The sequence below is a fragment of the Haliotis rubra genome, unplaced genomic scaffold (genome assembly GCF_003918875.1).
Source record: "Haliotis rubra isolate DU_JTF1 unplaced genomic scaffold, ASM391887v1 Scf971, whole genome shotgun sequence".
In the NCBI taxonomy this organism is placed as follows: Eukaryota; Metazoa; Mollusca; class Gastropoda; order Lepetellida; family Haliotidae; genus Haliotis; species Haliotis rubra.
This window is the reverse complement of record NW_025767714.1, coordinates 171,523-243,611: the sequence shown is the minus strand read 5'-3', so window position 1 is coordinate 243,611 and position 72,089 is coordinate 171,523. Positions and strand designations below refer to the sequence as shown.

General features: G+C 41.4%; 2 long non-coding RNA genes across 2 annotated transcripts; both read left to right on the top strand.

The window, feature by feature from the left end:
* The first annotated feature begins 9,411 nt into the window (after positions 1-9,411).
* On the top strand, positions 9,412-12,980 carry LOC124265336. Its single transcript, XR_006895427.1, has 2 exons — positions 9,412-9,582; positions 12,672-12,980. It is a non-coding gene; the product is annotated as an uncharacterized LOC124265336 (long non-coding RNA).
* A 23,012-nt stretch (positions 12,981-35,992) lies between these two features.
* LOC124265333 lies at positions 35,993-56,260 on the top strand. Its single transcript, XR_006895426.1, has 3 exons — positions 35,993-36,066; positions 47,223-47,225; positions 56,250-56,260. It is a non-coding gene; the product is annotated as an uncharacterized LOC124265333 (long non-coding RNA).
* Positions 56,261-72,089: the final 15,829 nt, after the last annotated feature.

Genomic DNA, 72,089 nt, shown 5'->3' with positions numbered 1-72,089 from the left:
CGGACTGACGGCATCTATTTAGTGTCAAGTACTTTTGATGCTTGTAGTATTCCAATTCCTCATCCCACCATGGTGGTTGTTGCGCTCCAGATATAACTTTACGGTGGCAAGGATAACTTTTCCTCATACATAATGCTGCTGATTGATATAGTCTGGTAATTTCGAGAACACACTGTACTACATCATCTGTTACAAATCTGTATAGGGAATCATAAGCTGGTAAAAACATTTCTTGAAAATTTGTCAAAAAGAGTATCGCTTTTTTCTTATTCCATGCATACTTATACCAAGGCTCAACATTACAAGTTTCTGAATATACAACTGCATTGTCTATACTGGTAATTTCATTATTTTCAACATGATTATCCCATGACAGGGTACAGGAAAGAGGAAAATGTGAGGAATCGTCCCGTGCTAAAATTCTAAAATCACTGAAGTACTGGAATAGGTCACTAGAAGCTAGAAAATAGTCTACTAAGCTTAAACCATTGTGTGTTACACATGTCATATTACCTTGGAGGTCACCGAAGAGTCTTCCATTTAAGGTGTACACACCAAACATACAACACAGATTTGCCAATTTGATACCAAAGTTATTATAGTGCTTATTATCTCTTGTATTTCTCGGAATGTCAAAATGGTCAGATGGGTAGTCATCACAATCTTGTAATATATGTGTCAGATTATCATGTGGTATATAGTCCAGAAACTCCCTCATTCTCGCATTGAAGTCCCCTGCTAACAGCACAAGGTGATTATCATAAATCTGCACAATAAGCTCCAGGTAACTAGAGAGTCGAGTGATTCCATCCATGCCCATGTTATCATACACTGGGGAAGACTCAGGGGGAACGTACACAAACATCAGTATCATGTCACGATCAAGTCCCAACTGGGAGGTTTTTACCAATAAAACAACAACATCTTCAAAATTTTCAAACACACGACTAACGTACCCATCTCTAACAAGATATCTTTTTATAAAAGCGGACACACCACCACTATGTCTACCCACCTTTTTTGCTTTCACGCGAACACAGTTATACACATGATAGCTTTCTAGAAAACCCGTGAATTCATCGTTTTGCCGTACAAAAGTTTCACACAAACCTATCACGTCATATAACATACAAAGATCCTTAAAGTCTGAAAATTCATTATTTACGTGTTTCCTTAGTCCTTCCACATTCCAGCATAGAATCGACAGGCCATGGTCCTTGTCTCACTTGTTTGTATCTGCATCACCACGATCGCGATGAGTATCCAGAGTGCTCTCCCTTGCTGGTCTACTTTTCGATGTAAACAAACCCGGCTGTCGATCAGCTGGTTTCTCAGTACCGCTTTTGTTCCTGTTCCTGGACGTGTCAACATTGTCACTCGTTGTCCTTTTATCTGAGACACAGACCACTGATCGACTTGACCTGTCATATTTGTACACTTTGCTGTCCACAATTAGTGAGTCCTGTCTCATCATGGGATTCAAACCTCGTTGTAATGCATACGAGTATGTATCCGCCAGCATCCGACGGTCTTCTCTCACTTGCCTTGTCAGGTCTTCTTTAACACGATAATCGGTCCCCTTGAGTTTTTCTCGGGCTGCTTTCAGAACCCTGGACCGCTCCTCGTTAAGGACGAAACTAGCTATAATTGGTGAATTTGCCTTTCCTCTCAACACACGATGGGCCCTCGCTATAAGGACACCACCAGCGTTTTCAATGCCGAGATTTTCCTCCATGAAGCTTCGCACTTTGTCTTCGGTAGTATCCCATGGTTCATGTTTATCACCGTCAATTCCATGGAATAGGAGATTATTTCTCCGCGACCGCATCTCCGAGTTTTCAAGCTTTTTATTCATTTCTCGAACTTGGTCTTTTAGGTGACTATTTTCCGTTTTCAGATCCACAATCTCCTGTAACATGTGGCTCGCGAAGTTCTCGAACTTAGTGTCTAGGTTCACGACACGCTCATTTGTTGAGTCCACACTCACTTTCATGTCCATAATCACCTTCATCAGGTCTTCGTTGCTGTACTTCTGTGAGGAAATGCCCAACAAACCCTCGTCCTGTGATAGCGTTGACTGTCGCGACGAAGCAGACTGCGTGCATGCGGCTGCCCCTGTCGGTCCGGGGTTGACCTCCACGTCCCCGCACAACACGAGCAAAGTTGAAAACAGCAATAACAAGCGTAAACTCGTAAACAAAGTTCTCCCATGGATGACAATACCATGCAGGCGACTTTTACACTTGTTTGGTTGAAGAAAACATCCTATTTTCGCCCGATATATAGCTAGTTCTACCCCCATATCGGGAGACGATGGGAACACGTGCGACCACCTTGATTACCCAGCATGCATACCTTGACTCGAACCGGTTGACTCGAACCGGACCATCTGCTCTGAATAACTGGAAACAGCTTTCGTCAGTAAAGAGAATTCGTTGCCAATGCTGCCCAGGATGGGCCCATCGGTGTCGGTCACGTCGATGACGAGGGGTCAAGGTGATCCCACGGAAAGGTCGATAAGTACGAAGACCACGATGTCGTAGTCGTCTCGTAACTGTTCTTCGACTAACCACATGATTCTATGATGTTCCTGCTGTTGACGTCACAGTGACGAAACGATTACATAAATGCAATAAACGCATGTTCCGATCTTCATTGTCAGTGGTAACTCGTAGTCTGCCACTCCTTGGCCTGCCAACAGTACGACCTGTCTGCCTCAGTCTTGTGTGAAGCCTTGTTATTGCTGTTCCAGTGCAACCGAAGATCCTTGCCACATGATGATGCCTGGCTCCAAGCTGGAGTATACCAATCGCCCTCTCGCGCTGTTCTGCTGTTAATCTCGGCATGCCACTTGATGTAATCGTTTTCCTTATGGTCTTTGGGATCCTGACTGCAGGGTTTTTATACCCACTAGCACTTCAATCATGTGATGCATGTGCATTACACATTTTATCATTAATACATATTTTCGCGGTAATCAATGCATTTTGAATTCAATTTGATCAGAATGTTCAATTCAATAAATCAAATTTGTGCAAATCAATTCTACTGCACATCGCTTGCCATGACCAGCATATGATAGATTCGGGCCCATGCTAACACCCTTCTGAGTCAAATAAGGGTTGTAGTGGTGTATTGGGCAAAGGAACTTTGTTCCTGGAAACTGTGTCCTCAACCATCAAACCAAGGGGTGCAACCCACGTCATACCGGCTGCCCAATTCGGTCACCTCTTACGACCAGCAATGGGGTCCAGAGGACCTATTCCAACCCGGGCCCACACGGGAGAAGAGCTATTAGCGTTATCCAGCACTCACAACGAGGGCGGTTGCTCTTCAAGAGTGCCTGACGAAAATGAATGGAGGTGAGACAAAGATGTACATTGCATAAAACTGTACAAACGCAAAAAACTGACCCATGTAGCATTGTTGGTTATAGTGACAGAGGCAGTGGTGGTTGTTCTGTTGTTTGTCGCACCATTAGTTGTTATGAGCTGTTGTTATATTTGCTTGAGTATATTTAACCTGACACAGTTTGCTAAAACTAATCTGAGGTTGAGTAATTGTATTCAACGAAGACTGGGGTATGAAATGACTTTTCATTCACATGACCTCGATTTTTGCAGATGTTTTTGTTTTTCCATGATAAGATGTTGAATATACACATCGGCATCGGCATGTGGGTTGTGAGTATTCTCAAAGGTTTTTAATGGTGTAAAACAAACCATATTCGAAATACACAACTGTGCAGAACAACTAGAGAGTTGAATGAGCGCTTCACAGTTCATTTAATCAAGGACGTATCGTCAACTTCTTCCTTTTAATTAACTGTAGATAAAAAAATCACTCTCACATAATGAGTCTGCTGCTTATCAGTATGAATTGGCCATGTAAGTTTGAAAGTATATTTGCACATGTAAATTTCACAAGGAAGTGGAACTAGTGAGATCAATGTATTTGCTCCTGGAGGCTGTTATGAAATGTCTATTTTGGTGGACACAATAAAATATTCTATTTGGTTTCAGGATGGGAGACACTAATATTCCCACCTTTTACTTAAGACCCGAGAAGATCCCATTTAGAATTGGTCTTCAGCAACTAATGACTTCTTCTGATCGGTGGTCAGGCTCGCTGGCTTGGTTGACGAATCTTGTCGTTGACACATCTTGTCTAACCCCAATTGCGTAGATCGAAGCTCATGTTGATCACTTGATTGAATGGTCCAGACAAACTACGGACAGACAGGTGATACGTTCCTCTGAATGGCTTCATTCATATCCAGTATTCCCGTGGAAAACGTATTTCAATTTGGCTAAATCAATGACACATACTGTAAAAAATACTCGACATCATTGAATGGAAGCTGGTTTGTCTTTACTAAGAAATGTCTTTACTTAGCTTGATTATTCTGGTTTTTCTAAATCATTCGACCGACCTCTACCCCAACAACAGCAAAATATGGTAATAGCGCCCACTGCTAACAGAAACAAAGATAAGCGATGTGTAACCTTTTGCACTTACAATTACACTTCCAGTAGATTATCGACGTCTGAAGATACGTTTTACACCTAGTCAAAATGGGCATTTGTGGACGTATTTTTAAGTATTTTATATTGTCTCAATTATTGTGCTTTTTTCCCTAATGTTCGGTTCCCATATTTCGTTTGTCTTGCAACAGATAATCAGGAAGTAGTGATTGCGTGGTGAATCAACACTCTAAGCTGGCATGGGTATGAGCAGTCCAATCAAGGTCCCTTAATCCAATACACTACTCTCGGCACGTCAGATAATCAAGAAGTAGTAGTACTTGTTATGTGAACAATGTTTCGTGCTGACAAAAAGAGTACTTATCTGCCATGAACATCGTTTTAATTTGTTGCAAATTACAAACTAATTACAAAAGATCAAATGTATCATAGAAATATAGAAATCGACTAGTGTAAATGGCAGCCATGTTGGGAAATGATCGTCACTGTCTCATCCGGCACCCTGTCTAAACCGGCATTTTGTTTTCGGTCCCGTGGGGTGCCTGTGTAGACAGGTTTCACGGTGTCTTAATACAGAGTGAAAACTCTTTGCCTGAAACATGGACAACTGTAGTAACTTGCCCATGATCTTCCTCTTTTTCCGACACCTTGTGCGTTATCATGGTTTCTTTGGTCATGGGGATAAATATACTGAATCAAAAAAGAAACTTCACATTCTTTCTCCAGGGCACTATAAAAGAACAAGAGATGGTAAGATGGTTAAATTGTTATTATTTCATTGCTGAGATCTGTGTGATGTACTCGATACACTGACATTGCCATAATCAGTTCCATTAGGCTACACCGCCGTTCCAAAACATGGGTATACAGAATGTCAAGTCACAAGAATAAAAATGCGAAATTGCTCAGTTCAGTATCGTGTATGGCCAAACACCGTCTCCTCATCGACTGCCTGATGCTTGTGAACACGTGGTTGGGGATTCTGCGCCATTGCTCTTGCAAGGCAGAACAAAGTTCCTGCAAATTCTGAGCTCGGTTCCTAAGACCACGAAGCCTTCTCACAAGTGCATCCCAAACGTGCTCTATTGGATTAAGGTCAGGGGACGTCGATGGCCAGTCCATGACGTTGATTCCAGCGTTTTGAAGGAAATTGCGTGTCAACATCGCCGTATGCGGCCGAGAATTATCATGCTGGAACTGTAGACCTGGGCCATGAGCCGCCATGGAAGGAACGAGTTCAGGACCTGGGCCATGAGCCGCCATGGAAGGAACGAGTTCAGGGGTGAGCACCTGGTCGCGGTAAGCAGCAGCTGTGAGGTTTCCACGGATGACCAGAAGTCGGGAACGGTTGTTCCCACAGAAAGCACCCCACACCATGCAACTTCCGCCCCCAAATCTGTCGACTTCCTGTACACAACATTGGGCATACCGTTCACGACGTCGTCTCCAGACTCTATGCAACTTCCGCCCCCGAATCTGTCGACTTCCTGTACACAACATTGGGCATACCGTTCACGACGTCGTCTCCAGACTCTATGCCTGCCGTCCGCGAATCTGAGGGTAAACCTGGATTCATCGCTAAAGACGACGGAGGTGACGTTGGGCCCACAGCAGACGTTGACGTTGATGAAACGGCGTCAATATTGGCCCACGATATGGACGTCGAGAATGGAGATTGGCAGCCTGCAACCGATTTCGAATTGTCTGTAAGGACACTCGACCTCTAAACATCACAGGCCTGGTTCATGTAGCCGGCAGAAATCTGTCACGTAGGTGCCATTGAAATTAGTAGGATGAAGACAAAATGATACCAGTATTTTGCATTTAATATTGTAACAGCACGGACAAGAGGCGAATATTTACGAATGTTGTTCTCATACAGAACTATTTGATACATTTGATATTTGAGATTGTTCTTTTCATTGTACTCAGGATATTTTGCCGTACCTTCTGTTTTTTGTCATGTCTTAAGTTATTAGTAAAATGTCTTCTCACACACACATTTTCATATGCAATTTAGATATTGAAAACAAACATTTCTTAGCTTGAATTTAATATATTCAGTTTGTCGATCAAATTGAAACTTGGGTGTTCATATTTACCTCTTTCAAAGAGCGATATATAATATCAAAAATACATAAGGGATTGTATCTAAATGTGAAACGAATATTCATGCACAACGATGTTTTTACAAGCGGTGTCTGTTCTATTCCGTTACAAACAGCTACGTGCAAATGGCATGTTAGAAGCTGAAGGACAATGGCAGGAGCTCTTCGCATTTCACAGTCAGAAAGTATCAGATTACAATCGCGATATCGACAGACAAAGATCGTCATTGACAGACGTCGGCCTGGGTTAGCAAGGGCGACAACTGGTTCACAAGACCGTTTCATGAGAACCATTTTCAAAGTGCCTTTCACACTACAGATGTGCTTCCAACAGCTCAAGGTTCAGTGTAATCGGGCTCACAAATGGAACCTGCATACCCGGCATTCGACTGTTATCCCGCAATGGTGCCAAGAGCGACAGCGCTGAATCATTTGTCATTGCGCAAACGTAAATGTTACCCAGAACGATCCTTTTGGAGATGGTTCAGTAATGGCATGAATTCACTAGTGGCTTGGGTTCACTCTGACTGGCAGAACACCTTTACGTGTTATTCACAGACGTGTGAGGAAGCTCTGCGGTGACAATATCATGGCAGCATTCATAGATCCAGAATTACACTTGGTTCGTATTGCTTCTGAGAACCTCCAACTGGAGAACACAAGCATCGTAATATGGCCAACACTCAGTCCACATTTGTCATCTATCGAACATATGTTGTATATCCATGTGATCCCTGTACATTACAGTCAATAACTACTGACCACTCAGCTGACACTGGAAGCTTGGTTCGAGTATGTCTCGTCGAATTCGGGATCGTCTTGAGAATAAAGCCACATTCATTCGGTATTAATGTGTGTTTTTCTTGGTACATGACGTGATGGACATTGGGGCGCTTGGCCAACCAAATCCACCCAACAGAATCTCAGGCAAAGCTGGAATAACTGTTTGCTTGTTGTATAACGCCGCACCCAGCAATATTCCAAGTATATGCCGGCAGTCTGTACCTAATAGAGTCAGGTACTCCAGTGAACATCGATCTACGCAACTGGGATACGAAAACATGTGTCAACCAAGACAGCAACCCTGACCATCCGATCCCATTAGTCGCCTTTCAAGAGAAGCATGGGATACTGCTACACTATATTGGGTCATCTGACGTCCATCAACTAATACTAATACAACTCTCATGATCAGTCAGATATCAATGTTATACTATTTTTCTTATAAATGATATAAAGTATACAAACCTTTGATGACTTTATTTTCATAAATATCCCGTACGTCTGACTCGTATATCTAGTGTATCATGTCTAGGTTAATAAAATGTCTTCAGTATATATGCCACGGTGCTCCGATCTTCCTCCAACACTGGATTTAGTGTAAAACATTATTTTCCCTTTCAGGTGTCCTTGGTCAGGACAATCAAACGACAACCCCTTCAACAGCAGCAAAAGGGTAAGCTTTCTGTCTTCACCATTAAATATAAATACCATTTCAATTTCCAAGTAGCATAAGAGACATTATTTTGTTTAACATGCAAATAATCTAAGGGTAAGTTTAAGTTGAAGATGGTTTGTAGAAACCCATTTCACACTATTGATTTCTTCCTCCTGTCTAGTGAAAACGCTCTCAGAACAATGTGAAACTTGCTAAAAACACTCCCCTTCAACAAATGGGAACTAGGTGATGCACCCGTACAATTCCTTCCAACTGATCGTCTGGGCATCAAGACGCAATCTTTTCAAGCAAATATTTATTGCATGAAAGTTACAGGGGAGTTACGTATAAGTAGGTTTTACATAGCAGGCTGGGCGTCTGGCGTTGTGTGCTGGCGATTAAGTGCCTGACTCTGAGGGTGTGGGTTCGAATCCCAGATGGAATTCAACTCAACAAAATTACATGAATCTGTACTTTACTAAGAAAGTATCATACCAAATATAACATATCTTACATTAGACAACAAATATATTGACACTGTTCAAACAAACACACAAACAAACAATATCTTTTAGTTTTCAGCGCCAAAATTCTCCAAAGTCAAACAAATGAGAATTTGATGGTTTATATCGAAAAAATCTAAAGTGGTACCTTTTGCTATTTACAAACTTTTGGCATTTTTATTTTACTGGATATCCATGGAAACAATTTGGACTTCGTCTCGAAAGGGAGGGGTGGGCTTTGTTTCCGAAACACCACTCAAAAACCTTTCAGTATCTTTCAACGAAACTTAGCAGATATATGAGGCAGTTCCCAAAGTGATGCCTATACTATTTGCAGATTTTTGGCATTTATTTGTTTAATGATGTGAACTTTAAGTAACTGTCAGATTAATAGTTCGTTCAAATTTTTGGAGATTTGTCTTCTTCTGATGACTGTTTGTTTTATATATTGTATTGTCTATGGTTTTAGATTCACATGCTGTTTTTGCATCTCAATCAGTTGCTAATGACCTATATCTTATGTTCTTATATTGTATAGTCTTCAAAAGTTAAAATGTGTCAGATTTTTTTGCTATCCTTCATTGACAGATTTTATTTTTTTTTATAATTGAAATTTATGTATGATGAATGTACGACTTAATGGCGTCGTTAGGGTAGATGTAAGAGGTAATCATGGTGATTGTATTCGATTCAAATGAATATAAATACATAAATGAGTGATCCTAAACTTATCTCTGTCAAAGTTATAATTCTCCTGAGTATCTGCTATTAGAATTGTGATGACCTAGCTTCTTCACAATGCATTAGGCTAAGCCTTTCTTTGTGCCGTTGATCCTGTTCTTAAGGGCGTTAAGTGCAAATGTTTATTTCGAAGATATGTTGCATATTTTTCAGAGTTGAGACTGGAGCTATTTTAGGTGGAGTCTTTGGTAGTGCTGGACTGATAGCACTTATTGTGATTTGCTACTTGTGCTTCCGGATCATGAAAAAGATTAGACTATCCAAAGACGGATCTTGTCAACAGATAACTATCAACACAATCTGCTGTAGTAAGTACCAAATTTCACCAAACTATCAAATGTGGTTGAAGCATGATGTTGCTAAACGTAACCACGTGACAACGTATAGTTACATGTATGAAGAAACCAGTTGGGAAAATAATACATTGATCCCTTTGATCACCGTTAAGGGGTTCGCAATCAAAAGGGCAAAATCATAAATGACAAAACAACATTTGGCTTCCAGTCAGGCATCAGATGATCAATTCTGGTCTCTGCTGCCCTGTTTGACATAGGTGGACATTGTCAAACAACAAATCTTTTGGCAAGCAAGGTTTTGGGGACCAATGAGTGAGACACTTCAGACATCGTAACGAGAACAATTTATACTCAGATAAGAAATTTATTTAGACTTTAAAATATCTCCACAACATACAATAAATCTATTGGAGTATCACAGATTTGTGCTTCTTTTTCGTATATTATATTTCAGGACAGTAGGCCAGGAGCTCGAACTTAAAAAAGTTATGATGCGTGACCTTTGACATGCAAGTTTAAGTATCGACCGTGCATGATGTTTAAACGGAGCCACATTCTGTAGAAGCTGAACATATTCTGTTGACATTAGTTTACATAATTTGTCAATTTTTGGACAGGGAGTAGACTTAGGATACAATGGCTCCTTAGATCTTCATACTGTAAACATATGAGTGAGTGAGTGAGTGAGGTTAGTTTTACGCCGCACTCAGCAATATTCCAGCTATATGGCGGCGGTCTGTAAATAATCGAGTCTGGACCAGACAATCCAGTGATCAACAGCATGAGCATCGATCTGCACAATTGGGAACCGATGACATGTGTCAACCAAGTCAGCGAAACTGACCACCCGATCCCGTTAGTCGCCTCTTACGACAAGATAGTCGCCTTTTTATGGCAAGCACATGGGTTGCTGAAGACCTATTCTACCCCGGATCTTCACGGGTCTGTAAACATATGAGAAGAACTGGATATTCTGCAGGACTGGTTTTTAGTAGTATGACATATTTTTATACCTCGCCGCGAGGGGGATATAGGTTTGACATCCGTTCGTACGTTCGAGATGATGGGACAGATTTTCTCAAAAAAACGAAGCCAAACTTGACATGAATGCCTCGGCTGATTCGAAAAAATAAACTGTGTTACAATTTGTTAAAGAGTGATGGCCCTTGTCATGCGTTTTTGACTTGGTGCACGGTATCCCCAGTGGGAACAGAGTTTCTCAGTAACCATTATAGATAGGGAATCCAAATGTGACATGCGTTTTCAGGACACGAATGTTGTGGTGGAGTTAAATTTGTGGCGGGGGATGCTGTTGACCATGTCTTCTTGTTTATTACATTAGATCATAATAACCTCATCGAAACTGTGATAACGATACTCTTAGTTTCCTTACATTTACAAGTGCTTTATACTTTTGACACATGAACTGTTGTTTAAACAGAGCATACGAATATGAACAATTTCAAGTTGGAATATTCCTTGTCCATGTTTGCTAAAAGCAATCCTCGTATGTTTGCTGACCAATGGACAAAAAAGCTGTAACATCCCAAACTCCCTGCCCAATCCATACATATCCAAGACCCAATCGAAACTGTGTAGTTTTAATTAACCTATCCTTGTTATACTAATTTCTAGTGTCACTTGCATTTTTAGCCAAATATCTTACATACTTTCGATGGATAGTGATGAGGTTCAACCAATATGTGCTGTATATTTGGTATCTTCCGTATTCTCCTTGTAAAATATCACTAGTTGTGGACCTGCGGCTAAACAGGAGGTGCCGTGGGCTAGCTGGCTAAGGCGCCAGGCTAGTGATCCAGCGAGATGGTGCCGGGATCGAGCCCACCTGCGACCGGGTGTAAAAGCCTTGGAGTCAACTTCAGTTTCTGTGCAGACTCTTTCAGTGTTGTCACAAACCCTAGTGTACAGTACACAACCCTGTGCACTTAGAAAGAACCCACGAATCCGTTGGTATATAACCAGTTGGTGGCCAAATGAATACGTGCAAACACCTAGTTGCGGGTACAGCAACGTGCAGTAAACGTGTACAAAGTACTGTGATTATGTGTCCCAGTCCACCCAGCTGTGAATGCATACCTCGTAAGGATGGGAAAGCAGCAATAACTCATAATGATCATAAGATGTGCCGTTGAGATTGACATCCAATGATTATGTGCCAGTAAGTACATTATCAAGGGTAGAGTGTCCTGTTCTGGAGCCAGCTTGTTCATCTATAATTTCATCACAGCACGTAGCACAGAATACAAGTCCTTTGCATAAGATATGTGCATATAGTTGGCCAAAACACGTTTTTTGCTTCCTTTTTATAAAATAGCTTTACCAAGCTCTGGAGATCACTTCTTTGATTGGCATTCTAGAAGTTGGGTACATGAAGAATGAGCACTATTTTTATGGATATACAACATCTTTATTCTATATAGGGGACCTTTCGACATAGATTGTAATGTCGTTGTCGTTGCTTTCAACGAGACAACGACATTACAATCTATCTCGAAACGTCGCCTATATAGAATGAAGAAGTTGCATATCCATAAAAATAGTCCTCATTCTTCGTTCCTCTGGAGATCATTTTGTTGAAACATCACCAGTTAGGCTTTTCAGCGTTTGCCAGAACGCTTTGCCGTCTTATAAGCCGATTCGTGTGCATATTTTATTTCTAAAACCGCTGATTGCCTTTGATGACCTGAGTCAAGAGTAGGATGTCCTGGTTTCAACCTTCACGTTGATGAAACGATTGGTTAAAGTGTCGTTATGGCTGAAGATGAAGACACAGCCAATAGTAATAGACCATGAGCGTGGGCTAGTGTTCAACATAAAATACATGTGATGTGCAAGACCTCTTGTTCCGCTAGAGTAGGTTGCACAAACTAAATGTTTGTTTTCATGGTATACCCGCCATTTCAGACTGATTATTCAGGCTTCAATGGCTTACCTGGTCGAACCTGGATCCAGTATTTTCAAATGCATGAAATATAATGGAAAAACTGCTGAGAGGGGCGTTGAACAAGATTCACTGAAAGATTATCACAATCTTGAACAAATCCTTAAGTATTTGAAAGATTATTTTTATTTCTTTGCAGAATGCTGCAATTTCGGCCAGTCACCACAATCTCCAACATCAACACCAAAATCAACATTAGGGCAACCTCCATCATATTCTGAATCATGTGAAGGAAAGCACCCGTCAGGACAGTCAACTTCTGTCACAGTGTCCGTGTCGGACGACGAACTGTAAATGGACAATTATTGGGTTTGTTGACATCATTATTCTATTATTTTGACGATGTCGAACTACTATTCTAAATACTCTCATGAATATATTTTACTACGTGAGGATACTCCATTTGTGCCATTTGAACTATTAAATGAATCTTTTTCAAAAGATTAAATCATGTTTGAATAAAGTTTGACTGATATCAAGAAATGTTGGGGTTGCGTAGGGCGACCTGTCTCAGGCGCCAGGCTAGTGATCAAGCGAGCTGAAGGTGCCAGGATTGAGCACACCTGTGACCGGGCGTAAAAACCTTGGAGTCAACTATGTGTGCAGACTATTTCATTGTCACAACCCCTAGTACACGGAGCCCATAAAATCCGTTGGTAAATGACACGAATACGTGCAAACACGTACCCAGATAACACAGCCTCGTTGGGCCGACGTCGGTATAAGTTAAATCGGCAAAAACCGTTGGGCCGACGTTGGCTTATCGGTTAAACCTGTCACGGCAATCGGTCGGCTGAATGGTGGCACTTGCAGCAGTGGCTCGACGTTGCCACGCCACCGCCTTCAGGGTTTGTCATGCACATGTATGTAAACAGTGCACATGTGACAGATTCTACATCATTTTTTTTAGGAAATGTGCCAGCCAATTCTTTTGCCATGTTTTGTTGATCGTAATAAAGTATGTGCATGCATATTTGCCTAACATATTCTCACTGTAAATGCAAGATTTCCTTACATACGTTTCAATGTACAAACTCTTTAAAATGAAATTGTTTACTAAGTAGTTACAATTAGTTTAATTAGTTTATCCATGGTGGTCCAATAATTAAAACACTTTAGATGAACTAAGTTCATTTCCATTTTTCCATCTAAATCTTTATCAGTCAAAGGTGTAAACAATGTATACATGTGGCCAGTAAATTTCCACTGCCCTGTGGCCTTAAGCATGGAGCACATGCTTGCCAGTGTGTATTGGACCTCCATGCTGACTGTAAGCTGAACTATTTACAGACACATATGTGAGTACTTTACCCTTTCATTGCTAGGTTGTATTATCTCTAAATTACAATTAAATTGCATATATGCCAAAATGTTAATTGGTTAGTACAAAAATTGTTCATATATTTCTCACAATTATTTGTAAATGTGTGGTTGTTAATAAACTGTAATTTCTAAAAAGTCTCTATGTAATAAAACCTGTTGATGCGAGTATCAGTTTTTGTGTTCTTGCATGAACACTTACATATATAATTATATTTAAAAAAATATATACATTTAATTTGATATGCATGCAGGGTTACAGGAGATGAATATTTAAAGTTAAAAAAGTTCTGTGATTTAATTTAATTATACCGCCTAGCTTCAAACTTATATATTTACAACCGGGACGTTTGCCAATAGCGGTCAGCACGATAGTGGTTTATCTCCCCTCACCAGAGGGCGCTGTAAACAGGAACTGACTTTAGGCGAGAGAATTTGAAAGCAAACAATGTGACGGACATGTGAGTATTCACGTCTCCTATTCTTTAGGTATATCCCTATTCTAGCGGAAGTGCCATGCAAACTTCGAACTACAAATCAATATTATTCTAACAAAGATATTTTAATACGGGGAAATTTGAATCATTTGGTGAGTTGTGAAAACCTCTTTTGAAAAAGGGGCCGGTAGATCGGCAACATTATTCAGAGGAGTTAAACAGCAACAATTCATACCACCATACCACTTTGAAACTTTTATTAGATTCCAAATTCGGTATATTTCTTGAAAATATTGTTTAAAAGGTTATTGTGGATTTGTTCTTGTCTGGTGTATCACTGAATACCATACCGCTAAATTAGGGAACTCGATTCCTGTACAAGATGGTGACCCCCATGTTTTTTTTCGGATGATTTTTCCTTTGAAATTCATCACGCTAAATGGAATGAAAACTTAACAGGTTGACAAAGAGTTTACATATTATGATGTTTTAGTTAGGAAACGACCTAGTAATTGATGACACTAGTTTTTCACTAAGTACCGCAAGAATAAGGTCCGACCGATTATGGATATGCACAACTTATATTTTTAGGGTAATATTACCATTTGGAGCAGATTTAGATTTAGAAAACAAGCTTCTCTTCTTGTCACTCAATGAATAAGAAAAGCATGTTCAAGAGAAATATTCACGCTAAAATTGGTACAAATTACTTCATCAACATTTGCCTCGATTTTTAATCGTCAACAAAAGCAAATCCCCATCACTTTTAGTTTACATTTCTTTACCTTGACATGAAGAGTGAAATGATCATTTGAATCAGAGACAAATATAAATCGTTTGTTTTTCTCAAGATTTCGATAGACCTGACCCCATTTCACTCAAAGTGAACAAGATTTTTATAAAGAGGCCGAGGTAGAGTTTAGTGCTCAAAGATTAACATTTTTATTTTGAAGTTATGAAGATGATATTGGATGCTAAATATATTGGATCTATATATTCAAGAAAGTCTTTCATAAGGGTTTCTTGTTGTCTTTTATAATAGTGTCTTGTTTGTTGATATAAGTTTATTTTTTATTCAGATGCATAAAATAAATCCTGTTTCACTGAATCATCGAATGAAATAGTCATTAAAAACTGGCTTAAGTATGCTGCGGACAAAGATCGAGGGCACAAGAAGCGTTCAGATAAGCAAAAAGGTGCATATTTTTCAACTTTTATGTAGCTTTTGCTTCTTTTGCCCTCCATCTTTGTCCGCAGTAAATCGGACTATAAACTTTGTCAAATTAAGTAAATCATCAAATATCATGTTTTAATAGGCATCGTAAAAGAAATCCTTCAAATCAAATTGGGTGTTTAACTTTCCAAAGTTCTACTGCTAACCTGACACTACAGAAATTACTTAATAAACATTCAGGGCCTAGATTTTCGAAGATCTCTTAGCACTAAAATAGTCTTAAGTGCCATACATTAACATTAACTTACGACTATCTTAGCGCTAAGAGAGCTTCGAAAATCTAGGCCTAGGAGTTTACGTTTACATAATCTTATTTTGGATAGTAACTTGTCGCTGTCTTTTAAGAGAAAGAGAGGAAACATGCAGCCAAAAGACGGGCGCTGTCCCAGCTGATGGACAGTTTTTCTCCTGATGATGCTGTTATTTAAATAAATTCATGCGTGTAAGCTTGTTTTACTTTTGTTGTCAAGAACCTGAAGACAAAATGAAATACAGTGGCTGCGGGTGCTGATATTCTGTGCATTTTTTCCATTTTTTTGCTTTGCTACACAATATCTTAGGAAATTCGCATAAGGCTAACTTGTCCAGCGGAAGTTGTAATCTGACCAATCAAAAATATACTTTCAAATTCGTGAAAGAGCTTCGGAACGTTATCCAAGTATCATTACCTGTACAAAGTTCACGCGGACGACCACACCTATACGAGCTTCCTCAGATCTTGTGTAGCGAACCTGGGGAGTGGTCCATCGATTGAATCATTTAAAACATTTGATAAACTGTTGATCTTGATACTAAACAATGTGACAAACAAAATACTGCCTTTTGGAACACCCTTATCCTGATAGTAATGATCAGACAGGGTAGACCCGATGCGGACTTGAAACTGCCTGTTAGCTAAAACGTTCGATATAATTTGAGTCGAACGGCCTCGTAATCCAAGGTCATGAAAATCTTTTAAAATACCATGTTTCCATGTAGTGTCGTATGCTTTTTCTTGATTGCAAAAAATCGACTTTGCATATTGTATATTAGTTATGGCATTTTTTGACAAAATATTCCACATGTACTAAATGATCGATGGTATTTCTGTTTTTAAAAAAATACACATTGTCTATCAATTATTAACCATAGTCTTGCAAAAACAGCTAGTTAGTGAAATTGTCTATAATTAGAGGGATCAGTCCAGGTTTAGGTATGGGAACAATAATAGCATCAGGCCACGAGACAGGAAATTTTCCAGATGTCCAAATGTCATAAAAAAATATATGTAAGAGGGTTTCCAAACAAGATTCAGGTAAGTGCTTCAGGAGTTAATAAGGTATGTTATCAGCCCCTGAAGCAATATCGAGTTCATGTATTGAAAAGGTTTCATTGAAATCTTCCCCATTATCTGAAGTGATTTTTATTCTTGCTGTTTTTGATATTTTTTGAATCGAGGTACATTATCAGATTAGGAATAATTTTTGGCCAACGTCTCACCAAGTTTATTTGCAATATCTGACATATAAGTCAATAATGGATTTCCATCTGAAAACACCTCCGAGCTGTTCAGCAATCCTAAATGAGCAAGAATATCGCTAGAAGCAGTTGTGCATGGTGGAAGGTAATTCTCATACCTGTAAATTGGAATTTTACATTCATTGCGAGAAGCAAATAGATTGTAAATTAATGGTATTTGATTGGTTAGCAAAGCATTTTTTTCGTTTCTGCTACGCCCACCATAAGTCTATTTGCATTCGTCATTTTGCGTGTCAAGCCAATCATGCGCCAAGCCCCCAGTGCTCTAACGCTTAGTCACTCTTCTGAATTTTCATGTGGCTCATATAAAGTTGCATATATTTCAAAATAATACATAAAAATGTAGTTTATTATCTAGACAGTCTGCTTGGTATAGTTGACATTCGACGAAACGTTTTGTTGTCCAAGGGAGATAACTCCATGCTTTCCAATCACCCGATCAAAGAACCACCTCATCTGCACATGTAGTTGGGCTAGTGGTTGTGTAAAGTTTTGTTGTACGTACGAATGTACACAAATAAAGTCTTTAGGCAAGGCATTATTCGAGAGTATCAAGGGTATGAGCGTAACATACAATGCTGGTCTTAAAATATGAGATAGGTGACTTTGCAGTCTCCCCATCTCTTAGACAGATGTTTGAAGGTATAACACTGCCTCATAACTACATTAACATGAAAAGTAATTACTCCTGAAAACGAAACAAAGAACATGTTCCAATATCTGTTTAACTGGGGCAAATAGTTTTGCCCAGCCAATGACCTGCTCCATGGAAAACAAGAATTCAAAGCTGAAAATGGACTTCCCGATCAACGAAACATACAGTAGCATTCCACCGGCAGATATTACAAATACCTTCATAGAACCATAAATGATGACTGTAATCCTCCGTTATCAAGTGTGGCACGAAATGGCAATCCATTTCATCACTTCAGGTGACAGAATTACACTAACATCCCATTCATTCCCCTTAAGAGTGGACACGAATGGTGAATGGTAATACAACTGATCACTGTTTAGATCCTGTCGAAAGGAGGCAACTGCATCACCAAAACTTGGAACCACTTAGTATTCAGACAAACAATATAAAGCATGTAAATCTTTCTGATCCATGTCCTGATGAAAGCAGGTTGTTCAAATACGCTCTCTACACACGTTCTGTGAGCCAAAAGCATTCAAGCTGTAACGCTGCGGCCGTGCGAGCGACTTAAATGAGGTTGTTCTAAACATGGAGACGTCCCTCGGCCCACGCAATAAATTACAAGAACACAGTTTGTTTCAGGAAGTGACTAACACATGTCCGAGGACAATAACTAAGGGATAGGAAAACTAAAAATCAAAACAGCAAGAAACATCTACACACTGTTTAATATACTCAATAACCAAATATCATACAGAGAAACCCCCGAAAATGCGACTATATGTATCACGGAAGAGAATGTTCAATCTCACAAACAGACTTTAACGATACACGTTCCAAACTCACTAACGTGCAAATCTAACAAAGTCAAATAACATACACTACAAATCAACCTTACTCGTGAACAAATATTTCCTACAATACTATAACTTACTAAAGCCTCATAATTACCACAAAGGAAATCTAACCAGATACACCAGGCATAAAGTCCAAACTGCCACTGCCATGTGTGACAACAGCACACCGACACGCCCCAGCAACCCAGACATGATATTCTTTTTACTGTCTCACCTCGAGGCTCTTTCGAAACTCGCTCTGCACATGCAAAATCATGCTTTTTTAGATCACAACACTCTGTTCACCAATGAGCATCGCTGACACATACGAACCGATCACCATCGTTTATGTGACAAAACTGTTACTACTCCACCTGGCAACACTCAAGTCAGGACTGCTCTCATCAATCCTGTAACAATCGTTACAAATCTATGGATGGCTATTGTTTGCAGCTGAAGAATATCAAGTTCTTGAGTGTAAAGTTTCATAAATCACCATTGTCCATCGACTCAACTCACATATTAGCACACATTGAGAAAGTGAGAGAGTAAAGATACTTACTTTATGGATGACAACTCCTTTGTTACCTATGATGGGACGTTTCGGTATATGTTCTTATTCCGTTGTCAGTTCTATCCTCTGTGGTTTCTGGCAGCTAGTTCATCCTTCCATCTCACGCTGCACCTTCAGTTAACCAGGTTTTTGTTCCGTCATGGCAATTAGTATTAATTGTGGCATCTACATGTGTTATATAAGAAAGCTTTGTCTAAAATTCCTACATGAACTATTGTAGATTCAACTTTGCGTCTAGGGCGAACGATCAGTAGAATACTATGAACTAGTATCTGCTTTCTGAGTAGCTATTAATAGTATGGGATGGGTTAAACCTGACATTGAAGTGAGTGGCGTTGGTCATTGCGCTTAAATTACATTCTGTCAACTACTGTAAGTGCCCATGATCCCTGGTATGGTGATCTACCCTCAGTTGTTGGCGATTTATAACATAATTATATATTGTGCTGTCCTCTATAGTAAAAATGTTTTAGATTTAATTGCTAGTTTTACATTTATATCTGTGATGTTCTAGTTGTTTCACTGTCCTTTGTTGACAGGATTTTATAATCTATCATTACTTTTTGTTGATCTATAACTTGTTTTAGTCACGATATGGTTGAAATATTGCCAAAGTGACTTTAAATTTTAACTCACTCACTCACATTCTGTCAACCTTACTTTTCGCCTCCACTGCGATTTAATTTCGTGAGGATATGTTAGTGTTTTATGAAAGTCCGGCATATCTGTATCGTTTGAACTTACAACTAGAAAAAATCAGTTTCAGAGTTTGAAGTCTCCAATTAAAAAATATAAGTGTAATCAGGCAATTCCGTGACATGGGGGATAAAAGCAGATAATTGAATTAAACATTAGTCAAGGATCCATTTTGATTATATTTGTTGTTTGTAGATATATCTTCATAAATCCGGTAATGATATATGCAGGATTAAATGTTAGTCTTGCCTTTTTGTTGATATCAACCTTGGACATATAACATACTAAGTTCCAAAAGAAACGCGACATGTCCATATGAAATACGAACTGTTATCCCACATACATGCTTTCTGCCACTATATGCTTTACACAGAACGCACCTAAAAAAAGATAAAAGACAACATCACTGCCGATTTGTTGTGTCCAACCTGAAGAGTCTGATTAGACATGTTTAGAAGCTTCAGCTGATGTTTGATGTCATCAGTACCTGGTATGACCACCATTATTGTTTATCACATGAGAACACCGTCTTCCCATGGACATGATCAAACGTCGAATGAAAGCACGGGGAATGTTATTGTACTCATTCAACACTGTATTCTCCAACTGCCGCCGATTTTGTGGAGGAACTGGTCTTTGACGAAGGCGTCGGTCCAACCCGTCCCAGAGATGTTCCACTGGATTCAAATCAGAACTAACAGGTGGCCAAACCATTTTGTGGATGTAGTGATTGGCCAGGAATTGTCCTGTGATAATAGGGGTGTGGGTGCGGGCATTATGTTATGGCTCGTTGGGTACGGACTAGATATCAGATAATTGAGTTTTCCAAGATAAGGCACTGAGAAAGGAATTCCCTTGTGATCAAAAGCGTAGTTTAAAGTACTCTTGGCTTCAGTTACTGAAAACTTGAAATTCCCTGTCACGGGATGTAAGATTAGATGCAGTTTTAGGATACCTTTACAATAACAGACGCTGAAAAGTGCGCTGCAATTCTGTTGAAAATAAAAAAAACCTTAAACACACAATTGTTTTTAAGTCTTTTAATAACACCTAAATATGATGCATTCTGAACATTGCAACGTCAAACAAAAGCACAAAAAACAACAACAAATCCACAAAAAACAAACAAATCCAAACAAAACAGCATGATAAGGTTAAAGACCAGATTCTTACTTGTCCAGACTTAGACTCGTCGCTACATGGCTGAAATATTGCCGATGGGACAGTAAAACGGAACTCAATTCAACACAATTCGTTCATCCAGGTGGAAAGAAGTTAGGTTGTTTGGAGCGTATATGTGTATAAGAATTCGAAAAGTAATCCGAAAACGAACTTGCACAACTAAAAAAGTAAATGCTAGTTTGTGCCCACCCCTCAACTCTACTCAGAATAAGTCGATTTGTATGCTTATAAAGATAAAGCAGACTTAAATAAACAATTAGAAAAAAATGATTTTGGTGAGGAAAATGGTGCCACAGAAAGTCTCCACATTACGATGAGTTCTGTTCACAATAAGTGGGAAATAATGTTCTAGTCTGTATGGTGCTGTACTGTTAGGTTAAGATGATCACATTTCAACTGAATAACAGACGGAATGGTATGCATTATACATAAGTTTCATTTAAAAAAGAAACGCAATTGTTTCACGCAAACCTGCTTCAACTTCAATGCAACAAAATCAGACGCCGGGCATGTTATGGCACCAAAGCTTCAATTGACTAGTCACACCAGTTGGAAGTATATGTGTGTTACTAGACTATGCCCTAGTCTCTGGATGTATGTAATTTTTGATAGTGAGACATAAACCCATTTGAAATGAAAAGGACCCGAGAGAATTGAGAGTTTCAGGAACCTGAACCTGGGGAAATCTAGACTTGCTTCATTTAGGGCTTTAGCATTGCTACCAGGCAGTAAGGAAAATAATGTGGTTCGGGGACTGTGACGGTTATGCCTCTTTTCTTTTAAAAAAAAGCGAAAGGCATACTATTCTGGTTAATCGAGATATATTTTGTCATCTGCGTCTGAGTGGAAGGGCTATGTGGCAGTTACTCAGTACTACGTTTTTGTTGGCACTCGTCAGTTAGGGGTGTAAAACAATGACTGGTCTGCAAACACGAGCATGCCCGTCGCTTTGAAAGCAGAATTATCTTGAACGCTGCCACACTGCTGCTCTCCGTTTTAGGATGAATTATTATCAATTGAATTTGTATCTCACCATATGTTAATTGACGATGTATTAACCATTGCATATCGACTACTGAACCATCCGAAGCGATCCGGACGAGAATTGGAAAGAGTGGCTTTGTTGATGCATTTCCTCGTAATCCAACGGCTTTCCACTGCACCCCCTGTCACACAGTGGGCGAGTTGCAGATTGAGGCACTAAAATTGGTCTTGTTATCGCAGTTGAATGGAAAAACAAAACATAGTTACAATTATTCATTTACCATATTATGATTGTACATGTACAAAGGTTTCTCATCGTCTGCCTACAGGTTCTAAGCAGGCTGTCACAAAACTTCCCTATACAATGACCATTTAACAAATATCATTGGCGGATCCGGAGGTGGGGTGGAGGGGTGTCAGCCCCCCAAACCCCCCATACACTTTGGAAATGACTTAAGATCACACTGAAGATTTTATTTGCGTTGGCGGAGCCCCTCCTTTCAAAATTCCTGGATCCTCCCATGAATATCATTGTTGAATTACAATAAATATCACTTTCAACGAGTCAAAGTATGGAAATTCTGGTAAATGTATCCATTCTCTGTCAATGAAAGTACGTTTAAATGCGCTAACAGGAAGAGTTTCATCATTTTAGATCACGCACGATCTCGAGGAATATAATGATGAACAATACTTAATGAAACACGGAACGCTATTCATCATTCCGCAGCAGCTGTAACGTATTAGGCGGTGCTCTTTGTTTTGATTAAAGATCGATTAAAGATATTGCGGATAAATCCCATGGAACGCATTTTATCCCTCGAAAATTCCACATCAATATACTGAGTTAGATTTTTGGCTTAGGGGCAGCACACGCATAAATTTAGAGATTCAATAAAATCAAGAGTTTCAGTAGAAATCATCGTGGTAGCCATGTCAATTCTGTCAGGTAATAGAGGCAAACAAACAAAAAAGCAAAAGCGTCATACGGTCCCGCAGACCACCTGCCTTATGAATATTTTGTTTTCACGACGCGTAAGTTTTAGTTTATATTATGATATATCAATCAAGGTTTATTTTGTGACAAATAAATCTTAATTTATATTGTGACACATCAATCTAAGTTTTTGTTATTACAAATAAATCTTAGTTTATATGATGGAACTTCAATCTTAGTTTATATGACGGCACTTCAATCTAAGTTTATATGATGGAACTTCAATCTTAGTTTATATGATGGAACTTCAATCTTAGTTTATATGACGGCACTTCAATCTTAGTTTATATGATGGAACTTCAATCTTAGTTTATATGATGGAACTTCAATCTTAGTTTATATGACGGCACTTCAATCTTAGTTTATATGATGGAACTTCAATCTTAGTTTATATGATGGAACTTCAATCTTAGTTTATATGACGGCACTTCAATCTTAGTTTATATGATGGAACTTCAATCTTAGTTTATATGATGGAACTTCAATCCTAGTTTATATGATGGAACTTCAATCTTAGTTTATATGACGGCACTTCAATCTTAGTTTATATGATGGAACTTCAATCTAAGTTTATATGATGGAACTTCAATCTTAGTTTATATGACGGCACTTCAATCTAAGTTTATATGATGGAACTTCAATCTTAGTTTATATGATGGAACTTCAATCTTAGTTTATATGATGGAACTTCAATCTTAGTTTATATGACGGCACTTCAATCTTAGTTTATATGATGGAACTTCAATCTTAGTTTATATGATGGAACTTCAATCTTAGTTTATATGATGGAACTTCAATCTTAGTTTATATGACGGCACTTCAATCTTAGTTTATATGATGGAACTTCAATCTTAGTTTATATGACGGCATTTCAATCTTAGTTTATATGACGGCACTTCAATCTTAGTTTAGGCACCCATGAAAGGCCACCTCCTCGTGGTGGGTGCTGGGTCACGCTAAGCGCCTTTCAACCCCCCGTTGTGGACCCGGGGGGGATATTTTGGTCCACCAACCTGTTTGCCGTGGGTTGCGCCCCTGTGTCGGTGGAGGACGGGAGTCTGGTGGTTGAGGGCAGTAGGAGCCTGGAACCGTGTTCCTATTGCCCAACACACCACTTCGGCCCTTACTTCACCTAGACGGGTGGTAGAATCGGCCCGATTCTATCAATCGGCTGGTCACGCCATGCCCTGTGCGTAGAAAGTATTTTTTGCACTTTTGAATTATTGGGTATTGGTCATTTTGACGTCTAGTGTACAAAATTATTGATATATTTACTTGCCTAGAGTCCTATGCCAGAAGGCGGTGGCTCATGGGCCAATCTGGCGATGTTGACCGCTGAATAATGTATGTCTCTAAGTTATTGTTATGGGCAGAACCACCCTACCAATTAACTTAGTAGACAAATATAGCTATTCAAGTCATATTTGCTTGAGTATAACATCCCTGTATCCCTGGTGTTTGCATGCTGGAGACCCGATGCAGTTAGGCACCGTCCTCGTTGACACTCCATGGTGGGTGGGGACCAGGGCTGTCGAATCAATTTTATATCACCATGGCTCACAGTCATTCTGGTTCTAGTCGCAGTGAAAAGAAGAGACGTTTGGAAGCTGAGATATTGTCCTCTGATGATGATATTTCTCTTCCTCAAAATTCACGATTTATTGTCGTTGACTCAAAAGATGGACTCCCTTTGAAAATCAACCCTTTTGCTATTAGCAAAGCAATTGAAGGCATTTTCGGCGAAGTAACAAATGTTTCACGTCTCCGAGGCGGCTCTCTTTTGGTAGAATGTGCCCGACGACCACAGGCTGTTAATCTTTTGAAATGTACCACTTTTGTCAATACTGAAGTCACTGTCTCAGTACACCGAACTCTAAATTCCAGTCGAGGGATCATCCGCGACAGAGCCCGTTGTCTTGCGGAAATGACTGAGGAAGAAATACTGAAAGAACTTTCTGGGCAACATGTGACCTCAGTGAAACGTTTCATGAGAAAAGATGGCGATGTACTTATCCCAACAAATACTTATTTGTTCACATTTTCGCTGACTGCTATCCCCAAATCCATTAAGGCAGGCTATTTTAACATCGGAGTGGAGGTGTATGTCCCCAATCCGCTCCGGTGTTACAATTGTCAGAAATTTGGACATGGTTCCAAATTCTGCAATCGTCCATCTCTATGCCATCGTTGTGGAGGGAACCATGAAAGCTCTGGTTGCAAAGCGGAACTGAACTGTGTTAATTGTAAGGGTCAACACGACGCTTCTTCAAAATCTTGTCCTTCCTGGATATATGAAAAGGATGTTTTGACTGTAAAATGTCAAAACAATATTTCTTTTCAAGATGCTAAAAAGGTTGTCGCTAGCCGGCTACCACCCTCAACACAAACCTATGCTGCTGCTGTTTCCCGCACTTCCTCTACTAGATCAATTGAATGTCAAACTGACTTGACATGGGCGAAAACGGAACACCCTGAGCCTATTACCAAAGCCTCTAACAGTCAGACGAATCATTCAGACCGTCAACAATGTGCCACTTCTCCAACGTCTCAGTCTACACCAGCTACTGCAACAACAGCTCCAATACAAGTATCAAGCGAAGTGTCAAAACATCAAAAGAAAAAACAAAATAAGAAAATTAAAACTAAGATTGCCACTCCTACTGAAACGTCAGTGGATCTACACAACTTTTTTGACCCTCTCGAGATGGATTTTACTCCATCTTCAGAACGTATGAGTAGTAATCACTACTCTTCACGTTCACGTGAGCGATCACCTATAGACCCACCATGAGCCATTCCAGTCTTCTTCAATGGAACTGCAGAGGACTTAGACATAATTTCCATGAACTGCAGTTATTAACAACAGATATAAACCCATCAGCTATTTGTTTACAGGAAACGTACCTTAAACATACCGATAATTGTGATGTAAGACGCTTTAATTCTTTTCATTCTTTTTCTCCACCGGGTGCTAAGGCTACCGGGGGTGCTTCTGTTCTGGTGCGACAGGGTGTTATTCACAGTCCTGTTCCCCTGACCACAAACCTCCAAGCTGTAGCAGTTCGTCTTACACTGCAAATTACGTTCACACTTTGTTCCTATACCTTCCACCTTCTTCAAATATTCAGAAGCTTGAACTCCAAAAATTGTGCGACCAGCTCCCTAAACACTTTATCATCATGGGTGACCTAAATGGACATAATCCGTTATGGGGAAGTTCAAATATTAATCAAAAAGGAAAAGTGGTCGAAGATTTCATATCTGATAACGACCTTTGCATCTTTAATGATGACTCAAAAACGTACTTACATCCTGGTACAGGTGCATATTCATCACTAGATTTGTCACTTGCAGATTCAACTTTGTTGAGTGAATTCACATGGTCAGTCCACGATGACATGTGTGGAAGTGACCACTTTCCAACTATTTTGAAACCTGTGTCCCCATCTGATGTTCCTCCGTCATCACGATGGAATTTTAAAAAAGCTGACTGGCATTTATATGACACTCTTTGCACTAACAAATTGAAACCTGAGCTTTTCATGGACACCCCAGATCCTATAAAATGTTTCTCTGATGAACTAAATATAATTGCTGATGAATGTATTCCCAAGTCCTCTGCTGTTGCTCACATACGAAAACCATGGTTTGATGACAACTGCAAACAAGCAAGGAAGGCACGGAAAAAAGCTGAACACTATTTCCGTCGCCATCCTATGGTCCATAATCTCAATAAATTTAAGATCTTAAATGCCAAAGCTAGGCGTACTTTTAAACATAGTAAACGTCAATCCTGGAGAAATTATGTATCAAACATCAATTCACGTACGCCCATGTCCAAGGTATGGAATATGGTACAAAAAATCAAAGGTAAAGGCTCTAAAACTGGCATCCGCCATCTTAAAAATGGAAATGATTTATTAACAGATACTTCAGATATTGCAAATAAACTAGGTGAAACTTTGGCTAAGCACTCTTCCTCCTCTAACTATGTACCCAAATTTCAAAACTATCAACAGCAACAAGAAAAGAAACCTATTAATTTCAACACGGATAATGGGGAGGACTATAATGAATTATTTTCTATTCATGAGCTTCATAAAGCTCTTGACCAAGCTCACGATACTGCTGCAGGAGCTGATAACATACATTATCAACTCCTGAAGCACTTACCAGAATCCTGTTTAGAGACACTTTTACATATCTTTGATAGTATTTGGACGTCTGGTGAATTTCCTTCATCCTGGCGTGATGCAATAATTGTTCCAATTCCAAAACCTGGCAAGGATCATACAGATCCTTCCAATTATCGACCAATTTCACTCACTAGCTGCGTTTGCAAAACCATGGAACGCATGATCAGTAATAGATTAGTTTGGTACTTGGAAACCAACAACTTAATAACTGATATACAGTGTGGTTTCCGTAAAAACAGAAGTACAATTGATCATTTAGTGCGTTTGGAATCTTTTGTGTGAAAAATGCCATAATTAATAAACAACATGCAGTGTCGATCTTTTTCGATCTAGAAAAAGCATACGATACTACGTGGAAACATGGTATCTTAAGAGATTTACATGATTTTGGATTACGAGGCCGTTTGCCTCAATTTATATCCAACTTTTTACATGATAGACAATTTCAAGTCCGAGTGGGTTCTACCCTGTCTGACCATTATAATCAGGATCAGGGTGTCCCTCAAGGCAGTATTTTGTCTGTCACACTGTTTAGCATTAAGATAAACAGTTTATCCAAGGTTTTAAATGATTCAATAGATGGATCACTTTTGTGGATGATTTTAATATTTCTTGTCGCGGTAAAAATATGCATACTATTGAACGACAACTGCAGTTGTGCTTAAACAAGATAGATAAATGGTGTCTTGAAAATGGCTTTAAATTTTCTAAATCCAAAACTAATTGTATACATTTCTGCCGTAAGTACAAACCGCATAAAGACCCGGAACTATCTCTAAATGGCACTCCCATCAAAGTTGTGAAGGAGGCCAAGTTCTTGGGTATTATTTTTGACTCACACTTAACGTTTCTACCACATATTAAAGCCCTTAAAAATAAATGCCTAAAGGCACTTGACTTGATGAAAGTCGTTTCAAATTCTAAGTGGGGAGGGGATCAAGCTACCCTCTTACATCTGTATCGATCACTGGTCCGTTCCAAACTTGATTATGGTTCCATCGTATATGGTGGAGCCTGCAACAGCAACCTAAAACTACTTGATTCTATCCACCACCAAGGCCTAAGACTTTGTCTTGGGTCTTTTAGAACCTCTCCAATTGATAGTCTCTATGTTGAGGCTGATGAGCCATCACTTACCCAACGTCGTATCAAACTATCTTTGCAGTATATAACAAAACTCTATTCTAACGAGTCTAATCCTGCTTTTAACTGTGTTGTCAATCCTTCTTATGAGCGGTTGTACAACAAAAAGCCTTCTCTTGTTCCGCCTCTTGGGCACAGAATTAAACCATTCCTTACTGCTGCTGGCATTGAGCTGGATAATATATCTCCTTCTCGTCTTCTTTCTTCTCCGCCTTGGCAATTGGTGAGGCCAGAAGTTGACTTAACATTAACCACATTTACAAAATCCGAAACTAATGATTTACAGTATAAACAAGAATTTAGTCAATTAAGAAATAAATATAATACCTATAAATCCGTATATACAGATGGATCCAAGGATGGTGGCGCGGTTGCTTGTGCCACTGTCATTGGGTCCAAAACAATATCTTCCAGACTACCCAATGACAGTTCAATTTTCACAGCAGAAGCAAACGCAATACTAACAGCTCTTAAATATATTCATAAACACCGTAAATATAAACAATACATCATCTTTTCAGATTCTCTTTCGTGTCTTCAGGCTATTAAAAATCTTTCTTGCAAACATCCACTTTTATTAGAAATTATTGAATTGTACAATGAACTTGCTACTGGCCAATGCGACATCGTCTTTTGTTGGTTACCCAGCCACGTTGGCATTTCTGGGAACACGATGGCTGATATTGCTGCTAAGGCAGCACTCAACAAATCTGTGACACCACTTCTGATCCCATACTCTGATTACAAAGCTGCTATAAGATCTTATATCCGTGATCTGATGCAAAAGAAGTGGGACACCCAAGTGGGTATCAATAAATTGCATGCAATAAAACCCTATATCGGTTACACTTACTTGGGTTGTCAGTCCAGATTTGAAGAGGTTATCATACGACGATGTCGTATTGGCCACACAAGATATACGCATGAGTACCTATTAAAAGGTGAGGATCCTCCGTTTTGTATCCCTTGTGATGAACGAATCACGGTCAAGCATGTCTTGCTTGACTGTGTTGAGTACTCCATCACAAGGGATATCTATTTCACATCCAAAACACTGAAGGATCTTTTTACAAATGTCAGCTCTCATTTAATTCTTGCATTTTTAAAAAAATTAGATTTGTTGACTGATTTGTAAATAGGTATATATTTTATTATTGGTAGTTTAGATTAGCAACTTAGATTGTTAGTGGCTGTACCCTCAAAGGGGGTTGACGTAGCGTAAAATTATTGTCCTCCTGAGGGGGTACGTAAGTCCCAAAACATTCAAAGTCAATTTAAGAGTACCAGGTTTTTAATCGTAGCATTCTTGTAATTTTAATTGTAGCTAACATTCCTTACAATCGCCAGCAACTGAAGGGATGGTGTAAATCCAACTAGGGTCCATGCAGGTAGCCAAGGTACTGTAAGTCCCCATGGTCCCTAGTTTGGTGATCTACCTTCTGGTGTTGGCGATCTATAGCCCATTTTTACATTGTATTGTCTTCTTTAATTGGAATATTTTAGCTTTTTTCGCTAGTTTTATATTGATATCTGTGATATTCTAGTTGTTTTACTGCCCTTCGTCGGCAGGTTTTTTATAATATACATATATTTCATTCTAATATCGAATGTTCTCGTCACGATATGGCTGAAATATTGCCGATGTGACGTTAAATAATAACTCACTCACTCACTCAATCTTAGTTTATATGATGGAACTTCAATCTTAGTTTATATGATGGAACTTCAATCTTAGTTTATATGATGGAACTTCAATCTTAGTTTATACGATGGAACTTCAATCTTAGTTTATATGATGGAACTTCAATCTTAGTTTATATGATGGAACTTCAATCTTAGTTTATATGACTGACTGACTGACTGAGTTTTAGTTTTACGCCGCTTTTAGCAATATTCCAGCAATATCACGGCGGGGGACACCAGAAATGGGCTTAACACATTGTGCCCATGTGGGGAATCGAACCCGGGTCGTCAGCATGACGAGCCAACGCTTTAACCACTAGGCTACCCCACCGCCCCTAGTTTATATGATGGAACTTCAATCTTAGTTTATATGACGGCACTTCAATCTTAGTTTATAATGTGGCATATGAAGCTCTGTTAATGTTATGACACATCAATCTTACCACTCTTAGTATATGTCATGACACATCAATCTTACCAATCTTAGTATATGTCATGACACATCAATCTTAGTATATGTCATGACACATTTATCTTAGTATACGTCATGACACATTTATCTTAGTATACGTCATTACACATCAGTCTTATATGTCATGACACATTAATCTTAGTATATGTCATGACACATCAATTTTACCAATCCTAGTATATGTCATGACACATGAATCTTAGGATACGCCATGACACATCAATCTTACGAATCTTAGTATATGTCATGACACATTTATCTTAGTATACGTCATGACACATCAATCTTATATGTCATAACACATTTATCTTAGTATATGTCATGACACATCAATCTTACCAATCTTAGTATATGTCATGACACATCAATCTTACCAATCTTTGTATATGTCATGACACATCAGTCTTAGTATATGTCATGACACATTTATCTTAGCATACGTCATGACACATTTATCTTAGTATACGTCATGACACATCAATCTTATATGTCATGACACATTAATCTTAATATATGTCATGACACATCAATTTGACCAATCTTAGTATATGTCATGACACATTACTCTTAGTATACGTCATCACACATCAATCTTACCAATCTTAGTATATGTAATGACACATTTATCTTAGTATACGTCATGACACATCAATCTTATATGTCATGACACATTTATCTTAGTATATGTCATGACACATCAATCTTACCACTCTTAGTATATGTCATGACACATCAATCTTACCAATCTTAGTATATGTCATGACACATCAATCTTACCAATCTTAGTATGTCATGACAGACCAATCTTTCCACTCTAAGTATACGTCATGACACATCAATCTTACCAATCTTAGTATATGTCATGACACATTAATCTTAGTATATGTCATGACACATTAATCTTAGTATATGTCATGACACATCAATCTTACCAATCTTAGTATATGTCATGACACATTAATCTTACTATATGTCATGACACATCAATCTTACCAATCTTAGTATATGTCATGACACATCAATCTTACCACTCTTAGTATACGTCATGACACATCAATCTTACCAATCTTAGTATATGTCATGACACATTTATCTTAGTATATGTCATGACACATTAATCTTAGTATATGTCATGACACATCAATTTTACCAATCTTAGTATATGTCATGACACATCAATCTTACCAATCTTAGTATATGTCATGACACATCAATCTTACCAATCTTAGTATATGCCATGACACATCAATCTTACCAATCTTAGTATATGTCATGACGCATCGATCTTACCACTCTTAGTATATGTCATGACACATCAATCTTACCACTCTTAGTATATGTCATGACACATCAATCTTATATGTCATGACACATTAATCTTAGTATATGTCATAACACATCAATTTTACCAATCTTAGTATATGTCATGACACATCAATCTTATATGTCATGACTCATTAATCTTAGTATATGTCATGACACATCAATCTTACCAATCTTAGTATACGTCATGACACATCAATCTTATATGTCATGACACATTAATCTTAGTATACGCCATGACACATCAATCTTACCAATCTTAGTATATGTCATGACACATCAATCTTACCACTGTTAGTATATGTCATGACACATCAATCTTATATGTCATGACACATTAATCTTAGTATATGTCATGACACATCAATCTTACCACTCTTAGTATATGTCATGACACATTAATCTTAGTATATGTCATGACACATTAATCTTAGTATATGTCATGACACATCAATCTTACCACTCTTAGTATACGTCATGACACATCAATCTTACCAATCTTAGTATATGTCATGACACATCAATCTTACCACTCTTAGTATATGTCATGACACATCAATCTTACCAATCTTAGTATATGTCATGACACATCAAACTTACCAGTCATAGTATATGTCATGACACATCAATCTTATATGTCATGACACATTAATCTAAGTATATGTCATGACACATCAATTTTACCAATCTTGGTATATGTCATGACACATCAATCTTAGTTTATATCATGGCACTGGGATACGATGACATGTGTCAACCAAGACAGCACGCCTAACCACCCAATCCCTTTAGTCGCCTCTTTTATTATTATCTTATTTGTATTTATATAATGCTATATATTCCATCCTATCTTTATGCATACTCAAAGCGCTTTGGGTTTTCCCCGCGAGCACTGGATGTCAATAACAACGGCACATCATATTTTCAATCTCAACTCCGTGGGGATCATAGAACTCGTGCAGCCACTAGACGCACCAAGTTAATGTGGCTTTCACATCCTTTACATGGTGTCTGTAAATAGGTCGATCCACCAAAACTGAACATCGTCAGACCTACAACAAACACCAGAATGTATTATCAACTCATTCTTTGAAATATGTTGAATCCATATCGTTGGAATAAAGCTTGTATCATTAAGAAAAACACAGATATTTTCTTTTGGTGCATGTTTTTATTTGTTTTTTTTCTCCTTAGAATATGTAATGAGATACTTTTCACTAACACCTTATCATTAAGCACCAATGCATTTGGTGAAAAGTATATGCAAAACAAAGTACCATTCCCTTTTTTCTAATGCATAATTTGGGTAAGAAAAACTACCCAGGGTAATCGGTTGGAACTATTCATTAAGGATATTGCCTCTTTGAAGCCGAGTTCATTTTAAGATAGAGAGTAAAAAATAAAGTAAAAATGATAAACCGATCCAAACCAAACCAAAAACCCAACAAAAAACAACACAAAATTAAATTGACATAGCCAAAGCTTGGGAGTAACTCTTTCTTCGGAAAGTAATTAGCTTTTAGGTCAATAGTAATTGTTCGAACAACATGGTGGACATTTCCTTGATTTGATCTTGAACTTCTGTTGCAATATGACTTTATGTTGTTTATATTTTGTTCTTACTACATTGGGTTCATACTGGAAGCTATTTAATCTCGACTGAAGTGCACAGATGCCAGATTCAACCTGGAAAATTCGTCGACATTTGTGCCTTTCCCGGCTTTTCCTAGTGCGAGGTGTGTGCCTACTGGAAATAGACTCAAAGTAAAATGCATACGTACACAACTTTCGTCTTCCAAGTCTAGCTGCGACGTGGTGCTGTCAAAACAGTAGCGTTGTAATTTGAGTGAGTGAGTGAGTGAGTGAGTATGGCTTTCAGCAATATCACCAGGGGACGCTAACAACGTGGGCCATTGAAAGCATTGTAAGGAATTCCATAACGAAAGACAAATATTTGTGCCGATCCATGCATTGATTGGCTATTTCCCAATGCAATGTGTCTTTTAAGCGTTTCCAGATTCACTAAATTCATCTACAATGGAAATACAAACTTCGATTGACTGGTTTATGATTTTTTCAACTCGTATCAATATGTGTCAAAGGAGCACTGATATTAACATGGCGAAGAACAGTAAATACCTACCTGAAACCATTATGATTATTTGAATAAATTCAATTCAATCATCAGTCAAAAATATGAAAAGAAATACTAACTCTGTTGAATGTTATTAGTGACAATCCCCGGCACTTTGTCGTCTAGCAGTATAGTTAATGATTCAAGTTTTGCTATATGTGATTTAGAATCAGCATGATTTAGTGTCAGTTCTCATTGTTCCTCCAACATTTTCAAGTTGATGCAAATACGGTCCTGTAGTCTCTTGTGTACGCTTCCATCCTGAATCTTTCCACTTCGATTTACGATAGATGAGGAGGCCAGGGTTCTTGGAGCAGCTTCAATCTCTGAACACAATAACCATATGACGTTTAACACATATACTAGGCACATAAAGAAACTGTGCATACAAAAATTTAAAATCTAAATATATCAAAGTAGACACATGAGGATTTAAACTCAGAGATTAGTGACATGTATCCAACATGCATGCACGTGCCACGTTCCGTGACGTCAGTGGGTTCGTCCTTGAGACGTGCAATACGTTGTTGCACGTGCATTCCGGGAAAGAGAAACAACGCTTCACATATATTCCATGACAGGTTTCTTGTTCATACTGTTTAATATACAGGACACTGCATTAGCACATTCACTTTATGAAAAAAATACTGATAAAGAAAACCACACAGAACGGGATTTATTTACATTTAAGCTGTATAAACGCTCTCCTCATGTCCGGGACGCAGGGGAGACAACTTGACGGTCAAAACACAACTGGCTCTCAGTGGGATCCAATCTGAAATTGGGTTGAATGAAATAGATTCTTTTGCTTAAGTATATAGCTTGACACATACACGTTCAAGGTATAGAGTTTGAATGAATGCCACACAATACTGTCACATTGGAAAGCTCAACCCCTGCCCTTGCGATCGTTCAACAAATTAAACGGCTATTGGAGCGCATAGCATGCCAAGGCTCACGTCTGCACAACGTCATGAGGCCATTAGGATGGTCCGTGGTGAAACGTCTCAACGACAAGTGGCTGCACATTTCCACTGCCACCGGAACACCATTTCTGCACTGATGAGACGCTACCAGAACACAAATGACGTCATCGATCGGCCACGTTCTGGACGTCCACGTGTAACAACGCCAAGACAGGACATATGGGTAAAGGTGACCCATCTTCGCCACAGGTTTCAGACTGCAGTGATGAGTGCCCGAACCATCCCAGGACTTCGCCGTATCCACCCCAACACAGTTCGACAACGTTTACGTCATCACGGGATCAGACCACGACGTCCTGCCATACGGCCTATCCTGACACAACGTCATCGACAAGCTCGCCGAATGTGGTGCCGAAATCATGTCCGCAGACCCTTGTTTTGGTGGAGAAATGTTGTTTTATACAGATGAGTCCAGGTTTAACATTTCACATAGTGATGGACGTCAACGTGCCTATAGACGCGTGGGAGAACGTTATGCACAGGCCTGTGTCTCGCAGAGGAATCGCTTTGGTGGTGGTTCCGTGATGATTTGGGGTAGAATAACAGCACGCCAAAGAACTCCTTTGGTGATTGTTCGGGGCAACTTAACTGGTATGGGCTACAGGGTTCAGATTCTTCGACCTGTGGCAATTCCTTTTCTGCAACGTCATTGCCCTGGGTAAACATTCCAACAGGACAATGCCCGCCCTCATACGGCAAAGGTTGCTATGGATTTCTTGCAACACCACAACGTTGACTTACTGCCTTGGCCTGCAAATTCACCGGATCTCATCCCGATAGAGCATGTTTTGGACGAGATGGATCGACGTCTACGCCGTGTTCCTCATCCGCCAGGTAACGACCTTGACCTTGCAACAGAACTTGAGAGAATGTGGCGTGACATCCCACAAACCTTCCTTGCACGTTTGATAGGCTCTATGCGTCGTCGATGCACTGCTGTTCTCAATGCCGATGGTGGACATACCCGTTATTGAGCTTGTGACATGCTCGTTTGACCCCTGTCCCGCTTGTGGACTCGTCACGTAATTGTGATTGACTTTTCAATTGAAATTCTCCAGACTTGTTATGGTCTCATGATCCCTCCATTAAAGTGTATATGTACCTTTGACATTGTTATCGTACTTATCAACTGGGATACTATTTTGACAATGCACAGTTTCTTTGTGTGGCTAGTATAGAATAGTACATCCTTTCCAAGATGACAACAGTATGTCGCCTTCTTGCAAGTTTTCATCAGCAACAGTGTCGTCATAGGTGATTGATAAGGAAATCTTCTCTGCCTTCCTGAAAACATAAATAATCTTTTACATGGGTTAGTTAATTGTTAACGCATGGATAACAATTGGTTCATCACAGGTACAGTTTGAAATTATTTGATAGCAGATAAAAGAACATAATATTTCTAATCACAGCAGAATTTGTATTTTTCCAGCCATCCCAGGAAACTGCAAATCATCTCACGCAGGGTTCAAATTTAGTTGAACAACTAAGATCGTTTTCATCCCAAACTTGATTTACCATATCAAACAAACCACGAACCTGAATTATCAATGCATATGTTTAAAGTGGAGGTGAGGTGAGGTGCAATTGGGTTTAACGTCGTGCTTGAGAATATTTCACTCAGATGACGACGTGCATGCGTGTGTATGTGTCTGTGCGGCTGCTTGTACTAGCCCAGACTGAAGCTGGTTTTATAGTGCAAGCTCACTGAGATACCATGCCGCAGTGAAGTATGAATACCCGACTCAGACACATTATACTGACTCCGAGCCGACCAGTCATTGTACCCATTAATGCCGAGCGCCAGACAGGGACCAACAAGTACCATATTTTAACGTCTTTAGGTATGACGCGGCCGGGGATCGAACCCGCGACCTTCCGCTCTCCGGTCTACAGCCTAATTGTATATTGTATTCACTTTAATATTTAATCTGTTATTATATTGTGTTGTCTTTTATACTGAAACTGGTTTATAGTGTCTTATATTGAAACTTTTAAAGATTTGTTTTATCTGTTTTTCATATATATCTGATATTCTAGTTGTTTTTTACTGTCCTTCGTTAATAGGTTTTTATATATGTATTGGGCATATGTAACTTGTTATTGTCACGATATGAAACTGCCGATGTGACTTAAAATCTTTTCCCACTCACTCATTATATCCTGCCGAACCACATTTCATGTGACGAAAAAGGCAAAGTAGAGGTGAACAATGAAATTGTCAGTAGTGACACCGGGTGATGATACAAACGTGGATCACATCGCCCGCTACTGTTTTTATCGCCACTCATACAGATGATTAGTAGCATGAGAATCTAAGTGAACCAGAGTATTTTAAGTGTCCGATAGCGACATATCTTGACCTCGGACATCCCAACCTGATCACATGTGACAATGACCGCTCTTACTTGCCTCTTACCTATTGTATAAGACGGATCAGCGACAGCGTCATCCTGTATCATTCCTCAAACGGGATGCATACTGTTTTCATCCACGTGCAGGATGTTGAGAACACACGATATATTCATTTGTCACGCTCAATCATTTACATTACCTCACTACCCCTCCGCTTCAGTAAGTTGCAATACCCTATGGATCAATGGTATGTTCCGAAACGTCTGTCGATTATCTACATATGACTGATACTTGACCTTTTAATATGACAAATATCATTTGAACAAGTTCAGTCATTCTTACCCCTCGGGTGCAATCCAGTGCAGGACGCAAAGAAACGTTTTGGTCCGAGGAAGACTCATGACCACTTTCCCTGAACGCGGTCAGGCTCTGCAAAGTTATTGGTTTTGTTTACTGGCATGACGCCAGGAGTATTGAATATATTGCGTCCATATTTAGCATTAAATACATTTTGTGTTGTGTTTCAAGTGAAAATAGATTGGTTTTCTTGGTTTTGATATCACAACAGTTCATGCAATCATTACAACACTTTCTTCCAAACAATAACTGATGAAATAAAATAGGAACGCGAACCTTTAAAAACGTCTACGAAATATTACATAAGACAAAGTTAGTCATTCTAATGAAGAAGCGTGTATTTTAAGAAACCAACTTAAACTATGTAATTAAAATGTGTTTATGTGCAGACTTTGTCTCGTCGCTATGTGGCTGAAACAATGCGAAATAATCTCACTCACTCACCCGTGGAAGATTCCACAGCATGGCCCGGATAAATGTGGAATTCTTGGTCAGAAAAAGACGAAGAACGAGAACGAATAGATTCATCACTCCCTTGGACTGACATGATGTTCAGAACTCCGCTACTTTCAGTTACCTTTGGGGAAAGCCTTTATTCTTCCAACCATTCACGATGTTCCATTCAGATAAACTTATAGCATTAGGAGTTGTACTTCGAATCAACAAGATTTTCCATGAAGTTTGTGAATCTGTGCTGTGTGTAGACCAGGAAAACAAAGTAATATCAGAGGCCCTTTGTGTGAGAATTCATTCCAAAATAAATTGACTTGAACAACATACCGGACTTATCTTTGACTATCCATCTTAACTACATATTATCTCCAGAACAAGAGTGGATAGTTAGATTGCCTAGGGAGATGGGTATAACACCCAGAGACCCTTAGGTAACAGAAGCCTGTCGTCATGCCAAAGACCCGGATTCAATTCCCCACATGGGTTTAATGGCTATAGCCCATTTGTGGTGTCCGTTGCCGTGATATTGCTGGAATATTGCTTAAAGCAGCGTAAAACTAAACTCACTCACTCAACTGACTTAAGTTATGCTCTAAGCACCTACAAAACATGACTTTTTATCAAGCTTTTGCTGGAATTTACACATGAATAAATTATTGATGATATCTGTACAGTTGGTGTTGCAGTTATCAATGAAATTTGTATGTGGAAGTTTATTGGGAAAAAGTCATGCCATGCCTTATTCCGTTTGTAAATAATATTGTAAAGAAAAAACATGCATTTAATGAATCTCTCCATTTGTCTACACATTGTGTTACATAATCCGAATAAAACTATGTCCTAGTCCAAACCAAATCAAATCAGTATGGTTGCATTTATAGTGTGAGGATACCTTGACCTTCTGTTGTCATGGTTACAGTGATACTCTGATGATGTATTTATATATGTGACACGTGTCATGGCTGTATTTATAGTGTGAGGATTCCTTGACCTTCTGTTGTCATGGTTACAGTGATACTCTGATGATGTATTTATATATGTGACACGTGCCATGGCTGCATTAACAGTGTGATAATACCTTGACCTTCTGTTGTCATGGTTACAGTGATACTCTGATGATGTATTTATATATGTGACACGTGTCATGGCTGCATTAACAGTGTGAGGATTCCTTGACCTTCTGTTGTCATGGTTACAGTGATACTCTGATAATGCATTTATATATGTGACACGTGCCATGGCTGCATTAACAGAGTAAGAATTCCTTGACCTTCTGTTGTCATGTTTACAGTGATACTCTGATGATGTATTTATATATGTGTCACATGTCATGGCTGCATTAACATTGTGAGGATTCCTTGACCTTCTGTTGACATAGTTACAGTGATACTCTGATGATGTATTTATATATGTGACACGTGCCATGGCTGCATTAACAGTGTGAGGATACCTTGACCTTCTGTTGACATGGTTACAGTGATACTCTGATGATGTATTTATATTTGATTGTGACACATGTCATGGCTGCATTAAAAGTGTGAGGATTCCTTGACAGACTGTTGTCACACTATACATCTTTCAGCTGATGGTTCTCTTAAAATGAATGGGTGTCAGTTTTCGTCAGAGCAATAGTGGTCATTGCATTATATGTTGCCATAGCATCTATATTTACTTGTTGTCATGGTCACATGGTTTCACTCTGCGAATAGCTGCAACATTGCTAATGCGGCGTTAAGCAATATTCACTCACTCACTGGTTTGTCGTCATAGTAACAGCACTGGCTTTTTGCCATTGTAATGTTGTTTACTTGTCATAGCAGTTGTGGTTGCTTGTTGTCATAGCGACAGTTATTTGTTGTCGTAGCAACATATGCTATGATAATGGAACAAATTTACTTGCCGTCATGGTCACAGTTGCAACATTGCTGGTGCTGCGTTAAGCAATATTCACTCACTCACGGTGGTTTGTCATCATGGTAACAGCAGTTGCTTTTGCCATGGTAATGTCGGTTACTTGTCATAACAGTCGCCGCTGCTTGTTTTTTGGTTATCGTAGCAACATATGCTTTGATAATGGAACCAAGTCTGGGTGGAGGCCACTGAAAGAAGAGCATTAAATCTATATGTTATGTTTTTGGTGGGGTGGGTGTTAATCTTTTCGTACGTTTCCACAACTTTTTTGTGTAAAATTACCATGTTGTGGTCAAACGTATTATACAAATAAACCTGTGAATACACTGTGACATGGGATCTGGATAGAGTTGTCTCCCCTTCCAGTAGAAGGTTGTACTGTGTTATGCCTGATTTGATGTGTGCATGTATGAGGGAGAGGTCAGGTCATTGTACTATTTACAATACTTGAAGTTTGGGGTCGATCTGACTTAGTTACATATTTGACAGGGCGATGGGGTAGCCTAGTGGTTAAAGCAATTCGCTCGTCACATCGAAGATCGATTCCCCCGATGGGTACAATGTGTGAAGCCCATTTCTGGTGTGCCGTGAATTTACACATGAATAAATTATTGATGATATCTGTACAATTTGTTTTTCAGTTATCAATTCAATTTCAATTTGGACGTTTATGGGGAAAAATTATAATGTGATGAAAAAGATTGCATTTTAATAAACACATTTAGTCTTTGGACTTAAAATGTGATTGTGTGTGTGTGCGCGCGCGTGTGTGTGTGCAGAATTGGTCCTGCGCTATGTACCTGAAATAGTGCCGATGCGACATGGAATTTTAACTCACTCACTCACTGTTATTCCATGTTGTGATGTCAATCCCCGGATTGCCTGAGCCAGAACTGATTATTTACAAATCACTGTCAATAACTGGAATAGTGTTGAGTGTGGCGTTAAACAACAAACAAACATAAGCTATACTCAGTGATTCTCTCCCTCAACTGTATAATTAGCAGGTGAAAATATATTCCGGGAATTGCACACTGTCTACACATTGTGTTTTACCAAATCCGAATAAAACCTTATCGTAAGTGAAAACCAGATCAGGATGGTTTCCAGTAACAACTCAAAAAGCAAATAAATTCAGTTAGATCCACTGTGGGAGATGATTTACTTTTGCATCAATCACAAATAGAAAACAAATAATTTGTTGTTCTGTTTGGCGCAAGCATGGTCTTGTGTGTTTGTTGTTCAACGCCGCACAATATTCCAAGTATATGGTGACAGTCTGTAAATAATCGGGTCTAGACCAGACAAACAATTGATCAACACCATGAGCATCGATCTACGCAGTTCGGATACGATGACATGTGTCAACCAAGTCAGTGAGCCTGACCACCCGATCCCGTTAGTCGCCTCTTACGACAAGCATGGGTTACTGAGGACCGATTCTAACCCAGATCTTCCGAGGTCCTAAAGTCATATTGTTTTCATTCACTTCCCAGCAGAACCTCTTGACCAACTTGATACACTGGTATTTTGCCCGGGGGATATGCTTTGGTGAATGATAAAAAAACAATATTAAGTGATATATATATATTCAAAATCCCTGTACATACATCGAGATAAATAGAAAGTCTGACCAAAGTGTCTACTGATGTTGCTGGAATACTGCTAAAAGCGACGTAAAACATCAGTCAGTCACCATCGATGGACAAACTGTCGAGCACAGTGGACAGTGAAGAGTTTGGGGTTAAGAGCACTGGACAGTGGCGAGTATGGGGTTAGGAGCACTGGACAGTGACGAGTAGGGGGCTAAAAGAGCACTGGACAGTGACGAGTGTGGGGTTAAGAGTACTGGACAGTGACGAGTAGGGAGCGTTAAGAGCACTGGACAGTGACGAGTTGGGATTAAGAGCACTGGACATTGATGAGTAGGGAGCGTTAAGAGCACTGGACAGTGACGAGTAAGGGGTTAAGAGCACTGGACAGTGGCGAGTATGGGGCTAGGAGCACTGGACAGTGGCGAGTATGGGGTTAGGAGCACTGGACAGTGACGAGTTCAGGGTTAAGAGCACTCGACAGTGGCGAGTAGGGGGTTAAGAGCACTGGACAGTGACGAGTATGGGGTTAAGAGCACATATACAAATTCCACACAGCCACAATCACATACAATTTAGAGCACCAAGGCTCTGTAGATTAGGAGACCTAAGAATTCACTCTAAGACAAATCACCCTTATTTTGGTACAAACAGCTACACTGAGAAACACGTAAATTAAAGGTTCACAGCAAAAGGAAAACACGAAGCATTTTGGGAATAGGTAATGTAAGTACACTACACCTAATGCGTTATATATGGAACAAGCATAGACATTAACGAATATTTCTCAATGGACAGGGGCAGTGGGGTAGCCTATTGGTTAAAGCGTTGGCCCGTCACGCCGAAGTCCCGGGTTCGAATCCCGACATGAGTACACTGTGTGAAGCCCATTTCTGGTGTTCCCCACCGTGATGTTGCTGGAATACTGCTAAAAGCGACGTAAAACATCAGTCAGTCACCATCGATGGACAAACTGTCGAGCACAGTGGACAGTGAAGAGTTTGGGGTTAAGAGCACTGGACAGTGGCGAGTATGGGGTTAGGAGCACTGGACAGTGACGAGTAGGGGGCTAAAAGAGCACTGGACAGTGACGAGTGTGGGGTTAAGAGTACTGGACAGTGACGAGTAGGGAGCGTTAAGAGCACTGGACAGTGACGAGTTGGGATTAAGAGCACTGGACATTGATGAGTAGGGAGCGTTAAGAGCACTGGACAGTGACGAGTTAAGAGCACTGGACAGTGACAAGTAGGGGGATAAGAGAACACGATTCAGCGAGCCTGACCACCCAATCCATTAGTCGCCTCTTACAATAAGCTTGGACCAATTCTAATCCGGATCTTCACGGGCCAACATAATGATACACACAATATATCTGCATATATAGACCTAACTACACGAACGTAAAATGTTCTGTTTATGTAAACGCATAAGTATTCTTGGCGGCCTGGTTACATCTTTTGAATATTTTTGTGGGTAGTTGCATCCAGCATCAACACGGTTTTTTTCTGTGCACATGTCCGCTCAGGTTACGTTGATGTTGTTGCAGCTTTGATTTAGCTTCTGTTTCCATGATGAAGTTCAAAACTGAACCAATCGGCTTATATCTGTCCTCCATCAAGGTTCCGTGTATGAAAATGTCACACAGAAGGGAGATTGCAACATAATCCACACATACGGACATAATCCACACCTTTGTTATCTTTGTGATAAGGACGTTGACATCCATAAATTATCTCCCTCATGAATCCTTTGTTTACTATTCCGTTTCTTGTTTTCCGGAAACAGCCGGTGCTCATATAGTACGTTCATAAACACATGCTTCCTACATGGTCAGAACCGCACAATGGACAATGGTTCTTTTCGTTCTATTCATTCTCAGATCAACATGTTTCAACTATATTGCTGCTGCGTGTTGATCATCAGGTCAAACTAAAAGTGGTTATTTTTGGTTTTGTACTGTTGCTGATACAATCGTGTGTGTGTATACTTTCTTGTTTAACATTAATACAGCACAGTCTTGCTTTGTCCATTTTGTTCCTTGTATATTCGTCCTTATAACCTGAAAAACTCGAGGAAATGGACATCCAGTTCGAAAATGTTAAACGATTCACTCTCATATACACCATATCTTGTCAAAAATCATTTCACTGGTTATCAGTTGAATTTTTATTTCTGCTTATTTGATCATGGCATGTCTCAGCATTGGTACTGTAATGAGAAGGTCTTGCATCACTCTGGTTGGCAATTTCTGAAACTTCTGTTGGTTGTCTGCTTTGCCAGCGACGGCTGGCTGCCGTGCACATCTTTGATGCCTAGGAAAACGTTGTTCTATATTTAACAATTGTTCACCTTAGGATGATTGATCCCGCACATGTATCATATCTTCTCCAGAACTCATATCACTGTTATCAAGTTATTCTATTCCTCGTTGCATTATAAACAACTGAGTGAGTAAAATATGGCATTCAATAGATCAACAGTTTATGGTTATGATCCGTTGGTGTCTGTCTTGAATGCAATGTGACTTGGAAATTGGAACGTTTCCCCCACATCAATGTCATGGCCATGCAGAATCGTCAGTGGGTGTGTCTGAGGTCGACAGGGTTATAATACGACAGCCTGTAAAGATACATCCTTTACCAGTCAAACCAATGATTTAAAAAGATAACAATCATCCAGACTGTGGTGGAACTCTAACAGGCAACTCTATCAACCAATTGTGTTGGCTCTTACACAACATGACCATTATGGACAATAGGTGGTGAGGTCATTTGAAAACCATACTCCCTCTTCTAACAATACCTGTTGGTATGGTACTGAGGGCTTCTAGTCTCGGATTTTTCGTGGTGCTGTCTTTATTTTTTGGTTCTCCTTGGTTTGTGAGGTGTGATTCACCCACAAACCCATGGAATGATTGGCATCTTTTTGGTTTTATTTGTGGTTTATTGCCAGCATTTCGGTTGTGTTTCGGGAATTTTTTTTGTCTAGTTGGCTTTTCTTGGTTAGTGATGTATGAAGTATTGGCAGGGTCCCTGTGTTGGTAGGAGAGACTGGGCATTTGTTCACTTGCGTTTGTGATTTCGTGTCTTGTTGATGTATCTTGGTTAGTGATGTATGAAGTATTGACAGAGTCCCTGTGTTGGTAAGAGGGACGGGGGCTTTGTTTACTTGCGTTTGTGCTTTCGTGTCTTGTTGATGTATCTTGGTTAGTGATGTATGAAGTATTGGCAGGGTCCCTGTGTTGGTAGGAGGGACTGGGCATTTGTTCACTTGAATTTGAGCTTTCGTGTCTTGTTGATGTTCTGTTCTGGTCTTGGAGAGGCCTCATGGTCTTATTTGTGCCTTTTTCATCATGGCGTGTCTCAGCGTTGGTACTGTAATGAGAAGGTCTTGGTTCATTAAGGTTATCAATTTCTGAAACTTCTATTGGCTGTCTGCTTTGCTGTGTGAAGACTGTCAGACGAGTATATCTTTGATGGCTCGGGAAACTTTCTTTATTTAACAGTTGTTCACCTTCCATTGTTGTACACCGGTATTCCGGAGGAAGTTTGTTTTGCTTTGAGGGCGTTTGTTTGCTTTGATGTGTGCCTTCTGAAACTGAACGATTGATCGAGTTTGGATTGGTAGTAGTAGATATAATGATAGTCCGAGACCAAGTCCAACAAAAGCCTCTGCAAAGCTTTATTTCACAAATAAAGCTTTTGTCAGGCCCTTAGATCTCGCCCCAGTTTATCTACTACTCTTGAACCCCCAGTTTACTTTCCGGCCCCACGTGGCACAATAGTGTCGCTATGACCATGAACTAGCATTTGACACTATGTCGCGTTGACTTCGATGAAACAATTTAATGTGAATCGCCTATGATCTCTTTGTGTTCGTAATAAAGGCTTGCTGGGCTTCTGTTCTATGTACTTTTTCTCGTCTTCGCTGATAGCAGACTTACGAGACTTGGACCAGATTTCTTGTTTCATCTTACGGTACTTGTCGAGTTCAGAGAGGATTGACCGAAATTCCTCCTCTGAGATCTTACTGTCAGTGAGTGCTGCCGAAATATGCTCTCTTACCGTGTTCAGCTTTGCTTCGGCTAGAATCCTGATCCCGTCGTGTTTCAATGCCTTACGATGCAATCTGCGTGATGCAAACTTGAACACCAACCCTGCCACCCCTACAACCCCAGCTGTTATTTCAATGCCTAGCACTATAGGTGCGGCCACGATGGTGGCTAACAACCCAACACCTGCCGCACCTAGTCCCATGCTGGTTGCCATAAGGGCAGCATCAGTCCCGTCCACGATATTGAAAGCTCTATGGTACTTCTTATATAGTGCTTTCCGCGTGTCGCTGTCTTGTTCTAGTTGGCGTTTTACATCACATAACTGTCTCAACCAGAATCTACAGTTTCCGGGGTCTTCGCGACTTCCTCTACGACTGGGTACAGGCCCATTCTGTGTGCATATTATATATCTTATGAGATATTTTTTAATTGGGCTTCATTTAATGGCTGATCAATGTACTTGAGGCTTATAAGGTCTAGATCCTGTGCAGGGAAATAGGTGAGAGGCTAATAGGTAACTCTGCGACCACACGAACATCATGGAGGCTTATAGAGGTTTATGGCCCGTTGAACCCGTTGATGACCCACGGTGGCGTTGTATGACGATACAGCAACGTTGGTCCCTGGCTAATGAATTCCCAGTATATTGTCACCCGGGTAAAAGTTGATGTTCTATTGTATCACCACCACTGAAGAGCTAGACTTCTATGATGAGTGTGGAGCCTGGTTTCACAGTCATATATGGGAATTGGGAATCGGGGCCGTCAAACCTTAACTCCACATTCCAGAATAACAAATAACATGTTGCTCGTTTATCCGGTGTTAGCTGAGCCTTTCTTTATTATCACCCGAATGCAAACCCCAGGTAAAGATACCGTTGTTCCTAATTTCGGAGATATACCCATCTTTGTTTATCGAGATATAAGGTGCGGTGAGGGTCATGTTGATCAACCATTTGGGTTCTTTAAAGTCTGCCAGGGACTGCCGCCGTATGTACGCCATCTCTTAAGAGCAGGATGTACGAGCCGTCGTCCTCACCAGGCAGATCGAATCCCTCCGTGTCTCCTAGACCCCGAGTGTGATTTTGGGTAGATGATCGGCCATTGCCGCCCGCCTATACACGTTGTCTTTCAAGTGTAGGACGTACAGGTGTCTTCCTCGCCGGGCAGATCAAATGCCTCCGTGTCTCCTAGATCGTTAAGTGTGGCGTTGGGTGATGATTGGCCATTGCTATAATACTATTACGATATATAGTTTCCAATTGTTTTCTGATAATTTCTCAGGGTGCACTTCACCCCCATGAAGTGTATGTTGTCGGGTAGGAAGATCTTGGTGAGTGATATCGTGTCTTCCACGGTCACGGTGACCCCCTGCAGACTGGTGTGGGAGTCGACACCCACCCGCACGTAAACAGTGCAAACCTGATACTGGTGCCGTTTCACCCACCGGAGTTTGACCCCCTTCACGATTTCGACTTCATCCGGCGATGGTTCCCCTAGGTAGACTTTGATGACCAGCGTGGAGTTCGCCGGTAGGCTCGCCAGGATGTTGACCACGCCTTCGAATTCAGACACCAACTGCAATGCCCCGTCTTGCACTCCCGGTTTACTCGATAGCATGTGGGCTGCCATACTGGCGACTGGGCTGATGATTACACTACGTCTCTGCGCCGGGACGTAAGCCACGAGCAGGGTTCCGTTGTTCACGACTTTGTTTAGGTAGTTGTCTTTGTTCTCCGTGAACACGTAGGGGGAGCCGAGCCTAATATTGAGAAACCAGTCGCCTTTAGCGGGTAACAACACCCACTTGTCATCGTCGGTGAAGACGAGCATATATGGCTTGTTTCGGGCGACGGTCGTTCTCTCAACATCTTCTATGTCGAACAGTTTGCCTCCGAACGATGGGTATACCATCCATTTATCATCACCGGTGCGGACTAGGGTGTACCGAGTGTTGACGGTCGCTCCTGAGGTATCTACTATATCACCTAGGGTTCCACCGGAGGGGACTTCAACGCGTTTGTAAATGTTGTTTTTCAGTTGCAAGGCATACAATTTACCATCTACTCCGGGGTCGTCGAATCCGCGTGTGTCCCCGAGGTTGGAGATCCCCGCATTGATGCATTTTTTCAACCTCATTCCAGGGCCTTGTGCGCTAGTCATTTTATGTGCAGCGTTATGCTGAGGTATCCTATATTCACAGGATTATGATTTATATCTAACACCGATATTATCAGCTCAGGGATGTTGCCCCGAGTTAACCTCTTATACTGCCGCGGTGAAAACGACTCGGTTCTACCGTCGTTGTATTTCTCCGTTTTCACCGGTACGGCTCTCAGTATCGTGGAAGGGTGACCACCTTGAATGTTGTCCGTTGTGCTCAACTGGCCGAGATGAATGCACAGCTCTCGGTACGGTACTAGGTCGGGTAACTTCGTGCCTGTGACGGTAGTTGTTGGTTTTATCTCGTCAGGCGGCATCCCGAGTGTCCTCGCCAATGGCCGGCCGAGCCTCAAGGGGTTTATTCCGTTGTTGATTAACACCACTGTGCCGTTTGAGTCGTTCATCTTGAGTTCGGCTCCCAAGGGTTTGAAGACCTCATCGCTTAGCGAGCACACGCTGTAGTAGCCGTCAGTTATCTGGTTGCGGGCGCCACTGACGAACAGCTTGTTGTTGTTGGCGTTGATGTTAGTCCATCGCGGTAGGTAGGTGATATCGCAGAGTGCGACTTCGAGTTGGCCCGACGTGTTATCGATCGCGTGCATCAGCTGAACGGACTCGCCGCTCGTTATTCCTGGAAGTGTTACGTACATGTTAGAGTATATATACCCATTATATAATACTTTAAAAATGTACAAACCAGGAGTGTTTTACCCTAAACTGGACATAGATTTCCCACACATGAAGATTGTGGTCGACGCTGCTGGGCTGTATTTCAGCGCCCAGTTTATAGATGTGTTCGACCGGTATAAGCTTTCGGTGACTAACGCCAAGGCAGTCCACGCTTGGTTCAACAACCCGATGCAGTTCTGGCAGAATCAACTCAACTTCGCCGTGTGGTGCGCTACAACGGGGTGTGGCTTGACATTGACCGACACTTGGCGGGGACCGCTGAGTAGGTCTGTGTTCACGTTTCACGTGTACTACCAGGTCAGACGTATCCTCAAAGAGATCAGCGCCCCACTTCCACAGGACAATCCACACGATCGGCGTGCTTACGAACGGATTTGTGGTGAATTCGGAATCGATCCTAAAACGGATTGGCGTATACCAGGAGGAGTGAACCATGGGTTGGGTATTCCGTACAGTGTTGGGCTCTCCGTAAAAGCATTACGAAAAGATACAGTGGTAAACTTTATGAAGCACAATATGTTTAGTACGGGTAATTTCTTCCATGCATTCTCCAACCTCGTTCCTAAACCCATACACAGTGGATCAAAACCGGTGAAAGAAGCCAGCGATGATCTACTGAAACAAGGTTTACTTCGGCCAGAATTTACTCTGTCGAGTAACTAATGGCGAGATGATCATATGGACTTTACAGGCGACGTTGGTTTCACCATCAAAAGGGTCGAGCAACCCCCCTACGTTGAAGACAATTGGAAAATATATATGCTGGACACGTCGAAAGGGTTTACTCGTGCCGGCACCGAACGCTTGAACGACTCGATTCGAACGTACGTGTGGGCGCTGTTGGGTGCGCAGACACAAACGCGTTCCAACATCCTCGGTAAGGGGACTGCTTACGACGTGCAGAAACAGTTCGTTGCTAACGTCGAGGATGCTATCAATGCTCCAGTTGATCTCCCGACTGCTATCCGACGCTACCAAGACGTGTTTGAATACGCCCAGTCGAAAGTCGACTACGTCTTCGATGTGGGATTGTACATGGCTCCGAGTGATATGCAACTGAGAGTAAAAAAAGTGTTGGGCTACAAACAACGAAATAGTCAAAGCCACGGCCGACAAGAAGTTTGGTGTTAATGTAGGCTTCAATGTGAGTCATGTCCCACCTCCCACGGGTGAAACGGGTATAGTCGTACCACCCCCGGAGCCCAGGGTTCAACCAACACCCCCACAACCCCAACCCCCACACGTGCAGGCGTCCAATCAACAGCACATCGACTGTAAAACAGCGCTGGTGGTTGGCGGGGTCGCGGCCGGATTGGGGCTCATTTGGTTAAAAATTCCTTAGCTGCTACGTACACCAGACCCACCACGGCGACGATGGCTGCCCACAGGTTTTGACCGAGCCACGTGACAGTTTTAGCCAGCGTGCTGAGCAGCCACGAGACGATGCTACCCAGGATGCCGGGCAGGGCTTCGGCGGCCTTACCAGCGAGTTTAGCCAGGGCCTCCCCGAGGGATTTCAGGTGTTTTTTTATCCAGTCTCTGACGCCCCCACCACTTGGTGGTGTTGGTGGGGTGGGTGTGGGGGTACCCCCTGTCAATGACAAGACTAGGGTTGATATGATGAAGCCCAATGCAGTCAGAATGCTGGCGATAGTAATCCCTTGCTCTCGGAAGAGGATTCGGATCCTGTTGGCCAACGTGGTGTCCTCATTTAGGACTCGATTGATGGTTTCCCGTACACGACTGATCTGGGATCGGAGGGCTTCCCGGTTCGAGGAAGCGGATTCCAACCGAGTCCGTCTCTCATCTTCCAAGTTTTTTATTCTCTCCTCGATACGACGTTTCATATCATCGTCCTCCGTTTCGGTGAGTTTTATTTTCTCGCGAGCGATGTGCTCGTCGACTTCATTCAGTTTCCCCATGTTGTTCACGAGTTCTCCGCGTACACGTTTCAAGGCTTCGTCTAGGCCTCGCAGTTCCCTCAGGGTAAATTCGAGACCAGGCAAGGGGTTGGCATGGCATGTGGCCAATATTTTTTCAGGACTGTCTGATGTTTCTTTAGCACGTTGGGGCATATCACCTTCACCGCTGAGTTCGGCCCTGGCTGCTTGCAGATCTTGGACGACCTTCGGGGGAAGCTTAGGCCGTGCGCCACCGTAATCTATGAAGCCTAGTTCATCACGGATCAGTTGACTCCCACCAGGGCGACTGGTGAGTGTTGACAAAGCATACGGTCCTTTCCCGTCTTTTTTCATGATATCGACCCCCGGGTGAGCCTTCAATCGCAGCGTGCCCTTCTTATCGATGGTAAACTTGGCATAGTCTCGTACCAACGGCTTGATGTTGTCTCTCTTTTTCAACTGCGGCGTGATAATCGTCGACGGCCGGCTGTATAAGTTCAGCACTTAAGGGGTTGTTCGTGAATGTGGTGTCATCCTCCCCGAACGTCTGGGCACTATCATCCCACATATCATCCATCGGGATGTCCTCATGACCGCCTTCAGCCATTATATATATTAAACTTTTATATTTTATCTATATAACAATGTATGGTAGGAAACTAGATCCTTTCCGAAGATCAAGAGAGCCTCTAGGCGTCAGAGCCGTGCGCCAGTCGGTGACCATCACCAACAATCCCAGCAAGATAGACCAGAACCAAACGCTGCTGGTTAGATTCCCAAACCTGGGTGAGAATGACCTCATCGTACCAGGCACGGTTCGACTGACGTTCAACCTCACGTTGACCTCCGACAACGACAAACGCGAGCTAGTGCGGAACGTAGGTCGAGCCATCATCAAGAAAACCACCATCAAGATCAGCGGTAACGAGGTGCTGAGCATCGACGACAGCGACGTGTTTCACTGCTACGGGGACCTCTGGAAAAGCGAGGGAGAACGCGTCAATGACGTGTACCAAGGTATCAGCAAATCGACTCGGTTGCGCGTGGGGTACGGCTTCACGGCAGACCAGCTAGACAAGATCTCGGACGGTGAAAAGGCCATCGCCCAAGCGTACGGGAACAGGTTCTGCGTGCCGCTCGACTTCGAGTTGCTCACGGGACACGCGCCGTTTTACCAGGTAGTACTGGGTGATAGGCTTGAATACGAGCTCAAGTTTGACGACAACATCAAAGTTGTGCGTACGCCGAGTGGTGATGAAGCCAGTTACACCATCCGCAACATCTCTCAGGAGTTCGACATGGCCACTAGCCCGGAGCTGGCCAGGCATGTTCGAAACCAGTATTCGGGGAAGGTGGCCATCCTGTACGACAGCATACTGAGGCATAGATCGGTCGTGGGGGATAAGAGCGACACTGTGTGGAATATCAATCTGAACATGCCGGTGCCATCGATGAAAGGTATCCTGATCGTCCCCGTGGAGGATTACGAGCCATTCGGACGAGCTGTCCGAAGGGACAGCGAGAAGTTTTTCAACCCCGAGATTGAAAAGCTGGAAGTGATCATCGAAGGCGTGCCCAACCAGCTGTTCAGTCATGGTATGAGGGCATACCAGCAGTGGGATGAGAAAAAAAAAAGCTACCGGCTATCAAACAACACCCACACATAACCAAAGACCATGACCTATCCTCCGTGCAGATCGGCAAATACCTGACCACCAAGTACACGCTATGGTTGGACATGCGATCCACGGATGATGATAAATTGCAAGACAGCGGTTGCCGCATTGATAATGGCAGCGAGTGGATAACCATCCAAGTCACCAAGAAGGCTCAACCCGCGGGCAAGTTGAAATTATATCTGTACATTATTATGGACGCGCAACTTAATATAGAGAATGGGAGATTCGTGCAAGCCATCTACTGATTTGCCTGGCGGCAAGACATCTACTGATGGCAGTAGTCCACTGCCTGCTGGAGGCAAGCCTTCTATTGATCTACCCCGCGACCCGCACTGCGCCATAGTGGGCGGACAGACTGGTTGTGGGAAGACCGTTTTCGTGCTGGATATGTTGGAGGGGTACTACCGGGATGTGTTCGATGACATCGTTATCATGTGCCATACTTTGCACATGAATAGAACGTACACAGAAAGACCTACGGCGATGACGGACCCGGACGTACACAAAGTCGACCCAGGAACACGTCTGCAGGACTGGTTGAAGGCTTATCACAACAAATTTAAAGGGGAGTCGACGCTGTTCATACTTGACGACTACAGCGCTAATCGTGAGATATCAAAAAAAGAGAGACATGCTATCGTACCTGGCCTTCTCCGACCGGAACGCAAAGCACAGTGTCTGGGTGCTAACGCAGAAGTTCAACTCGGTGTTGAAAGACCTCAGGGAGCAGACACGATGGGTGCAAGGACAGGGATTCGTTCGAGGAGTGTTTGAGAGAGAACGATGTCATGAATAAACATGATAAGGAATCAGTGAAGAAACAGCTCGCTGAAACTAAACATGCTAAGCTCGTGCTCAAGACTGACCAACCAGTGGCCTATAGGGTGTTTTAGCTTAGCAATGCTTAGCAAAGCTTAGCAAAGCTGGGCAAAGCTGGGCAAAGCTTAGCAAAGCTTAGCAAAGCTTAGCAATTAATTGTTACAGTTCTATACGGTGGTTGTTTTTTGAAGTGCTAGTCGTGTGCAACTTAACCTTCATTTCGCTGTGTTTCACCTGTATCGGGTATTATATTATTAAAACTAAAACTTGCTTATAACATTATGAGATGGAGTGTGATGAATTGCTAGAACAACTGTTGGTGCCACAGGATCAACTGTCGCCACAGGTGACTGACGACAAGCGAGAGAGACTGATGGCACTGGCAGTCGGTGCTAAAGCCAAACAATATTTCGGGGACTACACTCCTGATAAAATTCACAAATTGTCAGCCGAAGAAATTGATAAGCTGTACGCGAGATACGAGGTTAGACTTGGGGACGAGATGACAAAGACTATAGGATCGGCTCTGACCCAGATCTACACTGGTATAGCGTCGTACTTCCTTCCCATTCCCCAGGAACACTGACTTTACCTGTGGGAGGACCTTGAGAAAGACCTATTTATTGAACATGCCTTGAGCTCTATCAGCTGTGTGCTGTACCACAAATATGGTATGAGCTCTATCAGCTGTTTTTAGCCCCGGTGACGGCGGCGATTATCACATCAAAGCATTGCCAATTTAAGGAGGGGAAAAATAATAATAATAGTATACAAGATGGATGCTGCCCAAGAAATGACACAGGATGTGAACGAGGGAGAACCCTAAGAGAGTAGCTGCCAGTAAAAATAGGTGGTCTGACCAACATACAGTCACCAGGCAGAAGAACCCTAAGAGAGTAGCTGCCAGTAAAAAAAGGTGGTCTGACCAACATAAGAGTAACTACGCTCCACTGTGGAGCCGGGCTCCACTTCTGTGGATTGCAGGCGCAACTGCTGCCGTGGCTATCTCATGGTTATATAATAAACAACCACCCAGGGAGCCCGGGAGGAGCCCCCACAATTCGAGGTCATCCCACATACAGTAGAACACGGATATAATGAACTCCAAGGGACAAAGAAATTTAGTTCACTATATCCGTTGTTCGTTATTCACATTTGACCGCCATCTTGGATTGTAGAGATGTAGACATTCACAGACATTACCTATATCATGTTGATAAATATGAAGTTTATTTTTATAATAAAATTGAAATAATATAGCTACAACTTAAATATATTTATTTTTTAATGAAAATGCAAGCTTACATTTGGATGGATACCGTCCTCGTCAACGAAAACTTTCGTTTTACATAACGTTGTGGCCGATCATTCGGCCTACGGTGTTGAATGGGTTAAACACGATATGTTTGTTTTGTTAATTAATTAATGACCATCAAACAATGTTGATTCACCGCAAACAAGATTGATGTATACTGTACCGCTAAGGGACTGAGCTGACACTGAGTGAGTTCGCTAATCACGTCGTTAATTGGGGCTTGGGGGTCGTAAATCAGTACGCTATATTTTTATATCATATACATAATGTCTGAGGGGAAAACGTTCGTCAACGATGCATACCACGCCACCGTGGTCGCCAGTCTAGCCATAGGGTACGCTCGGTTGACCAAAATGGTGCTTAAACAACCGACTATCAAGCTAGATTTCAACCTGCAGGATATGGGTATGCTCATAATGAACCTGGGTATGGCGATGGCCACCAAGGACATCCTAGTAAAACAAGGGATCCTACCGAAAATATTTTGAAGTAAATGTAACTATATATAGGATGGCTACGATCGCCATGATGGTCGGCGGGGCGTTAGTAAACGCCCTGGCATTTTCCGGGAGTAATTTCCTCTTCTCGAACTACTACGGGAGTCGAACGGGCTGAGATACAAGCTGAACGAAAGCGCGACGACCTGGCCATGGAACGATTACAAGCAGCGCAATTCGAGTACGCGAAGAAACGTGTACAGAGGATCGATTACATTAACGAACAACTCAGGCGTGAGAACCATGCCGTTAAAACATTCCATGATGTCGACGACGCAGCGAGAGAATACTACCTACTAACCGGTAAACAGCTAGAACCACTCCCTCCTAAGCCCACACTCGCTCAGTACTACACACCATCCCCGGGGCAAAAGGACCGAGAACTGATCTTTATCGCGCTGGGTCTAGCAGCGACTGCGTTGGTTGTAAAACAATTAGACTAAGTACTCATATAAGTATACCAAAGATGAGACCTGCCCCGTACCGATGCCAGTACATACTTAGGGGGAAGACCGAGACCTGTGGTAGGAAATGTAGGATGGAGGGGTATTGCTGTTTTCATAGAATATGTTTTGTGAACTACACGTGTTCAGTGTGCGATATTGGAGTGAGATGTCACTACTGTTTATGTAAAGACTACGGGGCAAACGTAGTCAGGCACCAGCTTATCTACGAGAAGAAAAAAGACTACATAAACGAATGTAGACGCCTCCTTAGCATGGAGGTGTAGTGACCCAATTAGAGACTGTGTACACTTAGGTATAATGATGTTCGTGGAAGTTGAGCCCAGGGAAAGTCGTTGCCTGAGAAGCTGGCAGATGGATATAGGTAGAAGTATAGATATCAGTGTCCTCAGGCCTATTATTGTTGGTGAACTCTATAAGGCACTGGAGGAGGAGGGCTTCGCAGTTTCAATCATGGTGAAAGCAGGGACTTGTAATTACTTTGATGGTGGGAAAGGAGATGTGTATCAACTCGGGGATATAAAGGAGTTTGTTGACACCTCGTTGGAAATAATACAAAACACCCTCGCATGTTCCGGGGAGGGTATAATCGATGAGGTCTATCTAGATATTTACTGAAGGATTTTATGGGCGCCTTATTATTTTTTTGAGGGTTGGAGGAGTTACCTCCCTTGCCGGTGGCCCAATTAGAGATTGTATACGCTTTGGTATAACAATGTCTACTACTCGGGAGCTCAAGCAGATCGCCAGAGAGCGAGGTGTAATTGGTTACTCTCGAATGAGCAAACCAGCGTTGTTGAGATTACTTAACATACAACCCCCTCCCACGGTAAAACAACTAAAACTCCGAGCAAAAGAGCTAGGGTTGACGGGTTATTCCCGCCTGGGGAGAGCCGGGTTAGTCGCATTATTATTACACGACCCCGTAGCAAAGCCCCACACTGTGAAACAACTCAAACAGGAGGCCCGCGAGATGGGGTTAGTAGGTTATTCCCGTATGAGGAAGCCACAGCTTGTAGAACTATTACGGCAGAATAGAGCTATTGACCTAGAGTTCATGCGCACTGAGCGCGCTGTAGGTAACTATTTGAGAGGCTGGCGCATGCATGTTGATAGGAACATAGACATCGCCGATATCAAGCCTCTAATCGCTGATAAAGTCAATGAGGAACTAAACGATTTGGGAAGTATAAAGTTTCAAATCACAGTGAAAATGTCACTCGATAAACAGCAGAATGTGGGGGCTGGGGTCATTGAGTACGTTCAGCCTTACTTCCGAGGTAAACAAGAAGTCGTGACTCATACCGAGACTATAGACGAGTCAATCGATATCAGTTTTCAGCAGATACGAGAATACCTAGAACGCTACACACACATGGGTTCCGGGTGGGTCGTGGATAAAATCGATAATGTCTATCTAGACATAGCTAACTACGTGCCATTCAGAGGCGGGTCGTACCTAGACTTGCCCCCCTACTACAAAGCAAAACAGGCCATGGTCAACGTCAAGAATAGAGGAGACGATTGCCTGAGGGTAGCTACCAGGTCAGCCTTGTTTCCAGCTGACACTCATTCGGACAGGCTTTCTAGCTATCCCCAAGACGATGGGCTCAACTGGGATGGTATAGATGAACCCACCCCCATATCCCAGATCACTAAAATAGAAAAACAGAATAATATAGCTTATAACGTCTTAGGACACGAAGGCAACAAAACAATCGTGCACAAGATCAGTCCAATGTTGGGGGAGGAGGGTCGCCGCGTTATCAATATATTCATGATCCAGCGAGGTGATAAGTATCACTACACGTGGATAAAACACCTCAGCAGGCTGTTGCACGACCAGTCGAAATACGATGGGAAAAAACACTTTTGTGTACGATGCCTGCACGGTTTCAGCCGACCCTGACTTATTGGAATCCCACCGGGAGGATTGCCAAGGTGTGGGGCAGACGGCCATACGAGTCGACATGCCTAAGGAAGGTGACAATATCTTAAAATTCGACAACCACAAGAATCAGATGTCCGTGCCTTATGTCATCTACGCCGACTTCGAAGCCTTGGTCAAACCCGTTGATGCTGGGGGTACCCCCAACACACAAAAAACACAGGAGCACGAGGCCTGTGGGTTTGGATACGTGGTCGTCCGATGTGATGGGGAAACGAAAGCTCCCGTAGTGTACAGGGGTCCCGACGCGGCTGAAAAGTTTCTAAAGTGTTTGCAGGAGGAAGAGAAAAGTATTAGGAATGCACTATACACAGTCGCTCCCATGCGTATGACTCAAGCCGACCGGCTAGCTCACGGCTGCAGCACTCACTGCCATGTGTGATAGCCCACTGAACGGTGATTCGGTGAGAGATCACTGCCACGTCACCGGTAAGTATAGAGGCGCCGCTCACAGCGCGTGCAACCTCAAGCTTAGAATCACCCCAAGACAATAAACATCCCCGTGGTCTTCCACAACTTGAGAGGGTACGACTCTCACTTGATCATGCAGGCCATCGCGAAAGTCGACGGCAACCTGACGTGCATCCCCAACAACATGGAGAGATACATCTCCTTCAGCTTGAATGGCCTGAGGTTCATCGACTCGGTTCAGTTCCTCCTGTCGTCACTCGACAGTCTGGTCAAGGCCAACGATACCTTCCCCATCACCGATCGATACACCGACGCCGAGACTCGACCCCTGCTGATGAGGAAGGGTGTGTACCCCTACGAGTACATGGATGGCTGGGCCAAGTTCGCCGAGACCCGACTACCCCCCATCAGAGAATTTTACAGCAACCTGACCGACTCGACAATCACCCAAGACGATTACTCGCACGCGATTAACGTATGGAATAAACTGGGCTGTAAGAATCTGGGTGACTACCACGACCTGTACTTGAGGACAGATGTACTCCTGCTAGCCGACGTGTTTGAGACGTTTAGGAGGACGTGTTTTAAGCAGTATCAACTCGACCCCGCATGGTACTACACCAGCCCAGGTCTGTCGTGGGATGCATTGCTGAAAAAGACCGGAGTTAAGTTGGAATTGCTCACCGATTACGACATGCACCTATTCATTGAGAAAGGCTTGCGAGGTGGGATTTCCATGGCTACCAAACGATACGCGAAAGCAAATAATCAATACGTGAAGGGCTACGACCCGAGCAAGCCAACCAATCATATTCTCTACCTCGACGCCAACAACCTGTACGGCTGGGCCATGAGCCAGTATCTACCCACAGGGGGATTCGAATGGGCATCGCACGAGATCGATGTTATGAGCATCGCGCCGGATTCGAACAAAGGCTATATCCTCGAGGTGGACTTGGAATACCCCAAGGCATTACACACATCACACAACAGCTACCCCCTGGCCCCCGAACGTATGAGGGTTAACCCAGACTGGATGTCTGAGTACCAACATAACTTGTTAGGTGGGCGGGTGGCAGACGTTGAAAAACTAGTGCCCAACTTAATGAATAAGACCAAGTACATCGTTCACTATCGCAACCTACAGCTGTACCTGTCGTTGGGTATGAGGCTGACCAAAATACACAGGGTGCTCGTGTTCAACCAGAGCCCCTGGATGGAGCCCTACATCAGAATGAACACAGACCTGCGAAAGCTGGCCACCAGTGACTTTGAGAAAACCTCTACAAGCTCATGAACAACTCGGTGTTTGGTAAGACTATGGAGAACCTGAGGAAACGCGTGACCGTGAAGCTGGTTCGGTCGAATGAGGAAGACAAGCTCAGGAGACTGATAGCCAGCCCGGCATTCAACCGGAGCAAGATATTCACCGACGACCTGGTTGCCCTACACATGAAGAAAAGCCACATCAAATTCAACCGGCCTGTTTACGTGGGGATGAGCATCCTCGATTTATCCAAACACCTGATGTACGACTTTTACTACAACGAACTGAAGAAACAGTACGGCGACAGGTGTGAAGTGCTGTACACTGACACGGATTCCCTGCTGATGGAGATTCGAACCGAGGACGTGTACGAGGACATGAAGAAACGCCTCGATTTGTACGACACCAGCGACTACCCCAAGGACCATGCCATACACAGCACGGTAAATAAAAAGGTCCTAGGTAAGATGAAGGACGAGTGTGCTGGCACGCCCATAGCCGAGTACATAGGCTTGAGACCCAAGATGTACTCCATCCTGAAGGCCGACAATGGTGAGATCCGAAAGGCGAAGGGTGTTAAGAAGTACGTGGTGAAACAACACATCAAACACGCCAGATTCAAGGAAGCCCTGTTCAAGACCCGTACCTTCAGGCATAAAATGAACACGCTTAGAAGTGATGGGCATAGGATATACGGACTGACGATAAACAAGACGTCCCTGTCGCCGATGGACACTAAGCGTTGGATAGCTATTGATGGGATCAACACGTACGCGTACGGGCATGAGAAAATTGAACCAAGAACATAGGTGTATATATATATACGATACCATGTCACGGAACCAGAGAAAGTTTGAGGCTATTTACTACAGCCCGCGTGGGTACTGGAAAGGAGCTAGCGCCGTACATAAGCTGGCTAAAATGGCGCGAGTACCCCCAAACGAGGCCAAAGCGTGGCTTGAAAAACAAGCCCTGTGGCAGATCTATTTACCGGCACCACGCTACGTGCCTAGAAGGAAGTTCGGTATTAACATACCCAATAGCGTTCACCAGGCCGACCTCCTATTCCTACCCCACGACAAGAGGTACAAGTATGCCCTAACCGTCGTGGACGTGGCCAGTCGCTACAAGGAAGCCGAACCCTTGACCGCGAAAGACTCGGCCCAGGTAGCCCGCGGATTCGAACGCATGTACAAACGCAGTCCGCTGACGTGGCCCACAGAGCTGCAAGTCGACCCCGGGCGGGAGTTCATGGGTGCCGTGTCACACCTGCTAGACAAACACGATACCAAGGTCAGGCGTGGCACGGCCGGAGCCCATCGCAGCCAAGCCATAGTTGAGAGATTCAATAGGACTTTGGCTGAGCGCTTATTCGGGCATCAGTATGCGAGAGAGATGGCCAACCCGGGGAAACGATCGACTGAATGGGTAGCGCGGCTACCTCAGGTGGTGTCGGCCATCAACCACGAAACCACTCGGCTCACTGGCAAGAAACCAGCCGACGCTATCAAACTAAAATCAATAGTGGCAGAGTCGGCTGCACCATTGCGTGGGAAGGAGAAACAGATACCAGATAGGGCCCCGTGAGGTACCTCTACCAGCCGGGGGAACACGAAGGGGATAGTCGTAAACGAGCCACCGATCCGATATGGTCAGTCAAAACTTACAACATAGATAAAGTGGACATCAAAGCCGACGAGCCGAACTTGTACTACTTGAGAGATGGGCCAGGGAGAGAGAGGAATTTGATCGTTAGAGAGGAATTATTGATCATACCGTACGGTACAATGTTACCTCCTGTCAACACGTCATAGCGCTTCACGCACATTAGTTGTGCCTTTGTGGACTTGGTCTCGGGAAGTTAACTGGGGTGAACAAATTCAAAAGTAGTATGAACGCCCTTGACTGGTAAGATGGTATTGTGTGTTGACATAATAATAGCTTATATAGACGAATTTTTAATTCCTAATCATAATTCATGAAATTCAAAATTCACAATGGTAGACCGATTAGCATGTATCATACCCAATTAGAAAACGATTGTACTTGGACTTTTTTAGTTAAGTGACCAAACACCACCACGAAATTATGCCAGATTATAGATGTGTACATACAGGTTTAACCTGTGAGTATCAAGTTGAGCTAGTTCCATGGTAATAGGAGTAGAGTAAATTGAATACCCACCCTAAAAACTTCGGTGTCGGTGGCCTAGACACTGCGTCAGCTGCAACATTGGGTTCTGTCAAAATGTTACATGTGTAAAGAATGATGAGCCACTGACAGTCAGTTCTCACAGAAAGCTTAATGTCATTCATAATAAAATTTATGTTCTAACATACATGAATGCTTATTATAAGAATGTTCACAGTTGCCACAGCAAAAAATCGGCACGTTTCTCCATAAAGTAATCATAAAATGCTCATAAAAAGCAGTACGTATTTGCCTAAATATGTCACAATCTTTATTGGATTTAAATGAGGCATAGATTGAATTGAACATCCTCTCCAATCAAAAGTAGTGAACATATACTTACTCCCCACGGTATACATCTGCGTTTCTTCATCTCGTGAATATGTACAGAACAATTCCAGTTCTGCTATCTGGGATTTAGAGTCAGCACGGCGCAGTGTGTTCTCTAATTGTTCCTCCGCCCTTTTCATGTGAAAGCAAACCAGGTCCATCAATCTGTTGCGTCTGTCTTCACCCTGCACCTTTGCACTGCGGTTAACAACAGCTGACGCCAAGGTTCTTCGAGCAGCTGCAATCCCTGTCATCGCCGTCATACCAGTAAGTTGAAGCACATATATATTCTCATAAGTGAGGGTAAGTTAAAATTTGACGCCAATAACTAGGTTCCCTCTTATACATTTCAGCATTTCAGCATTACTTACAGTCATCAGATTCATATTTGGTATTTATTTTGTTTGAATATCAGCGCCGATTATTCTACTCTGCGTTTCTTTTTTTTTCTTCAGATTTTACTATTCTTTCTTTGTTAAACAGTATCTAATTTTTGGAAAATGAACAAGAAACTTACCGGCTCGAAATAGAATCGTACCCCCTTTCCACGACGACAAGAGCACATCGCCTTCTTCCAAGTTCTCATCAGCAACACTCCTGTCGTAATTGATTGATATGGACAGGTTTTGAGCTTTCCTGTAAACACAGCGGAAATATAAACAAATGCTTCCCAAGAATTGGTTTTATTATTTAGCTTACATTTGGGTTCTCAGTGAACTACGGGGGGGGGGGGTCAATATAATTTGCGCCATCAATTTAACACCAAGTCGCAAAAAGGTTTTTGCACTTTTATTTTTCAATATAGTGTCCATTCACCTCAATACACTTATTCAATTCGTCCTTCAAGCTTTTGATAACACTTTTGTAGAAATCCGCAGATTGGCCTTCTAACCACCCCTGTGTGGTAACCTTTATGTCCTCGTTATCCACATAGGGTAAATTTCGTTTGCCGGAACAGGAAATAGTCACTGGGGGCTAGATCTGGGCTGGTTGGTGGGTGGTTTAACTGTTCAAATCCACATTCACGTACGGCGGCCTGTGCAATTTTCGACTTGTAAACCGGAGCGTTGTCATGCAAAGGTAGAACACCACATGTTCACTTCCCTCGGCATTTCTGTAATTCCTTAGGAGGTTCAGAAACTTTCATTCGTTGGTCAGACAAAATTCTTCTTTTTATAGCGGTTATGGTTTCCGGTTGGGTGGCATCTGAAGGCCTGTCTGACCTTTGGTCATCGTCTACGGACTCCCTACCCCTGTTAAACTCTAGAGACAAACAGCAAACTATGGAATAATCAGGAGCATCCTTGGCCATCACTTTGGACATACTTTGCATCCCTTCTTGGTAAGGAGCTGTATTACAGTATGTTGTTCATGTTTGTGAGGCTGCAGAGGAAAGTTCTTGGTGGGTTCGACAAGGCAGGGCTTCCTGGGATGGTTGTATGAAAAATGAACCCTTAAGCGGATATTCACAGCTTTTCCATTTTAGATGAAAAAGGATAGTATTGATACGAGTTGAAAGTTCTTAGAGTTGTCTAAATCCAGGTTGTCCTTCTTCAAGAGAGGCATAGCCACTGCAGTTCAGAAAATTGTGGGAATCTTCCAGATTCAAGGGTTTTATTCACTAACCTTGTGATAGTTGGGAGGAGAATATCCATTTGATCCAGAACAAGCTGCCACTGAACCGTATGTCACTCCAAATCAGCATGTGCACCTGTGGGGAATTGTGTTAGGTCTTGCCTCATCTTGTTGATCTTTTCCGAGATTAACTGATTAAAACAATGAGTTAGGTCTGTGGGAAATTCAGAAGAAAATAGTTTATTTTCTGTGAACCTCAAGGTGATGCTTCCGCCACTGTCGTCCACCTTCCCGGCGATTCCACATGGCTTTATGACCTTCATGACAGCACCAAGGAGTATTTGTCCGAACCCTGAGCATGTTTGTCAAGGAGTTCTGAGAGTGTAATAGAGCTGGGGATGCTCATCCACATCAAAAGGTCGATTGCAGACAACAAAGTAGAACTCTAAAATCTTAGCAGTAACCAACTGTTCCACCTGTTTCGGCCTGAACACATTTAAAGTCACAAACACAATGTAACAGTGAGACACTTGTCTGTCCTCAACATTCACTGTTTTGGCAATTTCACTGACATCAAGGGACATAACCCAATCCAAGATATTCTCAGATTTATGTTTTGGGTCAATGCCATGTTGCTTGAGTCCATATAAATGAAGGTGATGACTTTGAATGATCTCGAAATACTTTGGAACAACTGTTGTTTTGGATCCAGGTAGAGAGATGGATAGGGTCTAAAAATGTTCAATTCCGAACCAGACATTGAAGTGACTGATACTGATAGAAGTAATACATGCAGTATGGGTTACATGATACCCACAATCAACCAAAGATGGGGACATGATTTGGGAGCTTTCAAGAAAAGGTGTACATGCGGCAACTTCCCTTTTTGCTCGTGATCCAAATATATGTACCACAGACATGTATATAAGGGCTAATGCACTCACGTTAGCTTCATATTGATGTAATAAAAGACTTAGTATCCCTTACGACTTGCCTGAAATCGATAACTATAACTTTGAGGTGAAGAGCTTCCAAGCAGAATACACTTGTGATATACTGAATGTAAACAATTGCTCCGTACATCGAAAACTGTGTTATCGGTGTTTGCCGAACTGTTTTCAATCACAAATTGTGCATAGGATATTCATAAAGAGCACTCCAAGGGACATAACTCTATGGGACTCGCCTGAAATATTGTTCGGTCAGTAGAAGCCGCATAACCTTGCATAACTTATTTGAACTTTAAAATTTAATGTTGTAATCTAAATACGTAATCTTTTTTATAACAAATTATATGATAACTTCCCTGAGGGCTCATAGTTAGTATTATTGAGAGAAAATTAATGCATTAACTATTTTTAGAGAAGTGTTGTGTGATACAGGCGACGATACATTAATTAAAATCCTACCTTAGTTCTTCAAATTCTCTCTTTTCTTCTGATCTTGAATAGATAGATGTGTGGCCTATCAGAGCTAACCTGTAGCCTAGTTCACAAGCCAGGAGCATTATATAGTCTGAAGATTTGGAATACACAGTTTTGGTATTTTTCTCTTCCATCAGTTCAATGAATTCTTCAAGTAAGTCTTGATCAAAATATACAGTTTCTTCGGAAACTCCATAAAATCGTTGAACGAAGTTGCAGGTTGCCAGCTTCCGAAAAAAGGTTTCCATAGTCAGTATCACTGTTGCCAAAGTTAAGGGAAGAACTTTTGTCAGCGATTGTGTCTCAGCATAGGAAATTATTTGCTTGAAATGTTCTCGGCTTCTAAAGTCGTCAGGGGTCACAACTACAGACAAAACTTTGAATTCAACCAATCTCTTGCTTATCCATTCTTCCAAGTTTCTTTTCATCTGCAAATTGTAACCGGTTAAATGATCCCTCTGTTCTTTGTCCTTTGCAACAGTGAGTAGGATAGCTGGTTTATTGTTTGCCAAAACGCACATGTCACATATCAACTCTGTCTTAATTTTGTGAAATCGTTGTGGATGTCTTGGAAACAGAAATTGAAAAGACGATCCAACGTAGATAAATGCTCTCTGTCCATATGTTTCTTCAAGTACCGACCTAATCTTTGGGTACTTCCTTGACAACACACTGTGCATACATTTAGGGAAGATGACGACTTTACCTGCAAAAACAAATTTGTGTTAATATACTGTGGCTATAGCTTACTCAATTATTATGACTAAGGTAAGCAGCCTGTCAATCGCACTGAAGTCTTGACTTGACAGCCACTACGTTTGTAAATACAAGATCGCCATACACGATTATGCTTTCTAAACTGTATATCACTCTTATGATATCACTTCGACTGTTATGACGTATATAGTTTAGTAGCGTAAGCATGAGACAGTATAGTGTTGAGTGAGTGAGTTTAGTTTTACGCCACTTTTAGCAATATTCCAGCAATATCAGGGTCGGGGACATCAGAAATGGACTTCACACATTGTGCCCATGTGGGCAATCTTGACAAGAGGGAGGGAAAAGCATTGTAAACCAATCTTCATGTTCTAATGCAACATAATGTAGCAAATGTCCCGTGCCACCATACGTCAGAGCCACTGACATATCTGATTAAATATAGTTGGACGCATCGTCACCAGCTTGTGTGGACTAGAGGATATAGATTTACTTGTGTCACACTTCAGTAAACATTTGACAAGTTCATTACGAACTATTTGGGAGTGAATGTTCAATACAAGTATCCTAAGAGCATTCCACAGGCATATATGCCCCACTGTAAAAACGTATAAAACAAAAAATGATATGTTCTACTCACAAGTACCTACTGTTGTAACACAGAGGTCAAGGTCAAGCACAGGTATCTAAATGTTGCAACATGATTAAAACATGCATGTACTGCCCTTTAAATCCAAACACACATTTGCTAACAAATGTTGATTTTCAAAACAGTGGGATTTTTAAAGATTTGTTTTTTTGTGAGGGATCATAACTTCAATTTTTTATTAGTGGCTTCAGTCAATAACATGAACGTTTATGACAGGCAAACACACAACCTGGCACACAAGCCACGGGAAGAGATGAAACAGTTGGGGTGGATTTCAATTTAGAAAACTATGAGGTAAAAGCAGAACTTTTAAAATACTTGTTGTAGGAATTTGTATACCTGCACAGATGTCCTTTTGGAACAAGCCGCAACTGAATACTGTAGATAGATACCCCTCCTTTACCTTTCCAGTATCTTAAATAGAAACATGATAATGTGGTGGATCGCAGTAAAATGGAAACATACACGTCCAATCAAATAAAATGTTTAATCAGCATCCTAAGAGCAATACGTTTTCAATCATTTCCTGTTTTACACTAACAGTTTTGACAACAGTGCGACTACAACCTCCACATTTTCAAGATATGCCTGGCCGCAGTAGAATAATACTAAGCATTTTTATAAAGTTGAAGGCAACATCAACCCTGTGTGGTTCACAGTCGTATGCATGGCAGAGAACAGGAGTTATTGACTCGAAACCAAGATTGCTAACCTGACAATGTTATTGGTAACTGATTCTGAAAATTAAAAAAATGTATGAATTCTACCTGGCGTACCTCCACAGAAATCATGTGTGACCGTCTTACTCTCTTTCCCATTGTTTTCAGAATCTGAAAGAAAGCCAACCGATCAAAAAGACACCTACATAAAATATCATCAATTACAAAGTAAAACATTAACTGGATTGTTTTAAGTTACGCCAACTTACTCAAAGGTAACTACTTTGTAGTACTAATGTGTTTTTCATATCTCTTATTCTATTTTGAATTTTAATTTGTGGTCTGTGAATATATAAACAAACACATATAAGACAGGTTTTATACTTTAAACATACATATAGAATATATTTTAACAAAAGCTAATGCTTACCCCTAGAATCACAAGAAGAATGCATTGGAGTGCCCATTATGGCTTTAAACATTTGGTCAGAGAAAGATGAAGGATGCGAAAATGAAGATGCATCACTGTCGTAGAGAGACATGGTGTTCAAAATGTTACTGCTTGTTATCAACTATATTCAACGACTGTATTCTCTCCAACCATTCACAATGTTTCATTCTCAGTATATTGCCCTTCTCGTCAATGGTGTAGGTTTCAGGGCCTTTTTTATTATAGAATACAATGCCCTCAGCATACCCGACTGCAATTTCTAAAATCTTGAATTTTTTAGGACTAGTCTGGATTTGCAAAGGAGAGTTATACAGTGCAACCTTAATGAGACTGGTGGGGACAGAAGTGAGAGCACCGTCTGGTCCTTGATAGGATGCGTCATACACTAGTTTAGCCTCCAAAGACGTCTTAAACTCTTCGACGCTCCAGTTGCAGGGAAAGCCGTTGGGATTTATTTCCCTTGAGTCGTACGTTCCCCTTCCAATTCTTTCGTTAATTCCCACGAAGAAAGAACCCCCACCTTCAAGTTTTGACATGGAACATAAATTTTCCCTGAATCTCAGATCAGTCCAGATGTAATCAACAAACGAGGAAATGTTATGGAATGTTCGATCTTTCTTCGTGAACACACTTTTAAGTTCTATGTGTCTGCTTTCATGAAGTCGTTTCTCAAAGTTGTGGATTCCTGTTAGTGTTGGTTCTGTCGCTGTTGTGATCACCTTTCTGGACAAGAGAGAGACGAAACCAATGGTCGACACATTTTCAATCATAAAATCCGATGCAACCTTTGTGTAAAAATGTACTGTACATACAGACCGTGCTTTGTTTACAGTGAGGAGAAGAACAGGGGTACTTTCAAAACCAGGAAAGTCATCCCACAACCACTGACGTCTGTAAACATCCGTGAACAGTTGTCCGTCAGGGATTAGATTCTTCAGGCAAGCGTCAGTAAAGTTGTCAAAGTGACCAAGATACCTATCTTCTGGATCTTGACCGTGCAGATGAATAAGGATCTCACCTCCTGAGGTATTTCTTAATGCTGATACTTTCTTCTCAATTTCCTTCAACTTTCTCTTTTTTGTCTCGTTATGTTTAAGTTTAGAAGAAAATAGGTTGACATCCAAGTGTATCAAGAAGACATAAGTTCCCTTGTAATCAGAGGAGAAGGCTGTTGCTACTTCTTCACAGTCACAACAACCTGTTCGAAAAGAAGATAGAATGGTTCACATGTCCACAGAAAGTGGAAGAAAAATGTATTTTGACTGGTTATTTTCCGTGAATGCATTGTGTAAGCATTTTCAGATAGAGGCACCGTTTGCAGTAATATGAACAATCCAATTATGACAAGTCGATGCCACAGAGAACTACATTTCTACTTTTACCTGTTTCGTTATGATTTTCCTATGTCTGTTAAGCCCCTGATTGCAGCAATATAGATAATTACATGTTAGATCTTAAACACTGTTGTATAGATATTAATATATAACACTGGAATAGAAATCAGTAACTCATCATTTCTTGTAAACTGCAGTACATTTAAATCACTTCTAGTATCTGAACTGTATATTTCCTGTGACGCATTAAACACATATTTTAATGTTAATCAAGTTCCGAATCAATCACATAACATGAATATACAAAAAAAGGTTTTTCAAAGTTAATGGTTCCATATAATGAAGTAGTTTGTAACAAATGTAATCTAAACTCGCTGGAATATGAATATCACATGCTGCTAATATGCAGATCCGAATGTGTTCCAGCCTATATTTACAGCCCACCTTCATTTGTCAAATTTCGAGCCCTTATGAAGATACAAAATATTAATGTTCTCGAAGGGATATGTATATTCCTGAAGCAAAACCTACGTTAACATGATTGTATTATCATTTGTTATATCTCTACTCTACACACCATGACAATGTTGTATAACCTGTTGTCTTCTAGGTCACACCACCTTCGGTTCTGAATGAAGTAATCTACAATTGCAGTTGGAAACCTTTAAATAGAGTTACACCCGAACCTGAGGTTAAAGTCCTGTTGAGATGACGGTGTATATGATTAGATAATACAGATTATACATACTTTCAATCCATTCTGCCATATTCTGCCATCTTTTCGATGCATTTAACCATTACTGCATGCCTTCCTGAAAAATCAAGTTCAGGATGATTCCGCTTTACTACTGAGTCATATAGAGAAATGTGCATGGACGCACGCACAGACGCGGGGACTTACGCATGCACGCACGTACGCACGGGCAGACGGAGTGCATTTTATTACCCCTCGCAAAACGCGTTGCGGGGAATAAAAAGTGCCATAGCGGAGTAAAGTGATGAACCTGACATCACTATCTTTGAAGCCAACAAAGGAAGAGCAGCCATCATTATGAATACACCTGAATTCATCTGAATGGTGAGATGAATGATACCATACACAACAAATTGAACCCCAACAACTCCCAGCCATCTGACGCTGGTGCCAATATCAAAATTCATGAATCGCCAGTGAAAACCAGAATCTCCCGTGTGCTCCCGAACATTGTTATTTACAATACTGTCTAGCTCCTGTCGAAACTTTTAGCACTATTAGACAAAGAAGGTAAATCCGTCATGAGTGATTCATCATCCTTTGTTAACGAACTTAAGGATTACCAAACTAGTGGTACCATGGCGTGGTAGACGTATTCACTAACATTCCTCTAGAAGAATCTCCAGCAATCCTGCGATCCCGATTAGAATCTTGTATAGACCAGATCGACACAAAACTAGCAATAGACAGCATCGGCAGCCTTGTATCCAGCTGTTTTGAAACATCCAATTTTACATGGCAAGATCAGATATATCAGCAGATTTATGGTCTACCCATGGGATCCCCACTCTCAACTCTCATAACTGAGGACCCGAGAAGGTCCGGGTTAGAAATGATCTTCAGTAACGGACGCATGTCGTGAGAGGCAACTAACGGGATCGGGTGGTTAGGCTCGTTGGCTTGGTTGACACATGTCATCGGTTCCCATTTGCGCAGATTGTCTGCTACAGACTCGATTATTTACAGGCCGCCGCCATATAGCTGGAATATTGCTGAGTGCGGCGAAAAACACAACTCACTCACTCACTCTCATGACTGAGATATTCATGACCAACTTTGAGAAGATTGTTCTGGCTACTTCACCATTCCAACCACTATTTTGGCACAGGAAGGTTGATGATACATTCTCTATCCTCGACAACCATGATGACCCCATTGCACTTTCAGACCACCTCAACAATCAACGGCCTAGAATTAAGTTTACGATGGAAACAGAGCAGCAGAACAAACTCCCCTTCTTGGACATCGCCATTGACAACTCCAAGAACCAGCTCACCACGTCGGTCTCTATCGCAAACCTACCCAAACAGACCAATATATTCACAACCACTCAAACCGCCATCCCCAAATCAAAAGAACAGTTGTTACCACACTTGCGAGTGGCGCGAAAACAACCTGTATCCCCGACCTACTGCAACAAGAAGTTGACCACCTGAAGACAGCATTCAACACATACAATGGTTATCCTAAGAACCTTGTAGAAACCACTATAAAGGAAACACAGCAGGATCAAGTTCAGCGTACTTTAAAACTTGAACCATCTCCCATCCGCATCAACATCCCGTATGTTGGGCCCATCAGCCTCCTAGTCGGCAGACTTCTAACGAAAACGGACAGCATTGACACATTCATCAAAAAGCATCTTCTAAATTGCCAAATCAAGCATCAATTGAATAATTCAAACGAATAATCATATGTTATTACAGGACACATATCCGACGAAATATTAAATTGAAAAATATATATTATGACTAGAGAAAGAAATGTCATGTCCATGAAACATTGTGTGACAAAAGTCACAAAAACACTGATATGTTTCAGGCGAATAAACACCTCAACACATATCCGACAAAGTATACTCGTAAAAGAAGTAGGGAACCTGAACTTTCAATTTGGATAGGAAGTATAAGCGTTAACAAACTTTTCAAAGACAGACATTTTATGTACGCACCACTATTTCTCGTTATCACCACATTTTAACACAACGCATGGGATGCACGTGCGCAACGGTTTACAAGAAGGTTGATTTATCACCGTAGACCAGTAATTTTGACAATCATCTTGCCTCACACAGTTATTAGTGTTTGTTTCTAGCCGTGTTTTGTTTGAAAATTAAAATTGTACACATGTGAAAACGTGAACTTCCTGCATTTAAAGTGCAGGGATATTTATTGTTGAAAATTGCAGTCATGAAAACGTGGGGTTGAATACCCAAAGAAACCAATGATCAACATAATGAGTATGGGTCGTCGGATAATCGTGTGAAGTCTTTTTGTTAGCTTTATAAGTGGAGCTATTTTTTAAAGTCGACAGGTGTTGCCTTTGCCATCATACATATCTGATAATGGAATAGTTGACACTAGCTATGTAATGTAACGTAATAATGTGATATAATGTGATGTAATAGTGCAACTTAGTAATCTGAGTCAATGTGATATATTAAGATTAATGCAATAACAATGTCATGTCATTTTATAAAAATGTAATGTTATGAAGTAAGCGTCAAGATCAGTATTTTACTTCACACTGGAAAAGCTGACTCTGAACATGTAACGAATCGACCAAACGCAACCGGATGGTTGGGTATATATATACGAGGGTCACGGAGTGCATGGGGAGAATTACACGTGGTGTCGAGCAGACATGATGGGTGGATGGAGTGAGCTGGAAAGCGTGAGTTATGTTTAATATGTTGTGTAGTTTAAATTGTCATAGATAGAATTACTCATGTTTAAAGCAATGTTTAATATACTGAAAGCCATTAAAAACGCAATTGGTATTTGTTGTCCTGAAACTTACAAAAGTTCTATTGAAGATGTTTTCCTGCGATACAGAGGATATAGGGGTAAAAGGCTGTTATTCTGGCCCATTTCGAGTTCGAGTCCCGGAGCATTCCTCTCACATGAACTTTGATACTTAAAACTGAACCTTTGACATTTCTCGTAATTATATTTCAATACTTAAAAATACTTTGATTTTGACATGGTTATCAGATGGATAATATCAAAAAGTTAAGGATGAATTCAGCTAACTGTAGGGATCTGGCAGATAAAAATAAAATTAAAGGAGTTATGAATCTCTATAGAAAGAAATCATACTCAATAATTTGTTTGCGAGATATCCATATAACTCAAGAAGATGTAACATATGTTATATTTAGGATTTTAATAGCCAAAGAAGATGTTACTAAAATGAGAAATTAATGGGGATTGCAGAGTATAATTGCACCTGTCAAGTCCAATTTAAG